This window comes from Camelina sativa, chromosome 16 (assembly GCF_030686135.1).
Source record: "Camelina sativa cultivar CO46 ecotype springtype chromosome 16, ASM3068613v1".
Classification (NCBI taxonomy): Eukaryota; Viridiplantae; Streptophyta; class Magnoliopsida; order Brassicales; family Brassicaceae; genus Camelina; species Camelina sativa.
This window is the reverse complement of record NC_141895.1, coordinates 16,916,609-16,988,011: the sequence shown is the minus strand read 5'-3', so window position 1 is coordinate 16,988,011 and position 71,403 is coordinate 16,916,609. Positions and strand designations below refer to the sequence as shown.

Sequence of the window (71,403 nt, the reverse complement as noted above, 5' to 3'; positions counted from 1 at the left end):
ATCGATCGATCCAAAGCTCCTAGAACAAAAATAAAATTTCGCATCTTCTGCGTTTGGAACCTGTTCCTGAAAATACTTAACATCAGACGTGATTTCACAGTAATAAATCCTAAAAACAAAACCAAAATCCTAAGACAAAAAAAAATAAAATAAAGGGTAAGCCAGCACAAATCCCATGGGTTGCCTCCCATAAGCGCTTGCTTAAGGTCTATAGCTTGACCGTGGTTTCAGGTTTCAAGTGATGGGAGGATGAGAACTTGTGTCAAAACAAGCTCTCCCATTCGTCATCTTAAGCTCGAGAATATTTTTCATCATATCATCCATTGCTTCTTGGCCTTTATCTTTAACCTCCGGAGTGAGGATGGCTGTAACCTTAGAGAAAGGCCGAGATACTCCTTTACACTTCACCTTGTACTCAATGGTTTCTATAACATATTTCTATTACTCTCTCTATCTTCGCTTTTCTCTCTTCTTAACCTTCTTAGAACTCCTCTTAGAAAAATGAGTGTCTCCATCCAGGACTTCGTTGACCTCATTCTTATCACCATTTTCTCCCATTATCATGACATCAACCTTCTTCTCATTTTCTACAGTTAGACAATGTCTTGTAGCTTCATTTGTAGTGATTGCGTTGTAGAAGACTTTATCATCAATGTTAGAGAAAGTGATCCTCTTATTAGGCAAGTCAACAATTATTCCCATTGTTGCTAGGAAAGGTCTTCCAAGAATCAAAGGCATAACAGAACCCTCGCTCATTTCCACAACATGAAAATCTGTAGTAACCAAGCAACTCCCAACTTGAACATCTACATTACTAATGAAGCCTTGTGGAGTCGTGGTGACAGCATTTGCAAACTTAAGATGGACCTTAGAAGCCTTCATATCGTCAATCCCCAACCTCTCTGCGACAGCTTTAAACATTACGTTCACACTAGATCCAGTGTCGCAAAGGGAATCCTCAAAGTTCACTCCTGAAATATATCTTTTTGTGTGGTTTTGAAATACTTATGAATGTATGAATGATGCAATCACACAACAGACACAAGCTAAAACCAAAGATATATAATAAGGTGGAATGCAAGAGGTTTCAATTTCTCTTATGCAGTTGCAGTATAAGAGATGTCAATCCATAATGAGTATGATGCAAGCAGTCAAGATGTAGACACTTATCTAAGTTAAGCGAAATATGAAATTGTTCTGGTGTAACTGTTTGATGACAAAAATGTAAATGCAGAATGTAAAACTACTAAGATGATGGTTTAAATGCAAGGTAATAACCGACACTAAGTTATGCAATGAAACAGGAATGAAACTAGAAGGATGCAGGTCATAAAGCAAGAACTGGGAAACGGACTCGAGTAGGCACTCGATCGTATGCTCGATCAAGTACTAGGTCGAGTGGGAAGCTACGAAGAACAGAAACAGAACTTAACAATCAAACATAGCTGGTTGAAAGTAAATCAAACAGAAAGCGGGTAACAGTAATCAACTAGAGAAATCAATAAACACATAACGTCCTAGGGATAGATTCATGGGCTGGACTTGAGCTATACTAATCTAAACTGACCAACAAATCTCAATCAACAGTGAGCTATCTCTAGACAATGATCTTCCAGTACTTGTTAATCCATTCTCATGACAATAACAATCAAGCTTAAATACTCCTAGATCTAGTTCTTACTAGCTATTGCATATAAAAGCAGGCATAAAGATCCAGATCATCACATGTCAAAAACCTTCCTACACAACCAATATCTTGGGATAGGAGCAGTAATCTCTAGCATTAGTATTATCCAAAAGCTTAAACATTGGTATGATTCTAAACAACCTTGGATCTGTTCTTACCCTCTTAGATATAAGAACAGCATAGAGCATGCCTAATCCAGAAGAGATATTTAAACAATCAATCTTGGTCAGTCTAAACTACCATAACTCTCATCCAGCCTAATCCATCCCTAAGATCCTAACACACTACTCAGATGAATAACACATGATGAACAAAATCATAAACCCAGAAATCAATGAAACTTGCATGATTAGAAAGATAAGATGAAGATCTACAACTTTGTTCAAGGAAATAAACTTAGATTCTCAATACCCAAAAAGTTACAGAAGCAACAAGGTACATAAATCTAAGGAAAAAGCTTAAAAGTGTTGATGATGTAAACTTAAAAGCTAAAATCCCAAAAAGGGTAAAAACTAGGTTTTTGTGATATTCTTCCTCTGTAAAGTGGCTTGTCAGCGGCCATAGAGTACAAAGGGTATATATAGAAAAGTAGGAAAGCCCTAAAATGGTTACAAGACAAAATAGAGAGGCGGCTCGGTTGACTCGACCAGGTGGTCGGTCGAGTGCATGGTCGAGTGACCTCTTCTTCTGCTCCTTTCAGTCGGTCGAGTCCCTCTCAGCACATGGTCGAGTGTCTGGTCGAGTGTAGTGGTCGAGTGAACTCCCAGACCTTGATTCTCTTCTGCTCTAGCTCCTTTGTCTGCTTCTCTTGATGGCTTCACTCTCCCTCAGCACTTATCCATGCTCCATTGGGTCCTAAATCACTTGTTTATGCAAGAAACAATGCAATGCAATGCAAATCTACCATAATGCATAAACAGCCCTAAAACTACTCAATGATGACCTAACAAGCTAGTAAAACATGCAAAATGTGTAAATAAACTAAGGTAAGACAAGGTATAATATGTGAACATCAACTCCTAAGATGGACCATGGAACAACAAATTTTCTTGGATCCTCTAACTTCGGTAATCTTTTCAAAGATGGAGAAGGAATGTTCTTCTTCTCTAGAGACAAAAACGCCTTAACTTCCACCAATCCTTTTCTTCAACCAAAACATCATTGTAAACCTTCTTAAACAAAGAGATATGCTTTACTGCCTCTGTAAATGGAATGTCAGCGGTGAACTCACTCATAAATTCTTTATACCGATCATACTTCTTTTCATCCAGAGGTTTCTTCACATGTCTTCTTGGAAAAGGAATTTGTGGCCTATAGGGCTTTGGTTCCACAAGAAGTGATTCCTTGGTATTCATATTAGGAGCAGATGAATCGTAATTCCCCATTCTTGCATGGAACGGTCGTTCAACAGAAGGAGTGAAATTTTCTGAGACGGGCTCTACAACAACAACGGGCTCTATAGGGGGGATCGGTCGATCCAACTTCTCTGGGGATCAAACTCGAATTATCAGGATAAATCGGGCTGGTCAATCTACGCTCAAGACTGATCGATCCTCGCTCTGCGGAAGCCAAACATGAGTTGATCACAGCACAACTCAGCTCATCTTCAATCCCATCATGGAGTGTTATAGCATTGCATGACTCTTTGTTCTTAGAGCTAGAAGAAATAGCAGAGACTCTCTTATCAATTGAATCAACACGTGAACTCAACCTCTCAAATTTCCCATTCAAATCATTGTACATGCTATCAATCTTGACATTAATCTCAGCAGAACTTTTCTTATGGCCGTCCAACAGTGCTTGCATCATCAATTCGAGTTTGTCATCTTGTAGAGCTGCAGATGGAGCGTGGTATCCTTGGAAATTTGAGCTATTAAATCCAGGATACACTTGATCTTGAGGATTCTCGACATTGGTGCTTCTGTAAGAGAGATTAGGATGATTTCTATAATTCTGGTTAAATCCATGATTCTTATAGTTCCCTTGTCCTCCTACATAGTTCAACTCCTCTGTCCGCTCAAAACCTGAATTTACTCCAACTTGCTGATAAACACTTGTCTGCCCGTCGCACATGTTGACAGCTTGTTGATCTCTCTTCAAAAGAAGGTCTACCTTAGCAGCGAGATTCTTAATAACATTTGTATCCACAGAGCTAACAACATGCAAAGAACGATCATACTCATGACTATGATTGATGTGACTCGCTGCAAGGTTTTCGATCAAGAGGTTTGCCTAAACAACAGTTTTAGTAGAAAAATCTCCTCTGCTGGCATTATCGAGTGCCATCTGGTACTTCTGGTCAATTTCTCCATAGAAGATGTTCATAAGATTCTCTTGTGAAAAGCCATGACGAGGACAGTCCCTCATATACTCCTTGAATCTCTCCCACGCTTCACAAAAACACTTTGTACCACCTTTTGAGAAGGTAGTAATCTTGCTCATTAACATAGCTGATCGTGACTTAGTGTAGAAGTGGTTTAAAAATGCTGCTCTACATTGCTCCCAAGTGGTAAGTGATCCTCGGTCCAAGAGATTTAGCAATCTCAAAGCCTTATCTCCTAGGGAGAATTGGAACAAAGTCAACATGAGATAATCATACGGAACTCCATTAGACCTCGTTGTACTAGCTAATCTCTCAAAAGCTTCAATATGGTCCAGAGGGCTCTCTGATGCTAATCCATTAAACACACGATTCAGGACCAAATTGATGAGACTATGCTTAATCTCGTAGTCTTGTCTCGCAGGAGTAGGAGGTTGAATCGCAGATCGATTCAGAAACAACCTGTTGTGAGCTTCTTCATCCCTCAAAGTAGCACGTCTTGCTGGTGGATTCGGATCAGGTTCATTTCGCTCTTGTGGGACCTATATTTGCTGAGGCTGAACAACAATCCATTGGGGGTTGGGTTGACGAGTCTCCCTGTTGTTTCCGTCGGCAATAGCGTTGGACTGGGCTTTTGCTTTTTGGTTCTCTCGTTCAAGCTGTGCTAACTCCTCGTTTCGCAGATTTTGCAAATCAGTAGGCTTGTGGCTTCTTGTTTGCATAAACCTGAAACACAAGAGAAAGAGCTCAAGAACTAATTAGTAGATAAAAATAAAATATATCTTAGACTAAATTCAATTCTAGAATTCCGAAGGCAACGTTTGGTCCTTGACAACGGCGCCAAATTGATCAACAAGTCAATTAAAACCTAATGTGTACTCAACCACGATCTAGTGGTGTCGTCGTAACACTTCAGGATCGAATCCACAGTGAAATTATGAAGATTAAATATAGCTAAGAAAAAAAGAGGAAGTTTTGTGAAAGAAGTAATAATTAAAAAACGGAAAGTAAATAAGTTGTTTTGAATCAAAAAGGAAATATTTGGCATAGGGGATCTATAGGGAATATAATCTTGGACTAAGGTGGTTAGATGGGGATGCGTTAAACACCGTTCTAGAACTCAAATCACGGTTGTAAAGCTAACCTACTTCCACAGCGATAACTATCTAAGCAATGAATTCACTAAACCCTAAACCGTCGTTTGGATCCAGCAAACCAAGCAAGCATTAACAAGTTCAGGTTTGATTAGTTCACAAGGTGCCTCAACTTCAACTTCCGTTGGCTAAGGTCCACCTTGCTCACCTAAGTTCTTTTCTAACAACTCAACAACACTTTCGGTGCCACGATGAATTAAACCTATGATCATAAACTAGGTAGTTAATCTAGTTTAGGCTTTAAGAACAACAATAGATGAAGAACAAAATAAATCAATCCCCAATCTAAAACACCATCGTTAGAGAATCATAAACCCCTTTGAAACTACTCAGCCATAGAGAAAGAGAAACAACAAATCAAATATGAAGAAGACAAAATTGAATTGCAAAAGAAAAGAAATATAAAGGGTTCAGAATTCTTCTCCAAAGTGTTAAAGAGGATTAGAGATTTTCTCCCAAAGCTCACAAGTGCTCAAAGGCTGCGTAAAATAAAAGTTGTCTTTTTAGAGGTCGAGCCTCGTGCTTAGATAGTAAAATAAAACCTTAAAAGTTGCTTTAAAACAAAAAAGGAAAAGTTGCTTCGGGTACGGGATTGGTCGATCCAAAATGTGGATCAGCCGATCCAGGATGCTTTTTTCTGTGTTTGCTTCATCTGCTTGCTAGTCCGATCAGTCTTCACCTAATTGGCTCCAGATGCTTGTTTTCATCCCCAAAACACTCAATTTCCTTCAAAAGCAACCTAGAACCTGTACAAACTCATAAAAGACTAAAAAACTCTAAAAGCACACTTTGACTCAATAAAATACTCAAAGCAAACCTAAAAACTATGGTTAAAACCTATAAAATACAGTCACATCCGGACTTGAAACTTTGCTTGTCCTCAAGCAAGAACAGACAAAAACTCAGGATCAGAGAAAATGTTTGAAAGTGGAAACTCACATATTCTTGGGAACCTCTTCTTTGCACTCTTCATCAAATCAAATTAAGAACTACTTTTTGTACTCTGTCCATGATTAGGATCAATACTCCCTACTCCGAACTCCACAACCTTAAAGAACCTTCAGCATCCCCATTGTTATCTCTATAAATCAGATTAGTGAAAATGTGTGGTCTCACCGAGGGAATATTGATCACTGATCATTATCGTTAATTGTCTTCGTTATGCTATACATGAAAAGAAATCTGTTGATGGCAGTGGTTTGGATGGGATTAGCAAGACTCTGATGGATGATTTTGATAATCCTCTTGATTTCCTTCAGAAGTCTCCAGCTGCTAAGAAACCAGCTGATACGAAAACACGGCCTTCCACGAGGAGAAATGCCAAAGAGTTTGAGGCGGCAGAGAAGGCCAAAGAGTTAGAGGTGGCAGAGAAGGCCAAAGAGTTAGAGGCGGCAAAGAAGGCCAAAGAAGTAGCTGCGGCAAAGAAGGCCAAAGAAGTAGCTGTGGCAAAGAAGGCCAAAGAAGTAGCTGCGGCAAAGAAGGCAAAAGAAGTAGCTGCGGCTGAGAAGGCCAAAGAATTAGCGGCTAGAGACATTCAGCAAAGAAAAGAGGTAGAAAGCCTAAAAGTCCTACTGCTGTTAGGTCGTTGTCTATTGTAAAACCTGGAGGTTTGAATAAGGGAGAAGCTGGTGCAGAAGCTGATGAAAGCAGTGTATGTGATATTACAGACCATTTTATTGCTGAAGCCAACATACTTGAACCTGAATCTGAGGAAGATGCAGAGGAACAGATTAGGCTTGATAGAAGTAAAGTTTTAAGGCTGGATAGTGTTAAGCTGTCAGCGGATGGGAGTGCATTGAATACACAACAAGTTCATCCAAGCAGGATTTTCCCCTATATTGGAGAAAACGGACTGATGTGCATGAGGAAGAACTGTTCACCTGAACTGCTCCACAAACTGGAGGCGATCGCTGGGTGGCGCTGCACGTGGATCTGGTTAGGGGCATATTGATTGCTATGATAGCATCGTTGGACAAGTAACCAAAGAAAGTGAGGGTAAAATGTTGAATGCTTGTAGGGCGTTTACGCGGATGATTCCAGCAATGATGAACGAGAACGTTCCTCACGAATATTGTACACCTACTTTCAAACAGTTTACCTTCAGGAGGAGGAGTAAAGCCAAGGTCCCGCAAAACGTACAGGTTGGTGACTGTGGCGTGTACGATTTAAAGTTTATTGAATGTCTAGCGCTTGGTGTGTCTTTAGATGGAATCTGTGATCAAAATACCCAGGCTATACGTTTCAAAATGGCAGCAGAAAACTACGATGAGGCACCTGAATTTATAAATCAGTTTAACTAAAAAACATTTGTATTTCTTTTTGGTAGGACTTGTACTTGGATATGTAAAAACATTTGGATTTCTTTGTTTAGTATCTTTTCAATGTTACGGCTGAGTTATGTACTTCACAAGGCTGAGTTATAAGTAAATATTAAATAAACATATATGTTATGGCTGAGTTATGTACTTCGTACAGCTGAGTTATGGCTGAGTTATGTACTTCGTATGGCTGAATTATGGCTGAGTTATGTACTTGGTACGGCTTCGTTTGGTCTTTCGTGTTGTGCCTCGATATTACAAAAAGTGTTGTTGGGGAAACCGAAACAACAATTATGTGTCTACTCAGATCCACTGGCGTAATAAATTCATAAAGTTAGCTTTTCACAATATATTATACAAAATAATTAAAAAATTAAACTCAAAATTCGAATATAAAATAAAAAAATTCCGACAAAGTGACTAAGTGATGGCTGAGTTATTGACTTATACGGCTGACTTATGAAATATTTGTAAATTTACATTATTATAACTCAAAATTTAAATGTACAATTAAAATATGAATATTACAATTATTATAACCAATAAAAACTAATAATTATAGAGAAAGATTGATTTTTACACATTCTCATCAGAATGTGTAAAACATACAACAAATGACGTTTAGGGGTTAGGGTTAGGGTTGGGGTTTAGGGTTTGAGATGTAGGGTTCAGATGAGTAACATTATTTTTTTTTTGGTTTTGGTTCTAATATGTTTTAATTTGTTAGGTTTAAGGTGGTAATATGGATATACTAATATAATTACCATTTGAATATTTTTTAATATTTTTTGGTTATTTCCGGTTATGGGTCGGTTAGATTAATATATAACCATAAATAACCCAAAATATATTGTAATTAAGTAGATTAGCCTAATATAACCGAAAGTAAGCCGAATATAACTGAAATTAACCAAACATACCAATACAAAAATACCAAATTGGAAAAAATTATTTTATCGGTTCGGTTCGGTTTGGTCGGTTATTTAGTCATTCAAATTTGAGGGTTGGTTGAGATATCGTTTATAACGGCTGGGTTATTATTAATCATGACTGAATTATTAAAATAGATTGATAAAACACCACAACATAGAAAGTTCATATCAATTCCAAATAAAAAATAAAACAACGGAGCTTGACTAATCTCACAGATACTTGTTCAAGCTCTCAAACTTCTTCTCCAGCGCGTCATATTTCTTGTCCATATTCAAGATCATTTCTTCTTTTGGTATTATCCATTAAATGGGAATATTTGTATTGAGCATTTCCAATCCTTTCGTTATAGTAAAGTTATGGCTGAGTTATCACAAGAAACAATCTGAAAATAAATGACTGATTTATATGACTTCACGGCTGAGTTATAATATTTATATGAAAACGAAAGGTCTCGTCGATTCATGTGACGGCTGAGTTATTGTAAGTTATGGCTGAGTTATCACAAGAAATAATCTGAAAATAAATGGTGAATTTATATGACTTCACGACTGAGTTATAAAATTAATATGAAAACGAAAGGTCTCGTCGATTCATGTGACGGCTGAGTTATTGTAAGTTATGGCTGCGTTATCACAAGAAACAATCTGAAAGCAAACAATTGATTTATACGACTTGTTATAGTTTTACGGAAAACGAAAGGATAACGTAATAGCGGCTAAATTATATTAATATTAAACATTACAAAAAGAAATATTAAAAAAGGGTTCAGAGTTCATAAAGAAGACGAGACGACAGTACAATGGAATTCACTTTTTAAAACCGATTAAGAGGAGGAGGAACCACAAACTTTTAGTTTATCCCAATCAAGAGGATGAGGGACCACACACTGTTCGACATCGGCTTCCGCAATCTGTGTCATAACCTCTAACCTTTTGTGCTCTGTCTCTAAGTCGACAAGTTGTCCACCCAAGATTTGATTCAGTTGGGATATTTGAGCGTCGATTAGTTCCACTTGATGCTCGAGGGCCGTCTTCTCTTCCTTCTTCTTCATATGATCATCCATCATACGCAGAATTGCTGTGTAGCGATCAGTTGTCTCCGCCTCGGCCTCGACTCTCGTCTGAGTAAAAGCTTTGGATGCGGCCAATAGTGCTTCCTCTTCCCACTCGAAATCTGCATTTTTTTTACGTTTACTGGAACTTGCTCCGGCCATGCGGATGGACTGCTGATTGTCTTCGTCTCCCCACTGTGCCTAGCGTTTTTGACCTCTACTGGAACCCTCTCCGTCCATAGCTCGGCTATCAAAATAAAAACAACCGTCACCAACTGATAGGTGAAATGATCGGAAAATATGCCATAGATTGAGAGGGCATGGAGAGGAGACTTACATGTGCAATGATCGAAGGAAATGAAATATAATGATACATGAGATTTGAAGGTGAACTGATCGACGAAGATGCAATATTTATAGTTGGATGAGCGGAGAAGAATAAACCAAAATGATACAATGAATTATATGAATATAAAGGAAATGTCGCGTCTATTATTAGGTTAACTTATGGTTTCCCGCCAAAATATTGCTTGACGGCTGAGTTATAGTTTTACGGGAAAATGAAAGGTCTCGTCAATTCATGTGACGGCTGAGTTATAGTGAATAACGGCTGAGTTATCAAAAATGAACAATCTATAATGGCTGAGTTATCAAAAGAAAGGTCGCGTCTATTATTAGGTTAACTTATGGTTTCCCGCCAAAATATTGCTTAATGGTTGAGTTATAGTTTTACGGGAAAACGAAAGGTCTCGTTGATGGCTGAGTTATAGTAAGTGATGGCTGAGTTATCACAATAAACAATCTGAAAGTAGATAGCTGATATATATGACTTGACGGCTGAGTTATCGAAAGAAACAATCTGAAAGCAAACGACCGATTTATACGACTTGACGGCTGAGTTATTACACACAATAAAACAAATCTCCATAACTACATCCGACAAGTTTTCACATTGTGCCCAACTTGCCAGGCCGTTTATTTCCAATGGCCACTTCCAAAGATGATTTAATCCTACGCTTCTTGGGCCTTCCTGGCGGGTTCACAATAATCGGAGGCAAGCACGGTTGATTATCCACAGGAACAAGAACCAGGACTGATTCATCTGGAGGCATGATTGAATAACCCCATCCATTAACCAAATCGACACTCCTAAATTTCGGATCGCACAGGGATGTACAAGACACATCCTTATGCTTTGCAGCTGTGATTGCATGGATGCATGGTATTTTCTCATGGTCGAAGCGACGGCATGTGCATTTTTTTAGTTCCAAATTTACAACATGCAAAGATGTTCCATATGTCACTTGCACACGTACAACATCAATCGTTTGTACCTGCATAAGTCTTGTTGCAGTGACACGGTCCTAGTAGGGAGTAGAACAAAAAAAAAACGTTTTAGGCTGAGTTATGAAAACCATTACGACTGAGCTATGAAATCAATAATGGATGAGATATGGAAATTATTATGGTAAGGGCTGAGATATGAAAACTGTTATGTCTGATATATGAAACAGTTACGGCTGAGATACGGAAACTATTATGGCTGAGTTATCAACATTGACGACTGACTTATGTAAACTTACCTGTAACAGTTTCTCAACACCTCGAGTGAGCGTTGTTAGCTGCGATTGCGCATCCTCTCTCCGTTCAGAAAACAATCTGGTCATCATATTCCGTATTGATTCTAGCAGTCGAACTATGGGAAGACTTCTAGCATTTGACAATGCTTTGTTCATTGATTCGGCGATATTCGCTGTCATTAAATTGTACCTTTAACCCGGGAAATGAACATGCGCCCACATTTGGACACCAACTCTTTGGAGGTATCCATGTAGTTCGGGATGAACTGCTTCAATCTCATTGAAAGCCTCAATAAAATCAGACAGCCTAAAACACCTTGCCGCTTTTTTAACCAGAGGGAACAAATGTTTTCCTCTGAACTTCACCAAAATGTTCTTATACAAATGGTAAGTGCAAATTCCACGGGAAGCCAACAGATACACTTCGCAAATCGCTTTCCCAATTGACTTATGTCTGTCGGAGATTATCGCAAGATTCTTTTCGTCAGGATTGACAATCTTGAGTTGTGATAAAAACCAACGTCAAGACTCATCATTTTCAGTGTCAACAATAGCGAAAGCTATTGGGAAAATTTGAAAGTTACCATCCTGAGCTAAGGCTGTTAGAAGCGTCCCTTTGTAACTACCATAGAGAAACGTACCGTCGACAACAATAACTTTGCACATGAAAGCAAACCCACAACACTCACACCAAAAGCAATAAAAACATATTTGAATCTTTCTTCATCATCTATTTGGAGACGCGTGATTGTACCTGAATTTTCCCTTCTTACCATGTATAGGTAAGAAGGCAATTCATTAAAACTATCCTCAGGAGTTCCCTGATCGATCTCCCTTGTAAACCGCAGAAACCGATATGCCTTCCGATAACCCATCTATTGACACCAACAAATTAATAAATCAGCCGTAAAATATAAATAATGCAATCAAGACATTCATATAAGTCATCCATAGAGAATAAAAAAAACAGCCATAATACGTAAATAACTCAGTCAAGCCATTCATATCAATCAGCCTTATAAAATCATTAAGTCAACCGGTATTTATTAATAATCCAGCCATAAAGTAATGATATGTCAGCCATTATGTCAATAAGTCAGCCGAGACAGATTAATTACCTTCATACTAAATTGCTTGTTGAGAATGACTCCAACACTTTTAGGTTGCATTTTGCATCAAGTTTGTTATCTCAGATGATGAAGTAGAGATGTAGAAGGAAAGTGTGCTTTGGAGCCAAATAAGTTAATAATTAGCAATATAATGTAAGACACACATTTGGATGCACACAAGATGATTGATGATTCGGAACCAGTTTGCAGTCCCTCAAAGATCGACTCGTATGAAGACCTTTCCTTGGGATTTAGCTCCAGAGTTATTCATCTAAGTTATTTGAGATTGAGTAAGCTTTGCAATGGAGGTGATTTCAGGCCAATCAGATGTGTGTGTAAAGAGTTATACCTATTTGAGTGAACGTATATACAGCCAGAGTGAAGACAGGAGCCACACGCGGCCAAGAGCAGCGGCCAAACGGTGGCCGAGTGAAGACCAGCGGCCATCCCAATCGGTCAAGAGGTCGCCGATGGAGTTCAGTAAGAGGAAGATTGTTTGGAGCAGCGGCCAAGAGCAGCGGCCAAACGGTGGCCGAGTGAAGAGTAGACGTGCACTGATCGTTTGGACCAGCGGCATAGACCAGCGGCCAAAGCATGACTGTGTGAGACCAGCGGTCAGGACCAGCAGCCAAAGCATGGCCGTGTGAGACCATCACCACACTTGTTTTAGTTTTGATCCGGGTTTGACCCGGTTTTAACTGGGTTGACCCGACTCCCTTTTATTTTGCTATAAATACTCTAACCCTATTAAGGGGAGACTGGTCTCTTATCTCTTATCTCTTATCTTTTGTTTATCTCTTGTTTAGCAGCCATTGAGAGTTTTTAAGATTGTTTACTCTTGGTTTGTTGAATGATTGAGTACTTCTAAGTTTTTAATAGCAATTTCTCTTTCAAATTTCTTAATCTATAATCTCTGATTATGATTTCACAAAGCCACACTCTTTCCTTTGTGTGATCATGATGATGAGTGAGTAGATCATTAGAACTTTGGGTTAGGTAGATTAGAGAGATTGATGATTGATCTTTGATGTCTAGAGCCTTATTTATGTATTTCCTATCTTGTTTAGTGTTAATAATGCTAAAAAGCCTTGATCAAGCTTGAATCTAGACATTAGGATTTCCATTGCCCAGAAGGTGTTTGATGAAATTTCTGAACCAAACTATTCAAGGGCTTTGCACTTCTAACCAAAGGAAATTGATGATTAGGGTGCTTAGTGGTATTAAGATCTGTTCTTAATGCATGCTAGCTTTGTGATTGCCTTTGGAAAAAGTTGATTATCACTTGATTAGCATAGGAATCTCTACCATGGAAATGGATTGATTTGCATTAGTGTTCTTAGCCATAGGATTGTTCTTTATTGTTGTCTGGACATCTAGGATTGGTTAGCTATCTCCCAAGTCAATTACCTTGCCCAAGGTTCACTTGTTTAATCTTGATTTAAAGTTTGTTGTTAGTTGTGTTCTGTTTCTTTTCTTTAATTTGTTTTGCTAGTTAAGACTGTTACAACAAACCAATTCCTGTTAAGAATAGATTAAGCAACTTTGTGTACTCTTAGTGAGTTGATTAATGCAGATTGTGGATTGATAATTTAATTGACTGAAATATACTACATCACCAAGACAGAAAAGTTATCATAGTCAGATGACGCACCATCGGAGTTGTCGAAAACCTCAAATCAGGTTGAAAATTCATCGTCTTCTTCTTCGTCAGCTGCTTCTTCGACATGTTCTTCTTCTTCTTCTTCGTTTTCTTTGTCATCACTATAATCATAACAAGTGCCTTCAAATCGTCCACCGTCCACTTCATATGTAGATTCTACTTTTTAGTCAGAACTGCTTGGCCGTATCATACTTCCTCTAGCTCCACTAGTTTCTGTAGACTCTTTAGCCGAAAACTCCACATAGAGACGTAGCTGATCGATTTTCCATAACCCCAAAAAACATTGCAATTGTCGATCATTTGAGACATAAACTGGTGGAGTATCATGCGCCATTAGTTTCAGTGCCTTGTTCGAGAACATGTAGCTCAGCTTTAGCTCATGGCTAAACGCGTCCAATCCGTAGTCTTCAAGAACAAGCTACACAAGCTTGTCTTGTGTTGTGCCTCTATCTATCTGCACAACTATACACCCTTTATCGTCGGTGTTAAATACAACTATCTGGAAACCACTAGTACCGGAACTGGATCCATGAAAGGTGAAGAAGAAGGTGAAGAAGAAAGTGAAGAAGAAGTATAAGAACAAGGTGAAGAAGGTAAAAACTATGTAAATAGTTCATTTAATAACCAGTTGAAGAATCGAAGGAACGACGTTTCGTATTTCCAGATAAGAAAGATGATGACATGGAATGCTGACATAGATGATGCGTCCGACGTGGCAAGTCAGCCATCAAACAAATAATAACTCAGCCTTAATATAACTCAGTTATCAAACAATTTATAACTCAGTCACAACATGAATAACATTACAGTAATAAAAACAGAAAAATGGCTGCCAAATTCAGCCGCTTCATCAACTGAAAATATGCAACTCAGTCGTATCGTTTAATAAGTCAGCCGTAACTGAATAACATTCTAGTAATTAATCTTTTGCTACTAAGCCAGCTGTCAAATGGCCGAGTTGTGCGATAAGTCAGCCTATAACAGCTGAGTTATAGTTTTTAACCATAACTCAGCCGTAACTACATCTCATACGTCAGCCATTTTTCATAACTCAGCCAGCCAGAAATACGATAACGCAGCCTTGTTGTATTGATAACTGAGCCAAAATTTTGACAACTCAACCATCGGGTGAAAACTCAGCCAAATTTTGATAACTCAGCCATAACGTGTGGCTGAGTTATGCTCTAAGTCAGCCGTCCGCTCTTACTCAAATGTTTTTTCCATAAATCAACCGCAACATACCTATAACTCAGCCGTCATTACCTCTATAACGCGTTACGGCTGAGTTATTTAATACACGTCAACGATTTCTCACATGGCATCTGACGTGTCAATGATATTTTTGTAAAAACGTTTTTCCGGTAACATAAAATAAGGGTGTGTATTCTGAAAATAACCGAAATATTCTAGTAATAAAATCTATTTTTGTAGATTCTGGTAATATTACCTAAAATGTATAACATCTGGGTAAAGTTCCCAAAATAATATCTAATTTCCAAAAGTTGAAAAATTGTCAAATATTCTTAACTTGTGGGATACGGGATTCTTATTTTTGTTAGAATATGATATGTTTTTCTACAACATTTCATCGTCAGGTTGTTTTTAAATTTGGAATTGATAATACATAGAGAATTCTCATTATAGTTGTGACTGTTAAAATTTAACTAAGTCACACAGGAATATATTTACGAGGGATGAAGAATTATGAACAGAGAGGAGATGACATCAAATAAGTAGAAGAAAAAGGGAAAAAGACAAAGAGGACAAGAGATGTAGTGAGTCGGATTTGTCCGCTAGGAGCTTGTGCATTGGTTGATGGGGCTCCTGGAGCTAAGGTTGAGGCTCCTGGAAGTAAGGTTGGGGCTTTTTCTGTAACTGGAGGCAGTGGTGGCTCAATTACATCAGCATCTGTGATAATTAGGTTTGGAGCTTCGGCTGGAGGTAAGGACTGAGGACTCATAAAGGCTAAGAGGGCTCCGGGTTTAACAGGTTCCATGTAAGGTGGCGTTTCTTTTCTTCCCATACATTGATTCCCTGCAGAAGAGACAAAACAAAATGTTTAGACATTGATGTTAATGGTAATCATTTGTGAGGCATTTTGGTGACAAATATTGTAGGAAACTTACTTTTGTATCTTGCAGTTGTGAAAGGGAACTCGGTGATGATTCCATTGATACCGGCTAAAGAGATGTATGTGTTTATCTCAATAGTTGCATCTGAATAGAAGTCCCATGGTTGAGAGACAAACTCATTAGGAAACAATTCCACATAAACCGGGAGCTGAGATTTCTGCAGTCTCCTCACAACATTGGTTTGCCCATCATTTAGGAACGAATCAGAGGAATGAAAGACAGAATCTTTATAGATGACAACAGCATTAGCGAATTCTTTTATTTCTTCGATAAGCTTATATCACGGATGACTTCTTGAATTTTGTAAACAGTCTTGTACTTGCTCTGCTTCTTGAAGTCAAGTAGAACCGAGCTGTCCGTAGACGGAATAATAACCTTTGATGTTGTTGTTCCCTTGTTGTAACCAGCTTCTATGAGTGTATCGAGAACCGCTTTAACCACGTCGAGCCCTTGCGTGACTCTCAAGTATGCTGTATTCTGAGGGATGCAAAAAGACATTAGAAGATGTCCGGCCATGATTAGTAGTAACAGACTAGCATTTGTTGAAGGCTTGAAGCAATTGGAAAATTAGAAGGGAAACTTACAAGTCAAATTCTTGATCTCAGGCCATGTGAGACTAAAAGTGTATATTCCATAAACTGAGCTAAACTCAGGAATAGTTGTGGCACGGTTCATAAAGGGAGATAGGGTGACCATTGTGCTGTCCTCGAGATTTATTGAACTTAAGCAAAAGGGTGTACCGTCGCTGGACATTTGGACCGAGCAATCAATAACATCAGCACCATCTTTGATTGCCTTCTCATATGCCAAGTTTGTACATCCAGGATAGTCCCCACTCGCACCATTTTTTGATATAATTAGAAAATCCACTGCAGCATGAACCAATGAACCATTAAAAAGATGATGATAAAAGTCAATTATAAGGTTTGTTAAGTACTTACTTTCAATACCTTCTTTTGTAGCGTTTTTGCCAATGTGGGAGAAGCAGTCTGAGGACAATTTGAAAAGGAATTTTTTGAACTTCTAAGTATTTCCAACAACGTTTTAAGGACAAAATGATCTGTAGAAGAGATTTTGCTTACCAATTGATGCAGATGTAGTCATGGGAAAATCAGAGATCACACCATCCACAGAGAAATCACCATTGTCCACAAAATATAGATACTCCGACACTGGATCGTAACTATAGTTATAAGCGAGATCAACATCATTTGCGAAACCTGACACATATACTTCTAATCCTGCTTTGTGAGCATCTTGAACTAATGATGTAGGAGGAAGCAAGTACTGCTTGTCATCGAGTGGAAATATGAAAGACTTAGGAATAAGAATCTTTGAAGCAAACGTCTTGACAAAAGCTAAGTTACTCAAGATGGAACCGTAGGTTCGGTTTGTTGTCGGCTCGAAATCTTCTTTCCCAAGAAACTGAAACACAAAACTTGGCCCATTACGTTTGAAACGGCCAGTAATTTTCTTAAAGAAATTCACTTCAGGAGAAGAGATGAAGTCAATGGAAACAGTTCTTGAAACTGATACTAGAAAACTGCTCATGCTTAAATTGTGTTGCTCGTAGAATGCATCGTGCTGAACATGCAACCAAAAACCTCCTTGTGGCTTAATCTGCTCGGCTACATTTTGAATCGTGGGAATCGTATATCCATTTCCATCCAATATCTCTGATCGCGTGAATATTCCTCGAATCACTATGGTGAAAAGTAACGTGTCAAATATTACAAGAAATACCAAACTTTTTTTCGTGATCCTGAGTCATAAACACTTACAGGTTACGTTCTGGAGATCTCTCAAGGTGGAATCAATGGTGAACCAACCCTGAGTAATGACTCCATTAACCGGGTAAGATTTTTGACCGTTTGGGTAATCAAATTGAACAGTTAAAGCATTGGCCAGATTTAAATCGGGGAAGCAAATCCCAACTCCATCTTTGGGTAGCTGAACATCACACCATAGAACAACATCGGCTACACTTGTCTGGATTGCAAGATTGTAAGCATCAAGACTCGAATCTTGTAACAATCCAGAAAACCCACCACGAGCAATCACACGTGGAGCATCACCTGGTAAATAAATAAATAAAACGTGATCCTAAGTTACTTTTAATACGTGTGACAGTATTATGTTCCCATAATCAAAGTAATTATTTGACTTTTAATATTTGGGAACTATCTATAATCAATCCCAACTCTAATACACATATATTGATAAAGAAAGAAAGTTACTTGAGTACTAAATCAAAAGTTTCTTGAAAACAATGCACAAAAGAAGGAGAGTAAATGAGAACAACTCTTACCACTAAGTTTAAATAAAGAAAAAAGTAATCATAATTTACCTTAAGACAAAAAGTTAAAACTGGACTTCGATCGATACTTATAGCAAGCGCCCCTTTAATGACCAAAAAAATACAAATTTTGCATTACTATTTCTTTCCTGAAAATTTCAATGAAGAAATTAAAGTGAAGTTCCCATCTATGATTATCCCACATTCGTTACCATACATCATAAAAGAGATCACCGATTCTGAGTACTAATTTCTTCGAAGCCAAGCAAGCGCATAAGAAAAAAATACTAATAATAAATAAATAAATAAAAAGAGAGAAAGAAGTGAGAGCGCTCTCACCACTGAGTGTTTGCCAAAGACTTGTAGATCTCTGAGCATCGATTTGAGCAGCGAACAGCAGAATCAGAACAATACCACAACATAAACGCCATGAAGCTTGTAACCCTATAATTTTTTTATTGCCTTGAGAGGCTGAACTCATTTTGTAACTTCACAGCTACTTTCTTCTCAGAGCAAGATTCGAGAAAGAAAAAAAATCTAAAACTGGTTAATACGACAGTAGAAGGGATATCAATTTTAGTTCACCTGTCACGGTAAACTTTAAAACAGGTTGACTTATAAATTCTCTATGGTCGTCGATACCTATATTGATAGGTTAAAGAAGTTTCCGACAATTCTCGTGGTCGATGTATTCAGAGGATGAAGACGAATAGATATTTTTTTCCAACTAGTCCCTCTCATCTCTAATCAAGATAAAAATTTTCATGTTTTGCCTCATTATTGTCTCACGACCAGACGTTATACTCTTGGTCTCTCTTTCTTGATACCTCTGAACACAAATTCTCAAATCTCAACCAAAATCATGTACCACGTCCCCAATTCTTGTTTGGTCTTTTTCTTTCTCTCCTCCTTATTCTACAATATTCCTTGTGCTTCAAGAAAAGAAGGGCTTGCGTGGTGTGAGACTATCCAGTTTCAGTGTGGGAACATTACCGCGGGTTTCCCCTTCTGGGGTGGGAACCGTCCTGAACCTTGCGGTCATGCGTCGCTGGAGCTTCGCTGCAACAGCAAAAACATCACCTCTTTAAACATATTAAACCATGAGTACAATGTTTTCCATATAAATCAAACATCTAATAATACTCTTAGACTTGTCATAGCTGATTTTTTAGGTTCTTTTTGCTCTGCTTCATTCAAAACCACGATCTTCTCTCCCGAAATCTCTGAGCTTCCAAACTACAAGAACCTCACCATTTTATATAACTGCAACCCTCATCTTCATTACATTTCGAATTATACATGTCCTGGGAGAGGTGTTGTCTCAGCGTATCAAAACCCTATTTATCAAAGATTCTGCCAAGATAGTTTCACTTTGAGTTTTCCTCAGACATATTTTCCAGAAGATAAAGAACTGAATCTAACTCATCTGGAAACTGTTCTAAGAGAAGGAGTTGACGTGATGGTGAATAGTGAATACTGATGAGATAACGTGTGAAGAATGTTCATCCTCAAGTAAGTTTCACTAAGTATTTTTTTTTTTCACCAAGTAAAGCATTGATTGTTACATTTTCTTTTTACTTTTTTTTTTTTGTTTGTAAAAAACTCTGTTTAATATACAATATATGCATACTAGAAAATACCACACGCGATGTGTGGTTTACGTATGCAATATTAACTTGAAATATTAAATAATTTTTTTATTCAATTATATATGAATACATTTTCTTGCCAATTTTTTTTATATGAATACATATATGATTACATTTTCTTGCCAATTTTTTTTATTCAATTATAATATTCATAATACTACGGTTCAACTAAAATTTATAATTTATATATGTTATATAGTGTTTCATAAAAGATTCATGAAAAAGAGGAAAGTTAAAGTAAATATGACTAAATATTTTTGATTCCAATGTATTGTTGAAATTATTTAAACAGTATGTTACTATAATAAAAAATCATTACTTATAGCAAACTCAACTTATTTTTGGTATTTTTGTTAAATAGTTAAGATTAATTCTATTTTTTATATTTTTTTTCTTTTTTTTTGAAAATAAAAAACTGATAAGTAGTCTAGAAAGAAAAGTGTAAGATCTTACTTAATTCTTTTGATAAATAATTTTATGTTGTCCTATATATTAATTTTCTTATCATCATCTAAAAGTAATAGTTAACAAAAAATAGTTTTATATATGATAAGTCGATTTTAAAATAATTTATTAAAACAATATCAAAAAACAAATATCTTATACTATAAGTTTAACCAGTTTTTATAAAAATTCATGAAAATAAATGTGTGTGAAATTTAATATAATTTTTATTTTCTATATATTGTCTGTATTTCTAATCATTTGAATATAAATAGCATGATTACAATAAATTGAATTTTGAAATTATTGTTTTCTGTTATATCATAGGGTGATAAAGTAATTTTGTTATGAAATTATTGTTTTCTGTTATATTTTTTGTTTTTTTTTCCTAAAAATAACGTGATAAATGATTTGTATAATTTTACAAAAACAAAATATAGCAACAAAAAGTTATAAGATAAAAAATACAAGAAAATTCTATACCAAACAAAACATTAAAAATTATATAACAAACAAAATTTGTGGTATAGCTAGTTAAATAATTTTGTTATTACAGATAATATACCTAAAATAATATAATAAACTTACACACCAAATTTTATGTGTTGTAGATTTTGTCATAAAACTATAGCAAAATCTACCTTTTGTTTTTAAAAATCATTTTTTATTTTGTATTTTCAAAGGCGGGGGTTTTAAATATTTTTTTTCTTTTTACTTTTTTGTAATTTTTTACTTATTATGTCATTTGATATATATCCAAGACATAATCTTATAAATAAGTAAATGTTTAAACTCCCACATTTGAAGATACAAAAAAAATAATAATAAAGGAAAATGTATATTTTGTTATAGGTTTATAAGATTATGTCATTTGAAATATATACAAGACATTGCCAACTATTTCTTTTTTTAATAAGAAAATGAAAGAAAGAAAATAATGAAAATTCAATTTATTTACATGAAAGGGCATATATCTAGAAGATAATTAAAAACCAAAAGTTGGTTTTGTAAAAATGAATTTGATAAAACTATTAATCAAATAATAACCATATAGAATTACTGTGAAATTTTAGGAGCTATGAAGATTCAGAGATGTAATAAACAAAAGGAAGGCTGATATTTTCTTATGTCCGTGTCCTTCTATTAATTTGGGCAATACCAATGTAATAAACAAAGGCTTCAAACAGAGCCAATATAAATGTTAGGGTAAATTTTAGGAAAAGCCAAGGTGCGCCTAAATTTTTCACTAGTTCATTTGTTAATGATTAATTTTGTGTTGGGAAGAAAAAGATTAGAGAATCGATCAACAACAAGATCACAATTCATAACCAAATTTTACACATTCTATACTTGATTAAAAAAAGGTTAACATAGTTCTCTAAGAATATCTAAAAACTAGAATTAAAGGAAATAAGCACGAAGTTATCAAAGTCCGAAAGAGCAGAAGATGCAGTCGTTTCAGGCCTCAGATCGTTGTCAAAGGTAGAATTTTCGGTATGAGATAGATATTATGTGAATCAAAAGGACATTAGATTGATATTGTACGGTTAGGAGGGTGAATCATATTATGATAAAAAAAAATTGTTTAAAATTGTTTTACACCAATTAAATAGCATCAAAAATATATATGATACTAGTTTAAATTACTTATTAGCAAATGATACAAAATGAATAATTTTTGGGGCAATTGCATTTCATATACCTTTATTTGGTGGTGAATGCAAAAGTAGACCCTATATTCGATATTTGAGAAACATAACCACTAATGGTACTGAAATTACAGTTGACTCTCTTACGACCAAACAAAAAACAAAAGCCAAAATGACATATATAACCCGAGGAAGTCTGCACCATATTTTTTAAGGTGGATTACAAATTGACGTCAACAAGAAGACATAAAAAGACGTCTACTCCTTAATTATAATTTAAATTTTTATTTAAAAATATAAAAATGAATTTGATAAAACTATTAATCAAATAATAACCATATAGAATTCTTGCATTGAAATAAAATAAATTTAGATATAAACGAGTCAAATTAAACAAGAAAAGGTTGATTAGGCTAAAATTATTTGATTTAATTTTGTTTAAGTAGACTTCTCTGTATACTATTGGCGGTTGACTTTGTTATGCCATCAACCATTAATAATTTAATATTATATTATTTTAATTTCACCGATAATTTAACCAAACCGATAGCTGAACCTAACTGAATGCGTATCAATTACCATATATATACTTCTCTCCAAGTCAAACCTAGTTTTTTATGTGATCTGTCAGCTGCCGCAGCCTGAGCGGACATTAACATCACAAACATGACTAAAATCTGGGATCTGATTCGACCTAATTTTCTTTTCATTTTCTCTCTAATCTTCAACATTCTTATTCCCCTTTTGTTTTCTCTTAGGATCTGACAGCTCCCTTCTCTCACCAACACCAATCTTTGTTAAAACTCTCGCATATGCTGTCTCGTGAATCTCACAGTCATGGGAAAAAACCTCGCCGCCGAGAAATGAATTTCCCAAATTCGAAACCATAATGGATCTGGAGAAAGCAGGTACGATGTGTTTCATCTCAAGCAGATATGTCGATCCTTGTTAGATGTTCGTCCTTAAAAGGATACTCAAAAAGGGTAATAAATAGATCCATTATCTTGAACAACTCTGGTTTCTTCAGTTGCCTCTTTGTTGTCTCCCACAGGAAGCTTGTCCTAATTACGGGTTCTTTTCTGTTTTTTTTTTTTCATCTTGAAGCTTGCTGAGGTTTTCTCAAAGGATGTCATATCTTTCTTGGCTAGCTGTCAAAACTTGGTTCCACGACCGTGGGTCATTGATGACTTGGACAACTTCCAAGCCAAATGGATCAAGAAGCCTTGGAAGAAGGTAACTCATTTGTTTCCTTCTTTATCTAATACTTTGTTTAGACTTCAGAGGTCCACCACTTCACCAAAATTCATTGTTTATATTCTCGTACTCATTACAGGCAGTGATTTTTGTTGATAATTCTGGTGCCGACATAATTTTGGGTATTTTGTCGTTTGCAAGAGAGTTGCTCCTTCGTGGAACTCAGGTATGTACTTTTGACAATGACCGAGTCTTTCTCTTTTTATTTCACCTTGAAGGTGCTTCTAGCTGCTAACGAGCTGCCAGCGAGCTGCCAGCTATCAACGATGTAACATATACAAAGCTTACTGATATCGTGTCTCAGGTGATGAATGAAGTAATTCTTGATTTTAACTAGTTTAAAGAAAAGTGAATCTGGTTTATTAGACTTAATCTACCAGTTGAAGGATGAGAATGGCCAATTGTTAGGTGTTGATACTTCAAAGCTTATTAGTGAAGCGCAATCAAACAAAGTATTTAACTAATCTTGGCTTAGTTAACTTAGCAGCCGTTTTATTCAGGGTTGTGGAATCGAGACAAACCTTTATGCTCAGTTTCAAGTGTGATTCTCTCAATATTGGAATGGTAATACTTTCTCTAAGTCACGTTACTCTCTTTCTTTCTTTATTGGATTAATGAAAAACATTTGTTTGTCACTGAACAAAAGAAAACAATCTTAATGGATACCCATTTAGCTTATATAAAAATCAATTTACTAAGTGGGTTTAGTTGGATAAACCCATTTTATTCCATTAAACTAACCTTGATTCATTGCTTGATTATACTTGAGAATGAATCCATTAAACTAACCTTTCACGTGATCTTTGATCAGAGCCTTAGCAGAAAATTATGAGGCCACAAGCCCAAAAACATTTTTAGGCTTGTTAAAAAAAATTAATGAAAACAAAAATAAGTATGAGTTTTGGTAGTCGAACTAGTGACATCTTACTCTCCCTTCCACTGCTTATACCACTAGGCTAAACAAAATTTCTGTGAAAGAAGACCTAATTGAAACTATATAATTTGCGGCCGCAAGCTGATGAAGTGTGTCTTGGGCCGGCTCTGTCTTTGATGAAGATCACTAATCTCTTTTTTTTTCTGGTGTGTATTTGGTTTGATAGTGTTTCTGTATGAGAACACAAATGTTACCATAGAGATTCAACAACTACACATATATATACATATATATACAATCACCTTTGAAGGGTCGTAATGTTCGTAATAGCACCACTTTATAATACATAGACAACATATATATATGTATATATATATATATATTACTTATATAATATAAATAAAGAAGGGAAGAGGGTTTATCAATACACCCGAATTCTAATTTACTTATTGAAAACGATTCATCGCGGTATCATCTTTAATATTAGAATCCACATCGTTAAATATAAATTTAAACTTTATTATTAAACAGAAAGACACATAGACCACATAGAATATAAAATATTTTTACATTATCTCACTTGGCACTTGTGTCAAATAAATGGTTTGATAACTTTAATGCACACTTTAATATGAAGATCAAAATCTATTATTTTGATAACTCTGCTCTCATTGATGGGTATTCAAAGACAGTGATTGGGTGATGCTTTAATCCTCAAATGCAGGATATGAAGTCTATGTTGATCATGTTGCCACGTATTTGGCAAGTGGAGGGGAGGGTTGCTGGTGTTGATTTGGGATCTAGAAAATTTCAATTTGATTTTGATGTGGAGGCTTATATTATTGAAGTTTTGAAGATAGAACCATTATATTTCGACTGTTGGATAGTTTCTTTGGTTCGGTGGACACCAGTGGTGGATCCAGCTTATTCGTTGTCTCTTGAGTTTTGGATCCGTGTTACTGATGTTCCTATTCAGTTCTTAGCAGATCCTACTTTTAGAGATATTGGATCTTATTTGGGTACCGTCTAAGATGTGGATATAGATAGAGGGTGTGTGCAGGTCACCATTGATGGTCTAAGGCCTCTATGTTTTGAAACAAATTGAGTTTTTAAAGGTGAGGAAACGATTGTTAAGCTCTTTTTTGAGCGGTTATATGGTTGCTGTAAAGTTTGTTTCAACTTGTGTCATGATGAGACGATGTGCCCACAGTCTCTAGGGTTTGCTTAAGGAGGTAACTTGGTTTGCTCGGAGGAGGATCAGGGGAAGGGTCAACATATGAGCTAGAAGGGTGCTGTTTTGGGAGATACGAGGAGGGGTGCTAGTAATGTTGGGGCGATTAAGGGCAGTCATAAAGGGTCTCCCAAGTCTAGGGACATACTAGTTTGGACGAGAATCCTCGTCTGGTCCTAAGGGATCTTCCAATCTAGGATTCCATCAGGAGCATCAGGAGAAACATGGTGTATATCAGGGTCAGACAAGGCAGCGATCCGATCTAGTCCGGCTGTCGGTTTCTGCGGGGTTAAAGGAGACAGAGGTGGATCAACAAAATATTAACTACAGATTTTTTTGGCACGCCAAGTGCGTACATCTCCACATAATGTCTTGTCTGTGAATCTTTTCTCACCTAATTAGCTTATATGAGCTGATTTACTTCCATAGGACCCATCCTTACAATAGCAGACAAATTTCCTGAAGTCTGATTGCATCCACAAGCACCCTTAGATTCAATGCACCTTGAACAGTTTCCATTATGCTCAACCTGGAAACCCTTTTGAAGAGTCTTCTGTAGATTATCTAGACGCGATGTGTTCAAGGCCGATGCATACACTGGTATACTGACACCTTTTTTGCAATTTTCCCTCAAGTTGTCAGATTGAAGGTCGTTACTGTCGTATAGTGAAGGAGAGGAGACGTTTCTCGTCACAGTAGTTTGTTGAAGCTCTTTTATCACTTCCACAATGAAGCTCTCCTAAGTAAGAAGCATCAAGAGATGAAAGTTTTTAGCAGCCGTAATAAATTGTTAGCATCTCGATCTGAGGAGCGAATGGAAGTACACTGTCAAGGAATGTTGCATTCACTGCGTCTAGGGGACACATATTGTTTATGTAATCCAATCTTGCGAGTCTTATGATACCAGAGTCATAATTGGCTTCTAAGATTCTGTACGTCGCTAAGGAGATGGTTAGCTCTGCGAATTCTTTGCTACAATCAAGCTTGAAATAGGGATGGCCACAGTCTTCTCTCCCACGTACCAAGAATGGGTACAAGAGACTGGCCTGATCCCCGCATCGAAATGGTTGACTGGAGCGTTCGTAATGCTCATAAGCTGATTAAAAAGAACAATTTGAGATCACACAAAGGCTTTGTGACAAAGCCATCCCTAAGAAAACTCTATGCTTTAAAATTCGAAGAACACATCTTATATAATAAGAGAAGGTTTTTTCTAATATTGTCTCACAATGTGACATTTGACACTGTACTTTTGTGACACATGCCATTCTTATTAATTTCAAATTTAACATTCTATTTTTTTTTACTTTATTTTATTTTTTTCTTATATAGTGTATAGTTTGTTAAAAAAAAATTGTTGTATAGTTTGCTTTTTGAATTTCAACATTGTTACAAAAATATATTCCTTCCATTTTTTTGTTTTAGCATCAAATATATTTCATTAAAAAAAATTGTTGTATAGTTTGCTTTTTGAATTTCAACATTGTTAGAAAAATATAAGAAAAATGATTGCAAGCTACGTGAAGTATACGCCAACACATGGTCACACATGCAAACAATATAAATTTCTTATTAACTACATGAACTATTGAGATCACATAAGGACATGCATAAACAAATATAGGTTATGTGTACACCATAAACATTTAACTTCAGTGTTTTGTTGGTTAGAATCCGACGTTGACCAATGTTGACCGGCATTGACTGGCTTTTTTTTAATTTTTTTTTTAATTTTTTTTTAATTTTTTACTAAAATAATATTTGTTTTTGTTTTTCTGTATTTCTGATAAATAAATAAAAGTGATAAATGATTTTTATAATTTTACAAAAAGAAAATATAGCAACAAAAATTTATAAGATAAAAAATACAAGAAAATTATATACCACCAAGTTAAATAATTTTGTTATTACAGAAAATATATCAAAATAATATAATAAAAATATACCACCAAATTTTATGTGTAGTATATTTTTTTCATAAAACTATAACAAAATATACCTTTTTCCTTTTAAGAATCTTTTTTTTTTTAATTTTATATTTTCAAAGATGGGGGATTTAAATATTTTTTTTGTTCATTTTACTTATTAGAAGATTATGGGGAGACTTGCAAAATTAGACTCCTAACTTGAGTCAATTGCAATGCTAGACCTCTTTTTATCTCTCTCCAACATTTGCCACTTTCTCCTATTAAATCCTTAACCATTCATTACATTTACAAAAATGTCATTATTTCTGATTTATTTGAATTTCTTGCGAAAATGTTTATTACATCCATATCCTCATCTTCTTTTTTTTATTTACGGTTGTGCCACCGCCATCAATTTTCCAACAACCATGAACAACCAAATTTGAAGCTCTTAAAGCTTCAACAACCTGAATTTGTAAGCTTAAATAACACCAATGCTATGAGAACTTCATTTTCTTCCATCTCCTCTCCATTTTAATCCAAGAAAATTTGCAATTGCATTCATCTTGTTATATGTCATGATTCTTGGATATTGATTAAATCGGTGCTGGGTTTCCTTCCATGGTGACTAAAGGCGATGTCCTCGGTGCTTGACATTGCGAAACAACCACTGATAAGGTTATTTTCCGGTAGATTTCATGATTTTCTTTGATTTTATGCGAAATTAGACTTCATTTGTTAGTATAACCGTCATAATATCATGTAAAGTCTACTATGTGGTCAATTTTGCAATTAAAAATTTATTGAGTTTCGAGCCTGTAGACTGAAATTTCAGTCTCCTTAATTTCATTTGAAAACAAAAAAAATATGGTTCAGACTGCATTATAATCTTTCTGTCGGATATTTTGTTTTCAGACTACTAAGGTGTATTTTTGTAATTGACCAAATTCTTGACTTTGTACTTATGACTGTCGGACGAAGTCTTCTTAGGATAATAAAATAGTAGACTTCTATAGTGGCTATTTTTGGGGTTGACCAAAATAAAAGCATTGACCGTAATATTATTGATATAAAATTAATTAGTTGACTACAAAAGAAGTCTACTAGTTAAAAAATTAAAATGTTGGTCAACCCCAAAAATGACCATGGCAGACTGCAAACGAAGTCAACATTCATGGAGACTTCGTATGTAGTCTAATTGGCGAAAGTCAAACTTGGTCAATTACAAAACTAACCACAACGAAGTTTACTTTTTTTAGTTGACGGATAGATGAAGTCTACTTGTTTGATAGAAGTGTACTACAAAGTCAATGGTTTGGTCAATTGCAAAAATAACCAGATTAGACTATAATCGAAGTTATATTGTTGAAACTTTCTAAGAAGTCTACTCTGTTATATCCTTTTAATTGCAAAACTGACCAAAAAGTTAACAAAGAAAGACAACAAAGAAGTCAACTATCCTAGTAGACTTCATATGGTGTCTGCTTTATTAAATTGTAATTGCAAAAATCGACCACACAAAATAGACTTCAAGGGAAGTCTCTTCATAGAGGCTAGTTGATGTCTACTCGTTTGACATCAACATGAAGTCGGCAAAATTTGTAAACCAATTTATTGCAAATTGGTAAATAATTTTTAAGATTTTTTTGTTGTATTCTTTGATATATGTTATGTATTTGCTTCTATATGTTTTTGACATGATTATATATTATACATATGGAGAAATCAAGTTTTTGGTTTTCTTAGGCAGTTAGGTCATTAACTTAGAGTTATTTTGGAAGTCAACGTGTTGGACTTCTGTGTGAAGTCTGTATAAGCGAAGTAAGCTAAAAAGATAATCTGATAAATGGAGATTTAAGTTTAACACGAAAACAAAAGAGGAAATAGGTCGGTCACTTTAGATAGCAGTTTTTGTATATGTTATTAAAATTCAAATATTAATAGCGGCAATAAAAGTGAAGTGGCTTGCATCTATATTGCCAGGGAAGATGCACGAAGATTCATATAGGTTCTAGACTTGGTCAATGTTGTCACTGTGTTTATACTCCCAGTTTGATCCCACTTCCTTTATTTTGAGGTTCGATTGAGTGAACTGCAAGTCTTTTTCTTCGGGGGCTTTCCCCTATCATTTTTTTTGTTTTGTTTTCTTGTTTTGTATTTATCAGGAATCTATATTGATTTGGAAGGTTTAAGTCTCTCCTTTTTATAAAGCATGATGATACAGTATATAGTATGGATGATTCAGTACAAAATCGTAGTTGCGGAGAAGTCAAGAGTGAAGTTTATTGGAATATAATCAACTCTGAACTTCATTGTATTTAAATACACAGTCGTAAAGTCGTCCTCGGAGAAACTGTGCTACTTCAACATACTTCACCTGCATAACAAAAAGGATGTTCATGAGAAGTCAGAAGAAAGAAGCATTAAACACAGAACTAGGGATGTTAATTTGGGTATAAAACCCCCATTTAATATATGGGTAAGTGTAAAATTTTTTACCCATATAAACCCATATATCAAAAATAGTTTAATGGAATAAAATGGATTTATCCAACTAAACCCACTTAGTAAATTGATTTTTATATAAGCTAAATGGGTATCCATTAAAATTGTTTTCTTTTGTTCAGTGACAAACAAATGTTTTTCATTAATCCAATAAAGAAAGAAAGAGAGTAACGTGACTTAGAGATGTAACTATGAAATCTCCGTGAGGAGTTAGTCTCATTGATATATCAATATATATAGTGTGTACAAGAGAGTCTAAACTACCGAATATACTCAAGCATACAATCTATACAATAAAGATCTTGGATAAGGTGAGATCTTATTCTAACACGCCCCCGCAGTCAGAGCGGGAGGTTGACAAACGCTCAGGCTGGAACGAAAGTCGAGAAACAAGGGAGACGGCAATCCTTTGGTGAAGATGTCAGCATACTGGTAGGCAGACGGAACATGAAGCACACGAACCTGACCAAGAGCAACACGTTCCCGCACAAAGTGGATGTGAATCTCTATGTGTTTGGTGCGCTGATGTTGAACCGGGTTGGAGGAGAGGTAAACAGCACTGACATTATCACAATACACGATTGTGGCCTTGGACATCAGTATGTGGAGCTCCAGGAATAGATTGCGTAGCCATGAAGTTTCTGCCACGGCATTAGCGACACCGCGGTACTCTGCTTCAGCACTAGACCGAGAAGTTGTTTGTTGACGGTTAGGCGACCAGGAAATCAGATTATCACCAAGAAAAACACGGTAGCCTGAGGTGGAGCGTCTTGTGTCGAAGCAACCAGCCCAATCCGCATCCGAATAAGCGACAAGACTGTCCACCTTAGAGAGATACATACGTACACCATGTGTGAGGGTGCCCTTGATATAACGTAGAATACGTTTTAACGCGGTGAAATGGTGCTCGCGAGGATCGTGCATGTAGAGACAAATTTGTTGAACGGCATATGCAATATCCGGTCGGAGAGCGGCCGCGAGACTGCGGTACAATGTCGCATCAGCAACCGGTGGTCCAGCATCAGCCGGTAACTTCAGCTTAGAGTCCACCGGAGTAAGACAAGGACTACAGTTAGACATGGATGCTCTAGCAAGAATTTCAGTGGCGTACTGTCGTTGCTGCAGAAACAGTCCCGAGTCATCTCGTGAGACCGCAATGCCAAGGAAGTAGTGTAGTTTGCCAAGGTCCGTCATTTTGAATTCGGTATGGAGGGAAGAGATGATTGATTGAAGGAGGCGAGAGGAAGACGCCGTGAGTACAATATCGTCAACGTAGAGCAGAAGATACGCAAGCTCCTTGTTGCGATTGTAGACAAACGGAGACTGATCACACTTGCTTTGCGTGAATCCAATCCGTTTAGCATATGTGGCAAACTGATTGTACCAGGCACGCGGAGCCTGTTTAAGGTCGTACAATGACTTGCGCAGTAAGCAAACGTGATTGGGTTTCAGAGGATCAACAAACCCGGGAGGTTGATGCATGTAGACCGTCTCGTCAAGATCGCCATTAAGGAAAGCATTTTTGACATCGAGTTGATGTAGAGGGCAGTCACGAGACAATGCAATGCCAAGAACTGCGCGTATCGTCGCCGGTTCAACCACAGGGCTGAATGTTTCATCACAGTCCACGCCAATTTGTTGAGAACGACCGTTGGCGACCAGGCGAGCTTTGTACCGTGCGAGATTTCCATGTGCATCGTACTTGTACCTGAAAAGCCACAGACATCGAATAATATTAGTAGCCACTGGCCGCGGAACAAGGTCCCACGTCCTGTTTTTAATCTGAGCTCCATGCTCTGAGGTCATGGCTCTGTTCCAGTTAGAATCTTTGGCAGCCTGAATATGAGAGAAGGGAAGTGGAGATATCGTCGATACATTGAGATTAAGTCGATGTATCGGTTTCGTTATTCCACTCCGGCTTCTAGTGGTCATGGGGTGTGATGGGGTTGGAGTGGGCTGTGTATTTGATGGAGGAGGTGGAGGAGCAGTGACGGGAACGGGAGGATGCATATTTGGCTGAGGAGGTGGGAGAGGAATGATCTGAGGTATTGGTGATGGTAGCACAGAAGGCACGGTCTGTGGCTGTTCATTAGGCTGCGTAGGTGAGGAAAACGGAAACACTGTTTCATCAAAAATGACATGTCGAGAAAAAATAATTTTGCGAGTGGAGAGGTCGAGGCAACGATAACCACGATGATCATGTGGATATCCAAGAAAGACACATGCTGTTGATCTAGGTGCGAGTTTGTGAGGTGTTACCGGAAGTAGATTTGGATAACAGAGGCAACCAAAGATACGCAAGTGAGAGTACGAAACGGGAATGTTAAAAAGACAAGACAGAGGAACCTCATTGTTTATCGCCGCAGAAGGGACAATGTTCAGCAGATACACGGCTGTGTGAAGCGCTTCAACCCAAAAGTGCAGCGGCATGGAGGCTTCAACCATCAGGGTGCGGACAATGTTGTTTATTGTGCGGATCATCCGCTCTGCTTTGCCATTTTGCTGCGACGTGTGAGGACAAGAGAACCGAATGGCTGTTCCTTCAGCAGCAAGAAAGTCCAGCATGGGATGGTTGTTGTACTAGCCACCATTATCGCATTGAAGAGCTTTGATGGATCGATTGACTTGTGTTTTAACATAACCCGCGAAGTGCAAGTATTGGTTGAACACATCGCTTTTGCGTTTAAGAGGATAAACCCATACAAATTGAGAAAAGTGATCAAGAAAAAGCAAATAATATTTTATTCCACTAGAACTTGTCACAGGAGAGGTCCACAAATCTGAATGAATAATATCAAAAGGAGAGGAAACAACAGTAGAAGAGGAAAAGAATGGCAGTCTTGTGTGTTTGCCTAGTTGACAGGCGTGACACAGAGGACTATTGACGCCTTTATTGCTGGAAATCGAAGAAGAAGAAGCTGCTAAACGACGAAGAGATTGATTACTGAGATCTTCCAGACGCCTGTGCCAAACATCACCGGTTGCGAGAGCCATAAACGGAGTTTGGTTGACAGACGGTGACACCGAGTAAAGAGGTCCAGGACTGTTACACCGGAGCAGGGGAGTTCGAGTTGGTAGATCCTTAACACAAAAGCCAAAAGGGTCAAACTCAACAGAACATTGATTATCCGTTACAAACCGGCGAACAGAGATAAGATTTTTAATCATAGATGGGCATACAAGAACGTCATTTAAGTGAAAGGAACGAGAAGATGAGGGAATGCCCCCATGACCAACTTTAACAACAGGTGCGACAGAGCCATTACCGACCTTGATCAGAGGAAGAGAGTTCGAACTAAAAACAGAATGATGGTTACCTTGTTGAGCGGTGACGTGGCTTGTTGCACCGGTGTCCATCACCCAATTCGGATCATAGGGGTCTTGCAGGCTCATTGTGTTGAATGCATTGGCGAGAGCCGTTGGGATATGCTCCGCTGCAGCCGTAGATGACGTCGTGTGCGCAAGGTGAGTCTCACTCTTATGTCGTGGAGGGGGACCAAGGAGACCACCAGATGGAGGGTTGTGCTGGTGATGATGCAGAGGTGGTGGCACGTACGACTGTCCATGATAGTAGCTAGGCTGAGGGGGATGTGGTGGAGCATACGCGTATGGGTAAGGGTACGGTGCCCCATATGACCACGATGGTTGTGGCTGAGGAGGTGAGGACCACGTGTTGGAACCGCCACTGTTGTTGTATCGTCCGCCGCGGTTGAGATTGTTGTTGTTGTGGCGACCGCCACGTCCTCGTCCTCGGCCACCACGGTTGTAGTTGTTGTTGTTGTTGGTGTAGCGCAGGGCTGGATCAGAAGACGTGTACAACACGTCAGGAGCAGAGTGGTGATGAGGATTGGCGGGTGCAGGTCGGATCATCTTCTTGAGACGTTCTTCTTTCATGATCAACATGGATCGAGCAACAGAGAATGATGGAAAGGGACTCTTGTGTTTGATTACATTGATAATGGAATCAAACTTGTCATTGAGTCCGTTGAGCATGTGCATGACCAGAATTCTCTCATGTACCAGAGATTCCACATTAGCAAGGAGATCCGAGAGAGACTTTAGTTTCTTGCAATACTCGTGAATGGTGAGATCACCAACAGAGAGATTGCGCAGCTTATTGTCAAGCTGCAAGGCACGAGCCTCCTTATTGTCACGAAAGAGGTTCTCGATTGCCAGCCACAGATCTCGTGCAGAACACTTGGTTTTGAGAACTGTGTCAAGTATGGATTCAGAGATGGTTCCGAAAATCCACATCTTGACCAGTCCGTCATGTTCCTGCCATTGAGCTTTGTCTGACGTCGGCGGAGAGGAGGAGCCATCAATATGACGGACTGGGATATGCCAAATGTCTTGTCGTTCTTTGGAGGAGACGTGGTGGCCATTGTTAGCAAGAGAAGAAGAAAGAAACAGAGGAGAGCAAAACAGAGGAAGGAGAAAAACGAAGAAGAGAGAAAGGGCGGAGCAGGATCGAAACAGAGCGGCGTAAAACCAAAGAAGAATGAAGGGTTTTAGGTCGCTGCTTCTGATACCATGTAAGATTCTATGAAATCTCCGTGAGGAGTTAGTCTCATTGATATGTCAATATATATAGTGTGTACAAGAGAATCTAAACTACCGAATATACTCAAGCATACAATCTATACAATAAAGATCTTGGATAAGGTGAGATCTTATTCTAATATTGAGAGAATCACACTTGAAACTGAGCATAAAGGTTTGTCTCGATTCCTCAACCCTGAATAAAACGGCTGCTAAGTTAACTAAGCCAAGATTAGTTAAATACTTCGTTTGATTGCGCTTCACTAATAAGCTTTGAAGTATCAACACCTAACAATTGGCCATTCTCATCCTTCAACTGGTAGATTAAGTCTAATGAATCAGATTCACTTTTTTTTAAACTAGTTAAAATCAAGAATTACTTCATTCATCACCTGAGACACGATATCAGTAAGCTCTGTATATGTTACATCGTTGATAGCTGGCAGCTCGTTAGCAGCTAGAAGCACCTTCAAGATGAAATAAAAAGAGAAAGAACAACTTAGAGTATACTCTGCATCACTCAGTAGATTGTGGAGAAAGACTCGGTCATTGTCAAAAGTACCTACCTGAGTTCCACGAAGGAGCAACTCTCTTGCAAACGACAAAATACCCAAAATTATGTCGGTACCATAATTATCAACAAAAATCACTGCCTGTAATGAGTACGAGAATATAAACAATGAATTTTGGTGAAGTGGTGGACCTCTGAAGTCTAAACAATGTATTAGATAAAGAAGGAAACAAATGAGTTACCTTCTTCCAAGGCTTCTTGATCCATTTGGCTTGGAAGTTGTCCAAGTCATCAATGACCCACGGTCGTGGAACCAATTTTTGACAGCTAGCCAAGAAAGATATGACATCCTTTGAGAAAACCTCAGCAAGCTTCAAGATGAAAAAAAAAAAACAGAAAAGAACCCGTAATTAGGACAAGCTTCATGTGGCAAACAACAAAGAGGCAACTGAAGAAACCAGAGTTGTTCAAGATAATGGATCTATTTATTACCCTTTTTGAGTAACCTTCTAAGGACGAACATCTAACAAGGATCGACATATCTGTTTGAGATGAAATACATCATACCTACTTTCTCCAGATCCATTATGGTTTCGCATTTGGGGAATTCCTTTCTCGGCGGCGAGGTTTTTTCCATGACTGTGAGATTCATGAGACAACATATGCGAGAGTTTAAGGTTCTAACAAAGATTGGTGTTGATGAGAGAAGGAAGAACACAAATCCAAAGAGAAAACAAAAGGGGAATAAGAATGTTGAAGATTAGAGAGAAAATGAAAAGAAAATTTGTGATGTTAGTCTTTTTGTGATGTTAATGTCCACTCAGGCCGCGACAGCTGAGAGATCACATAAAAAACTAGGTTTGACTTGGAGAGAAGTATATATATGGTTAAATTATCCGGTTAGCTTAAAATCAAGGAATTGGTACGCATTTGGTTAGGTTCAGCTATCGGTTTGGTTAAATTATCGGTGAAATTAAGATAATATGATATTAAATTATTACTGGTTGATGGCATAACAAAGTCAACCGCCAATAGTATACAGAGAAGTCTACTTAAACAAACTTAAATCAAATAATTTTAGCCTAATCAACTTTTCCTTGTTTAATTTGACTCGTTTCTATCTAAATTTATTTTATTTCAATGAAAGAATTCTATATGGTTATTATTTGATTAATAGTTTTAACAAATTCATTTTTATATTTTTAAATAAGAATTTAAATTATAATTAAGGAGTAGACGTCTTTTTATGTCTTCTTGTTGACGTCAATTTGTAATCCACCTTAAGAAATCTGTTGCAGACTTCCTCGGATTATATATGTCATTTTGGCTTCTGTTTTTTATTTGGTCGTAAGGGAGTCAACTGTAATTTCAGTACCCTTAGTGGTTATGTTTCTCAAATATTGAACATAGGGCCTACTTTTGCATTCACCACCAAATAAAGGTATATAAAATGCAATTGCCCCAAAAATTATTCATTTTGTATCATTTGCTAATAAGTAATTTAAACTAGTATCATATATATTTTTGATGCTATTTAATTGGTGTAAAACAATTTTAAACAATTTTTTTTTATCATAATATGATTCACCCTCCTAACCGTACAATATCAATCTAATGTCCTTTTGATTCACATAATCTCTATCTCATACCGAAAATTCTACCTTTGACAACGATCTGAGGCCTGAAACGACTGCATCTTCTGCTCTTTCGGACTTTAATAACTTCGTGCTTATTTCCTTTAATTCTAGTTTTTAGATATTCTTAGAGAACTATGTTAACCTTTTTTTAATCTAAGTATAGAATGTGTAAAATGTTATAAACCACTTTACGGATGGACTCCATAACCAGGCCCATACACGGCCCGTACATGGCCCGTGTCCGTCCAAGGCCTTAAGGCCCATCGGTCTTATCCTTTTATCTAGGTCGGTTTAGTATTCCTAATGTAATTGGGCTTTGCCTTTGACTATATATATGTAACCTCGAGTTTGATCAATGAATAAGAACAAGAGAATTCCTTCATTCGATTCTCTAGTTTACAACACGTTATCAGCACGATCGTTTCTAAAGATCCAGCTGAGTAAAACCCTAAAACCCTAACCGCCGCCATTCATCCTTCTTCTTCCACCAAAACCCTAAACTGCCATCCTTCTTGTCTTTGTTCGAAACTAACTCCTATTCACGAGCAAACATGTGCTCGTGATCAAGTTCTATCCGAAACCAGTTCGAAGTTGGTTCGCGGTTCCGGGGTGAGTGCAGTACGTGAGCGGTGCAAGGAGCGGTTCGAGATCTGTTTGCGGTTCTGTTCAAGGTTCATGGTCCATCCAAGTTCGAGGTTCGTGAGAGATATCTGAGGTCTTTAGCTCCCAGATCAAAACCGGTCAGCCCCCTTTAGGTGTTAAGGTAATATCGAAACTTATGGGACCATATAATCAAACTTGAATCTAAAACTATTGAACCCTAAAATCCTGCAACTGCACAAACTAATAAAAAGGTTAAAAGCTATGATTTCTATGACTCTAAAATCGGATTTGCTTGTCATGGATTGTTTGTTTATTGCATGCATCATAAGTATAAAATCGGTTATTGCATAAATTGTTTATTGATGCATGAACCCTAAAATCGAATTTGGTAGACTTGTTTTAGGGTTGCTAAAATTCGAACCTAGTTCCTATTAGGAGTAGGAAATTTTGCTAAGTTAAAAGAAAATTTAACCTAATGATTCTAAGAATTAAAATCGATTTAGGTGTTTGAGAAATTCAAACCCTAAACCAAAAGGTTTAAGAAAATCGAAAATTATTATGTGTTTACATAAAATAAATTTGGATAATTTCTAAATTAATTATAATTATTAACTTAAAGGTTTAAAGAATTATTTCCTAAAATTTATTATTATCCAATGATTAAGAAAAAGGAAAATTTTCTAAAACTCAAAACTATTTAAGAAAAGGAAATTTCTAAAAACATCTAAGAAAAGGAAATTGTTGCATGCTAGTTTCTATCTAGTTTTGTTTGTTTTTCATGCATACCAAAAGCCGAAAATAATAAGTGAAAGGCAAGGCACGGTTCGGTCTCAAACACCGCATGCTAATGATCGGTTGTCTATTTCTGTTTTATGAAGATGGCAAGGCTTAACAACCTAGACTATGCTGCTTTGAATGCTTTTGGAGACAACTACCTGCAATGGGCATTGGACACTAAAATCATGCTAAAGTCAAAGGACTTATTTGAGTGTATTGAGGAAGGTTTTGAACCATCTGACAAACAAAAGTACAAGGCCATTATGCATATGCGCCATCACCTTGCTGAGAGTCTTAAGAACCAGTACCTCATCATAAAAGATCATTTTGACCTTTGGACAGAGCTTAACCGCAGATACGGACACCAACGAATGGTGCTCCTACCAAAGGCTCAATTCGATTGGAAAAACCTAAGGATCCAGGATTACAAATCCGTGGATGAGTATAACTCAGAGCTTTTTAGGATTGTCTCACTCCTTAGGTTGTGTGGTACTAAGGTCACCGAGAAAGAGCTACTAGAGAAGACATTGTCCACTTTTAGCCCTAACAACATATTGTTTCAACAACAATACCAAGAAAAGGGTTTTGAAACCTATGTGGACCTAATCTTGTGTCTACTGCTAGCTGAGCAGAACAATGAATTGTTGTTGATGAACAGTGCTATGAGACCTCCTGGTACAGCCCCATTACCAGAAGCACACAAGGTGGATGTGGTAAAGCAAAATCCGAATGAGCCTAAGGAGCCCAAAGAGACCAACTATGTCCACAGAGAAAGACATTATGGCCGTGGCCGTGGTGGTAGAGGACGTGGTGGTAGAGGACGTGGTGGTCGTGGACAGTTCTAGGCTAGCCGCTTTGACGGTAATGGCCGTGGAGGCCGTGGACGTGGTGGTAGGGGCCGAGGGTCCTTTAACCCATAAAACAAGGCTAAATCTGTTTGTCACCGATGTTGTATGTCCAACCATTGGGCCAAGAATTGCAGAACACCTAAGCATCTTATTGATGCATATCAAGAAGTCTTGAAGAAGAACCCAGAAGCCAACTATGTGCATCTCGATGGTGAAGATGACTTCGACCATGAGAATGATGATTCACTAGCATATGAGACTTCCGATTGCCTTAAAGATGATGACTAAATTTCGGTTTTACTTTGGTTTAATTTTATGATTTTATGGTAATGTATTGGATAATTATTTTGGTTTAAATTCAATGATTTTATTTCAATATTTATTTGCTTGTTTTATTAAAGTTTAAAACAAAATTATTGTCATTATAGAAATGGCTGAGGATATGAGTGTACTAGTGGTGGACAGTGGATCCAGCCACACAATATTGAAAGACAAAAGATATTTCATAAACCTCATAATGAAAAGTGACAATGTTAGTACAATTACGGGTATAGCAAGCTTAATAGAAGGCTACGACCAAACTCATATATTATTACCTAATGGCACACATATTGAACTAAGTGATGCCTTGTACTCACCCAGCTCTAAGAGAAGCTTATTGAGCTTTAAAGACATTCAGTTGAATGGTTATCATATTGAAACAAAGGGTGAAGGTAGCAAAGAATTTCTATACATTACCGAAATTGTAAATGGAAATAAGAAGGTCCTAGAGACTATATCTGCACTAGCCACTGGTTTATACCATGCTAAGATCAACATGATAGAAGCTAACTTGGCAAAGCACAAAATGTTCAATGAACAGTTCACTCTATGGCACGACCGGCTTGGCCATCCGGGTACGAACATAATGCGTAAACTGATTAATAGTTCAAATGGGCACAACCTTAAAGAAAGAAAAGTTATCCCTAAAAATCTCACGTGTGTAGCATGTGCACAAGGGAAACTTATTATACGGCCATCACCAGCCAAAGTTCATCAAGAGACTTTAAACTTTCTGGAAAGGATACAAGGTGATATATGTGGACCAATACACCCACCTTGTGGGACGTTTAGATATTTTATGGTTATGATCGATGCATCAACCAGATGGTCACATGTTTGCTTGTTATCCACCAGGAACCTAGCATTTGCTAGGATGTTAGCTCAAATTATAAGACTAAGAGCACATTTTCCAGATTTTCCACTTAAGACTATACGTCTAGACAATGCTGGTGAATTTACATCCCAAGCGTTTAATGATTACTGTATGTCCATGGGGGTGAGTGTGGAACATCTTGTGGCACATGTCCATACACAATACGGATTAGCTGAATCCTTCATTAAACGAATACAATTGATAGCTCGACCATTGTTAATGAGATCGAAAATCCCTGTGTCGGCTTGGGGACACGCAGTTTTACATGCAGCAGAACTTATACGCATCAGGCCATCTAGTCAACGCAAATATTCACCATCCCAATTATTAACGGGCCATGAGCCAGACATATCCCATCTCAAAACATTTGGTTGTGCCGTTTATGTATCTATTGCTCCACCACAGAGAACTAAGATGTGACCTCAAAGGGGAATGGGAATATATGTTGGATATGAGTGTCCCACCATTATAAAGTATCTTGAGCCAACCACAGGAGATTTATTTAAGGCCAGATACGCGGACTGTCAATTTACAGAATCCGAATTCCCTATGTTGGGTGGAGAGACTAGCAAGCTGGTTAAAGAAATAACATGGAATCAAACATCCTTGAATTGGCAAGATCCTCGGACTCTAGCCTGTGATGCAGAGGTCCAGAAAATTATACATTTGCAAAAGCTAGCTATACAATTGCCAGATTCCTTTGCTGACCCAAAGAGAGTAACAAAATCGTACATACCAGCTTGTAATGCACCAGTACGTATTGATGTTCAGAAGGAACAAAATAATCAAGTTGCTACAGAGTCTAAGCCACGTTTAAAACGAGGTAGACCATTAGGTTCCAAAGATAAGAACCCTTTGAAGTCTAAAGGTGCAAAACAGACCGATGTTAAGGGAGTTACAGAAAATACAAACATAGCCGCGGCAAATCCTAAGGTACCAAATGAGGTTTGGAACGCTGAACCTCAAGGTCCTGAAGGTATTGATAATAATGAGATCTCAATAAGTTATATCATGTCTGGAATTCAATGGAATCGTAAAGATGTCGACATCGATGAAATATTTGCATACAAGGTAGCACTTGAGATAAATGAGGATCATGAACCCACGTTTATATTAGAGTGCACTCAAAGTAAAGATTGGCTAAAGTGGAATGAAGCCATTGACGTGGAGTTAAACTCTTTAAAGAAGAGAAGTGTGTTTGGTTCGATCTTAAGGACAACACCTGAAATAAAGCCAGTTGGACATAAGTGGGTCTTTGTAAGAAAGTGATGTCACTATATTTTACCATATTTTAGGCCTTGTTTAGTTCATGTTTTGCATCATATAGAAGTGATTCCTTAGTTTTTATCACCATTTCTGTCCAAATATGCACTTAGGATGTTTAGAAGCATGCATTGCATACATTTGTGCATTTGGAGTCTTATTAGGTATTATGGAGCTCTAAAAGGGTAAGGAATGACTTGCTGTTATTTTTGGAGCTAAACAAGAGGATAGGGAATATCAGAAAGGTTCGGAAGTCCACTCTACCACAGCACTCGAGCATGCACACGGTCGAGTACTCGGTCGGATGCATATCGAGCTCCTCAAAGATCGATCCGAATGAATATCTTTCGTTGCGATTCAGCTTCCGGATCCTTCATGATAGTTGTAGGAAATTGAGTTATGTTTCTAATGCCTGTAGTTTCAAGTCAATCGGAGGTGTTGTGTCGGAGTTATACGGATTTTACTGAACAGATATCATGCCAGATCGAAGACTGAAGCTACTTGACGGGCCAACCACTCGACCATGCACTCGACCGAGCACATGGTCGAGCTGACCGCCACCTCTCTGTTTTGTCCTCTAGCTAACTAGGGCTTCTCTCTCTTTACTATATATATGTGTACTGACACTTGTGGCCGAAAAAAGAGAGACCCTGGAGACCATGTAGACACCTCATAACCTAGTTTTTGCCATTTTTAGCTTCTTTTACTTTATTGCATCATCTCTTATCTTTTCTCTAGATTTTCATAGATTTGTAACCTTCATAACTTTGAATCTGTTGAATATTTGCTTTCACTTCTTTGTTCAATATTGTTCATCTTTATCTCATCTTTCTAATCATGATAGTTTCATTAATTTCTGGGTTTGTGTTCTTCATGATGATTTTTAGATCTTATTAGTGGCTTAGGATCTTAGGGATGGATTAGGCTGGGTAAAGGTTATGGTTGTTTAGATTGGTCAAGCTTGATTGTTATATATCTCTTCTAGATTAGATATGCTCTATGCTATTCTTATAATGAGAGGGTAAGGATAGATCTTAAGCTTCTTAGCATCACACCAATGTCTAAGTTGTTAGATAAGGCTAATGCTAGAGATTATCATGAAGCATGCTAAGAGATTAGATGTTTAAAGTGATTTTTGACATTGATGATCTGGGTTTTAATGCCTGCTTTGATATGTAATAGCTAGTGAGAACTAGGTCTAAGAAGTATCTTGGTTTGATTGTTATTGTCATGAGAATGGATTAACATGTATTAGAAGATCATTGTCTAGAGATAGCTCATTGTTGATTGAGGTTTGTTGACCAATTTAGATAGACATAGCTTGAGTCCATCCCATGAATCCATCCTTAGGACTTTCTTTGTTTATTGATTTCCCTGTTTAAGTATTGTTAATTGCTTGCTGTTTGCTATGTTTTCATTATTTACTCTGTTTCTGTTCATTCGCTTGTCAACTCGACCTCCCACTCGACCATGCACTCGACCGAGTGCTAAGTCGAGCTCCATTTTACTTTCTTGCTTATGCATTGTTCTGTTCATGTTTTCTTCTGCTTATTAGTTAATTCTGCTTAGTCTTGTTTATTGCACTTGTTCTACTGTTTAATTCAGCATTAGTATTGTCTTAAGTTGCCTTAGTTCATTGCATTTCATTATTGTCATTAGGTTATTAGAAACAAATCAACTTGATGTTTAGCTTAACTTGAATGCATTGATCACATCTTGACTGCTTACATATCACACTCTTTATGGATTGACATCCTTTATGCTACAACATCATAAGGGAATTGAAACACCTTGCATTACATTCTGATCATTCATACTTATGTTTGTTTGTTTGATTGCATCATTCATTCATTCATAAGTAAATACTTGAAAAAGTTCTTGTTTCAGAAAGATAAATGAGAAGAATGAAATCGTGAGATACAAAGCACGGCTTGTAGCACAAGGATTCTCTCAAAGACCAGGAATAGACTATGAGGAGACAGACTCCCCTGTGATGGATGCAACAATATTTAGGTACTTAATAAGTCTGGCTATAAGAGAAGAACTGGATTTGCGGTTAATGGATGTTGTAACCGCATACTTATATGGTCCACTGGATAATGAAATATATATGAGATTACCAGAGGGTTTTGAGCTCAAAGATAAGAGTGGTTCTCGAGAACAGTAGTGCATTAGGCTGAACAAATCCCTTTATGGACTGAAACAAAGTGGTCGAATGTGGTATAACCGATTAAGTGAATATTTAGCTAAAGAAGGCTATAAGAATGACCCAATCAGTCCATGTATATTTATAAAGAAGTTTGCAAACAAAGGGTTTGTAATTATAGCAGTTTATGTGGATGATTTAAACATCCTGGGGACCTCTGGGGAAATCGCCCAAACAGTCGAATATCTAAAGAAAGAATTTGAGATGAAAGACCTAGGCAAGACAAAATTCTGTTTGGGATTACAGCTTGAGTACATTGGTAATGGAATCCTTGTGCATCAAAAGGCATACACAGAAAAGGTACTCAAGAGGTTTAAAATGGACCAAGCTCACCCATTGACCAGCCCAATGGTTGTTAGAAGCTTAGACTTGGATAAAGATCCATTTGGTCCAAAGAAGGGCGATGAAGAAGTTCTCGAACCTGAAGTGCCATACCTTAGTGCTATAAGAGCGTTAATGTTCTTGGCTAGCCACACTAGACCGGACATATGTTTTGCCGTGAACCTCCTAGCAAGATTTAGTTCTTGTCCGACTAAAAGGCACTAGAACGGTATTAAACATGTGTTGCGTTACCTACAAGGGACGATAGATTTTGGTTTATATTATACTAACTATAACAAAGGAGGTTTAGTTGGTTTTGCTGATGCAGGTTATCCATCCGATCCACATAATGGTAAGTCTCAAACAGGTTACGTATTTACACACGGTGGTATGGCGATCTCGTGGCGTTCTATGAAGCAAAGTATTGTGGCCACTTCGTCTAACCATGCGGAAATCCTAGCAATTCATGAAGCCGGACAAGAAAGTGTATGGTTGAGGTCGATGACTCAACACATCAGGGCGAATTGCGGTATGGTCGAGGACAAGGAGCTGACTGTAATCTATGAAGACAATACGGCCTGTATCGCACAGCTCAAGGAAGGTTACATCAAGGGAGATCGGACAAAGCACATCCTACCGAAGTTCTTTTTCACACACGAACTACAAAAGTCGGAGAAGTTCGAGTGGTGCAAGTGCAATCATGCGACAACTCAGCCGATCTCTTCACTAAGGCATTACCGACAACAACGTTCAAGAAGCTCATGCACCAGATTGGAATTCGGAGGCTTAAGGACTTAGAGTGATGCTTGGAACAGGGGGAGCAATGCGTGTTGTACTCTTTTTCTTTCACCGTGGTTTTGTCCCATTGGGTTTTCCTGGTAAAGTTTTAATGAGGCAGCACCCCCTAGCGTATTGCAACGATCCTTTAGCATCGGCATGGTTATGTCATCCAAGGGGGAGTGTTATAAACCACTTTACGGATGGACTCCATAACCAGGCCCATCATGGCCCGTATCCATCCAAGGCCATAAGGCCCATCGGTCTTGTCCTTTTATCTAGGTCGGTTTAGTATTCCTAATGTAATTGGGCTTTGCCTTTGACTATATATATGTAACCTCGAGTTTGATCAATGAATAAGAACAAGAGAATTCCTTCATTCGATTCTCTAGTTTACAACATAAAACTTGGTTATGAATTGTGATCTTGTTGTTGATCGATTCTCTAATCTTTTTCTTCCCAACACCAAATTAATCATTAACAAATGAACTAGTGAAAAATTTAGGCGCACCTTGGCTTTTCCTAAAATTTACCCCAACATTTATATTGGCTCTGATTGAAGCCTTTGTTTATTACATTGGTATTGCCCAAATTAATAGAAGGACACGGACACAAGAAAATATCAGCCTTCCTTTTGTTTATTACATCTCTGAATCTTCATAGCTCCTAAAATTTCATAGTAATATCGATGAAAGCATCTAACGGGTCTCTACAAGGTAGGATGATTCTTTCGTGCAATGTGGTCATAAAGGCGAGAGCTCGACGACTTTCCTTATGATGACGAGCGCTGATGAAACCAATCCAGCTGACTGAATCTCAGTTGCAAAATCTTTAAGCTCAGCAAAAACCTGCAGAACATTCCAAAGCCTTGAAAACTCACTCTCAAGTAACAAACAGACCTGCTGGAAATCACAAAGAAAGAGTATAGTTTGGTTGCTTACCGTACGTTGTAGAGGAGTGGTTCCACGTTCAACCGCAACAGCTGGTGTATCACAAGGGAGACCATGGTCCATCAGTTATTGCGCTAGAGAAGGTAACGTTCCCAAGCCCACATAAACGACAAGTGTTGTATTCGGGTCAGCTGCATTCTCTGCAACAAACAAAGGGTCGGTCCCTCCTTTCCTAGAATGTCCCGTGAGGAACCTCACACTAGTTGCAACACCGCGATGTGTTAGTGGAATCCCCAACTCTGCTGCTATCCCTGATGCTGCAGTAATCCCTGTAACCATATATAATTGCAAACTTCCGGTAAGATTAACCACTTCAGTCACCACAATCATATTGAGTTCCCAAAGAATGCAACATCCACATTAATTAGAGAATCAAAAGCAGTTGCTTAGATTGGAACAGAGTGACAAGAATAAGAACATTACCTGATTTCTGCTATGATAACCAGCGGTTTTGCCGACATAAAGAAGCCTAGCAACAGGAGCAACCAACTCCAAGACATCATTGGAGAGAAGCCTGTCGTAAAGAAAAAGATCGGCACTTTGAATAACTCTGACAGCTTTAAGAGTCAGAAGTTCAGGATCTCCTGGTCCTGTCCCAACAAGATACACATCTCTTGGTCCACAATCACCACCTTTGTAGCCTTTAACTCTATTCTCTCTCAGCACAGACAAGAGCTTCTTCAGCTCAGGAAGCTGCGACGCAATGTCGTTTTCCCTAACAAAGACTTCATCTTCAAACGGCGATAAAAACACAGCCTACTTTCACGGGAGTGTTAAGTACAAGAGATTGAAGAATCGTCTGACATCACTGATAGATAAAAATGGAGTAGAATGCTTTGAGGAGGGTTCAAAAGGTAACATTGCTGCGGAGTACTTATCTAATCTGTTTCAGTCATCTAACTCGGATGGTACTGATGAGCTTTTAGAAGGGATGAAGCCGCGAGTAACAGAGGATATGAATGCGCAATTAACTGCTCCAGTTTTGCCTCAGGAAATCAAACAAGCCGCTTTTAACATCAAAGGAGATAGTGGGCCTGGTGCAGATGGGTGGACTGGAGCCTTCTTCAAACGATACTGGTCAGTGGTTGGTTCAGGTATCATTGCAGAGGTACATGGGTTGGTCGCTTCAGGAGTAATGCCACAAGAATGGAACCATACACAAATTTGCCTGATACCTAAGAAGCCAAATGCCTGATATGAGGCCTATAAGTCTGTGCTCGTTTTGTAAAGATTGTCTCGAAGGACGGTTGATATCAGAAAATATCCTGATAGCTCATGAGATTGTGCATGCCTTAAAGACCAATGTGAAGTTTGATGAAAGTTTCATAGCGGTGAAGACAGACATGTCAAAAGCGTACGATCGAGTGGAATGGGATTTTCTGGAGCATCTCTTCATCAACATGGGGTTTCATACACAGTGGATACAGTGGATAATGGTATGTGTGCGATCAGTCACCTTTTTGGTTCTCATAAATGGTTGTGATTTCGGTATATTCAAGCCGGGACGAGGGATCCGCCAGGGAGATACGCTGTCTCCATTTCTTTTCATTCTCTGTGCGGAGGCTTTGGTGTATGCTTTGCGGAGAAGTCAACAACAAGATCGTATCACAGGTTTTAGTTTTAGTGAAGCATGTCCAATGATTCAGCATTTACTGTTTGCTGATGATAGCATGTTCATTTGTCGAGCAACAAAGGAGGAATATGAGGAGCTTATACTCTGTCTACATAAGTATGGGAAAGCTTCTGGCCAAGTGATCAACTTCGCAAAGCCAGCTGTGACATTTGGGAAGAAAACAAATGATGCGACCAAAGAGATGGTAAAGTAGACACTCAACATTTATGAAGAGGGTGGCTCAGGAACTTATCTGGGATTGTCAGAGTGCTTCAGTGGTTCGAAACAGGCGCTTTTGGGGTTCATTGGTGATAAGCTACAAAGCCGACTTCAAGGATGGTTTTGCTAAGTCACTCTCTCTAGGTGGTAAGGAAGTACTTCTGAAGGCTGTAGCTATGGCACTACCAGTGTATGGCACTACCCGCATGCCATAATGTATAAGAAGAAATCCAATATTCGTCTCTCGGGTCGTCACCCTACAGCGCGCCTTCGGATCGTCATCCAAAGTCTTGGAATATGGCGGTACTAGGAGAACCGAAGTCCCTCAAGAGTCGCGAGCAAACAATTCTGAACACGTCTTAGTCTTATCCCTAAGCAAGTTTCCTTCCCGTGGCTCGCGTAAGACAACACAATGTCCTACCAACCACATATCCCATCACTGGAATACCCCATGCCCACACAAGGATCATCTCACTGCCCTACGGGCCGCCACGAAGGCCAAAAAAATGTCCTAAACAGGACCGCCACAAAAGCCAAACAAATGTCCTAAACATGGCCGCCACCAAGGCCAAACAAATGTCCTAAACAGGACTGCCAACAAGGCCAAACAAATGTCCTAAACAAGACTGCCAGAAAGTCCAAACAAATGTCCTCAACAGGACCGCCACCAAAGCCACTCGTCCCAAAGGATCGTCACGAAGAACATCTGTCCCGAAGGACCGCCTCAACAGGCACTCTGGTTAAACAGCCCGCCACGAAGGCTACACAATGACTAAATAGCCTGCCACAAAGGCCACACAATGGCTAAACAGCCCGCCACAAAGGCCACACAAGCCCTCCCCCAGTCTCCCGCCACCAAAAATGGACAAATTCTAACTCACATTAAACTTTCCATTTTTAGCACTTACCACATCTGGAAACTTTCCAATTATAGGAACTTCTAATTCAGGAAACTTTCCTCCAAACCACTCCCTTGCGGAAATTTTGTACCCTAAACACCACCTCATCTTGTTACTGAGTCGCACAACCAACCACCCCAAGCGACTGAGTAACAAGAGAGATGGGCTGGAATACTTCATTCCCGCTCCAGCCACAGACTACATATGGGACCAGGCTAGGCAAGCTCAAGTCGTGGCTTGCTTCTCATACCACTTCTTAAACCTTGCCTTCATCCTCGCCTCAGGCTCTCAAGTCTGCTCCTCCACACCATCACAGTCCCAAAGGACTCTCATCAAAGGAATCTTCTTCTTCCGAAGTTCCTTGATCCTCCTCTCGAGAACCCTCACTGGTCTCGCCTCCAAAGTCATGTTGGACTGAAGATCCTCAGGGATCTTAGCCAACAACTGGTCATCCTCACGGAGACACTTCCGCAACAGAGACACATGGAAAACCTTATGAAATGCACACATAACCTCAGGTAACTCCAGCCTATATGCCACTGGTCCAACTCGCTCAATCACTCTGAACGGACCCATATACCTTAGACTCAGCTTAGTCTCAGTCAATGACCTGTTCGGTCCCTGCAACATGGCCATCTTGAGGTACCCTCTATCTCCAACCTGAAACTCAAGATCTCTCCTCCTCCTATCGGCATAACTCCTCTGCCGATCCTGAGCTTCCTTCATGTTCAGCTTGAGAACCCCAATCTTCTCCGAGGTCTCCTGAACAAAATCTGCCCCGTACATGCTCCTCTCCCCTACCTGAGTCCAGCATAACGTTGTACGACACGACCTCCCATACAAAGCCTCATAAGGAGCCATGCCAATACTCGCCTGGTAACTGTTGTTGTAAGCAAACTCTACCAAGCTCAAGTGATCTGCCCAATGGCCACCCCAATCCAACACGCACATCCTCAACAAATCCTCCAAAGTTTGGATCGTCCTCTCTGACTGTCCATCTGTCTGGGGATGATAAGTTGTACTCATATGCACCTTGGTGCCCATTTCTTTTACTTTGTTTATTTTAGGAATCGTTAGAACCAAAACCCTAATTGCTTGGCTTGACTTGCATTGTTCTGATCATATCCTTCCTGCTAGCAATACACAACCATTTGGATTGATAACCCTTTGTACTACAACTGCATCGGGGATTGATACCCTGGGTGAAAACCTGTCTGTCATCAAGCAAAGCCAACACCGGAGCAGTAGTTAACATATCCTTCAGGCTTTCAAAACCCTCCTCGCACTCCTGTGACCAAACAAAAGGAACATCCTTCCCTGCCAACTTAGTCATAGGTCGTGCTCTGCTCGCAAACCCCTGCACAAACCTCCTATAGTAACCTGCCAACCCAAGAAAACTCCTGATCTATGTGGCATTCTGCAGTTTCGGCCAATCCCTGATAGCCTGAATCTTCTCCAGATCCACAGAAATCTGCAGACACAATGTGCCCTAGAAAACCCATCTCCCGCTGCCAGAAACTACACTTCTGATCACGCAGCTTCTCCAGAACTGATCTCAAATGCACTGCATGCTCTTCAGGACTCTTAGAATAAACCAGGATGTCGTCGATGAAAATGATGACAGACACGTCCAGAAACTCCTGAAACTCGCTGTTCATCAATCTCATAAACGCAGCTGGTGCGTTAGTCAACCCAAACGGCATCGCCACAAACTCATACCCATACCACGTCCTTTTACTTGACGAACAACACCGATGCTCCCCACGGTGAAGTGGTAAGGCGTAAGAATCTTCAATTTTCTTCCTCAGCTCTACTAGACTAATAATCAAATATGCTGACATCAACTCACCACCACCTGGATATCCACACTTCTTGTCCATCAAAGAACCTCTAGTAACTTGCCTCTTAGGGAAACTTCCACAAGATAGCTTATTAGAAAGTTAGTGTTTCGCTTAGCAATTCTCCACAGCAAATCATCAGTACAAGCGTAATAAAACAAACAAATACCATACGTTCGCACATTCTGATTCACCGCATCAATTGCTTTGCAGGCCGCCAACTCAAACCACTTGCCTTATTTCCCTCAGCAAGCTTACCAAAACCTTGAATCTAGCAACCTTGTCCATCTCCAATGAACGTAATCCAAAATCCTCGCAACGATTAGATTATCCTGCCATGAAGGCTTCTTGTGAACTTATGTATCTGGAAAACATGCCTTTCCCGGCTCAAACCTGCTGCAATTACCCTTCCTGGGACTCCAGCACCACCGGCCTCATAATCCTGGCGCAACAGCCACACATTCATAACCGCTCCGGTCAATAAAACCCTGACCCATTGGTCAACACATCTAAAACTCGAGATTAAACCACCGTCAATCTCTCGAGGTCTACATCTAAAATCCAACTTTGTTGCTCAGCATCTTGGACCCACCGTCTTCGAGTTATACCGTCTCACTCTTGGATCATAATCCTCAAGATCTCGGTATTAGAGGAACTAATCATCCCCTCAGGTGAACATCATCCCCTCAGGAGAACATCATCCCCTCTGTCACTCTCGGAGCCCACAACCCCTCGAGCTATCGGTATTCTGGGAAAACCACCATCCCTTCAGGAGCAACAATCATTAACGACTATAAACATCTTCTGACCAAAAGTACCTCCTGTGGTCCGAGTATAACATTGCAATGTTATAACTGCCCACTCAACTTCTAACATCCAACTGGATTAATCACCAAACAGAAAAATATCTGCTCCAAAAACATATGTCCACCTATCCGCCTCTTTAGGCTCAATAACTCTCGCGAAGAATCTCGCACCAGTCATCTACAACTGCTCCATCCTCCTAAGATAAGATGGAAAAATCCTCAACCTCCTCAGCCTTCAGCTGCACCCCGCCACATGCGGTACAACTTGAGCCTGCACTGGTACCCCCTCACGGTCACCGCTCCAACAGCACGTCAACAGATCCGCCAAGCGATCATCTCGACCCTGGCTTCACCCGCTGCAACCCCACACCTGGGTTCCCAGCACGTCCGGCACACTCACCGGCTGAAACCCTCTCTGGTCCCTCCTGATACGCTTGCGACCCTCTGACATACCTCCTCGTGGAACTCTGGACCACACACTCGCTAGCCTCGGGAACGCACCCGACCAATGCCACGACAACGCCCACGTCCACGACCAGCAACTCAAACACCTTTAACCATTGATCTTCCAAGAACAGATGCTAACAAGCATAGAACAAATCAAAACCACACAAAGAAACATAACAATAACTCACCGTGGAATCTCATTGAAGGCTCGAAAAAGATGTTCTAGGACTCCATGCCACACACAATTGACTAACTCACATAATCAATCAAGACATGCAATCCCAGACAACACAACAGAAACCTAGTGAACCCAAACCTAGAACCGTAAGAGCTCTGATACCAAACTGAAATGACCTGACCCGGTTTTTTTTTTTAATTTTTTAAATAAATAATAAATACATAAATACATAAATATAATAGAATAATAAACTACAACTAGTGGTCCCATACCCACTAGCCACCTAATCACAATCACAATCAACAGCGGAATAGCAATACCAATATCCAATAAATATCCAACAAAAATAAATAACCAGTATTCAACATAACCAATATCCAAATAACAGGAATCATAGAACCAGCAATCTGGTAATGTTTCTAATGACCCAACTCTAGCAACCTAGCAATGCCAGACAGCAATCAATCGAGTCCCTAGAACATCCTCTTCTTCATTGCCTTGATTCCATGATCATATTTTGCCTTTACCTACATCACAAATACAAATTGCAATGTATGAGTATTTTATAAACACTCAGTAAGGCAATCCTCCCATCTATTGGGCTATACACACAAGCAATAGAGACATCCCTAACCATCAATAAACAATCAACAATCAACAATAACAAACCAGGACTCAACATCGACCGATACGCAGGATCTGCATCGACCGACACCAGTTGGAGGTTGCGTCGACCGACGCAGGATCTGCATCGACCGACGCTCCCATTGCATCGACCGACGCATGGTCATGCACTTACCTTTGCCACAGAAGACTCTGAACCTCAAACAAGCAATAGAACACTCCTAGCAAGCTCCTACAACGATCCCAGCTACAGATCTATCCAGAAAAGCCACCAATTCACAGAAAATCTCCAAGAACACCAAGAACACTCTTTCTCTCTTTTCTCTCTCTCAAAAGCGGCCAAAACAACTAATGAGACAAAAGAAACGACTTAAGGGTTTTTCCCCTTTTCCTTTGCCCAAAACGCAGCGTTTTAACTTAAGTCAAAACGCCGGAAATTAAGTCATCATCGACCGATGCTCCACCTGCATCGATCGATGCACATCCCAAACCGGAAATTCCGGTTCGCAGATGTTACATGAAGTTAGGTTATTTAATTCGTTGGTTCTGTCTTATTCTAATTCGAGCTCACTGTTGACCTTTAAATCTCAGTGTTTCGTTTTAAGATCAGTTCTTTATTGTTTGATTGCATTGTATTTGCTATAACCTGAGATGGGTTTTGACTTTTTGATCACTTTAGTTGATTTTTCATCTCTGCTTTTGAATCTGATCAAGTGATTAACTAATGTACTTGGATCTGCAATTGATTGCTCAAAGTGTCTGTTAAAGTTTTGATTTTTCTATCTCTTGTGTGTTACTCTTCGACATTACATTTCAGTTCGATTGTATTAGGCTAGATGTCCTTGCTTGAGTATACATCAATCTCATTAAAGGTTAAAATTTTTCTGTTTTCCTATTATGTTTGATCTATTCATGAGTTTTCTGTGTAGCTGCTGGTCGAATTCACAATCTTACACAGTCTCCAACATTTCACAAAATGGGAAGAGAAAAAGTAGTTAATCTACTACTAACAATTAAAGGTCAATATCAAGCTTAAGGAGCTTCCGGATAACCCTGCATTGGTATCAGAGAGTATTCTTTTCTAGATAACCCTGCATTTTCGAAACAAGTAACCTAAGCTTTGAAGATATTGTTGTTTTTCGAATTATTCATTTCAGAAGAACATCCTCATATACACAATTATTTTCCATGTAAAAGAGTCATGGCGTGATGTTCAGCTTTGTCAGGACGGAAAAGATGAATGTGAGGCATCAAATAAGACAAGCCCCTCTCGGGTTCTTAAGTTCCAAAGCGAAGCAATGAAGATACGGTAACTAAAATTTCTTTAGCTATCTATTACTCTTAATCAAGTAATCACTTTGTTTCGTGCCTCCTACAGTTCAAGGCAATATTCTCATTCTTCGGCGATGTCAAAGTGATCAAGTTTTCTTCAGTTGAAGATGCTTTCACTGGATTCTCCGACAAAGCAAGTAGATCTTTGGAACCGTGAAACAAATTTATACATGTTGAGGCAATATGTAAAATCTGATTTGACCTAATCTGGTTTTGTGCGCATGAGCCAGAAGTATTTGATCAAAGTATTTTTGGAACATGATGGAGAGATTGACCCTATGATGATCATAGAGGCTGTAATAGATAGAGAAGAGTATAAGTCGCTTGTTGTGGTTGATTGATAAAAAGATTTTTACTTTTTTTAATTGTTTACTCAAACCCAAACGATTCGAAACATTAAACAAAAACGAACAAAGAAATAATGTCAATTACTTCATTATGCTAAATTCTTAATTGTTGAGCACAGCCCCGAGTAATCAGCGAAACAAACGAGCAAGTCTACTACATTCATTGATCTGTAATTAATCTTATAAGTTCTTTTGCTGAATTATATGTCATCAATCATTTGGGGAGAAAAATTATTCAAACTCTAAAAATATATAACTCACCAAATTTGTATTCTTCAACCCCGCCTCTTCATCTTCGCCGCTGTTACATCTTCTGTAACATCCGCGAACCGAAATTTTCAGTTTGGGATATTGCATCGATCTATGCAGGGGGGAGCATCGGTCGATGCTGACCTAATTTCCTGCGTTTAAACTTAAGTTAAACGCTGCGTTTTGGGCAAAAAGGAAAGGAAAGCCCTTAAGTCGTTCATTTTGTCTCATTATGCGACTTTAGCCGTTTTTGAGAGAAAAGAGAAGGGAGAAAAGAGTTCTAAGCATTTTTGGTGAGTTTTGGAGATTTGAAGCTGTTCCTGTAGAGATTTGTAGCTGAAATCGTTGTAGGAGCTTGCTAGGAGTGTTCTATAGCTTGTTTGAGGTTCATATTCTTTTGTGGCAAAGGTAAGTGCATGATCATGGCTTATCTAAGCTGGAGATTATTCTGATCTGTTTGTTTCTGTGTTGTTAGGCTTGCTAGTATGTTATTTGAGGCATTAGAAAGCTTTCTTGTGGCTTGGGATCGATTCTTGTGGTGGCAGGAATGGAGATCCGGCGAAAAGCTTCGGGGAGACGATGCTCGACATGAGCGTCGATTGATGCTCTATGGGCGTCGGTCGATGCTAGTGCGAGGACGGCACGGTTGACCTAGGAGCATCGGTCGATGTCTTGTGGAGGCCTCGGTCGATGCGATTAGGGCTTCCACGTGATGTCGAGCATGTGTCGATCGATGCAAGTGGAAGCATCGGTCGATGCAAGCTAACCTGGTATCGATCGATGCATAACTTGTGTCGGTCGATGCTGGTCCCTGATGGTGTCGGTCGATGCAATCCTTGTGTCGGTCGATGCCAAGCCTGGTTTGTTTGTTGATTGTTGTTTGATGGTTAGAGTATCTCTATTGCTTGTGTGTATAGCCCAGTAGATGGTAGGATTGCCTTACTGAGTGTTTATAAAATACTCATGCATTGCAATGTGTGTGTGTGATGCAGGTAAAGGCATAGTGTGATCGTGGAATCAAGGCAATGAAGAGGAGGATGTTCTAGGGACTCGATTGATTGTTGTCTGGCATTGCTAGGTTGCTAGAGTTGGGTCATTAAAAACATTCCTAGGTTGTTGGTTCTATGATTCCTGTTATTTGGATATTGGTTATGTTGAATATTGGTTATTTATATTTATTGGATATTGGTATTGCTGTTCCGCTGTTGATTGTGGTTGTGATTAGGTGGCTAGTGGATATGGGACCACTAGTTGTAGTTTATTATTATATTATATACATGTACTGGGCAGATTTTGTTCAGGAGACCTCGGAGAAGATTCGGGTTCTCAAGCTGAACATGAAGGAAGCTCAGGATCGGCAGAGGAGTTATGCCGATAGGAGGAGGAGAGATCTTGAGTTTCAGGTTGGAGATAGAGTGTACCTCAAGATGGCCATGTTGCGGGGTTCGAACAGGTCATTGACTAAGACTAAGCTGAGTCTGAGGTATATCGGTCTGATCAGAGTGATTGAGCGAGTTGGACCAGTGGCATATAGGCTGGAGTTACCTGAGGTTATGCGTGCATTCCATAAGGTTTTCCATGTGTCTATGTTGCGTAAGTGTCTCCGTGAGGATGACCAGTTGTTGGCAAAGATCCCTGAGGATCTTCAGCCTAACATGACGTTGGAGGCGAGACCAGTGAGGGTTCTCGATAGGAGGATCAATGAACTTCGGAAGAAGAAGATTCCTTTGATGAGAGACCTTTGGGACTGTGATGGTGTTGAGGAGCAGACTTGGGAGCCTGAGGCAAGGATGAAGGCAAGGTTTAAGAAGTGGTATGAGTAGCAAACCACGACTTGAGCTTGCCTAGCATGGTCCCATCTGTAGTCCGTGGCTGGAGCGGGAATGGAGTATTCCAGCCCATCTCTCTTGTTACTCGGTCGCTTGGGGTGGTTGGTTGGGCGACTCAGTAACAAGATGAGGTGGTATTTGGGGTACCAAATTTCCGCAAGGCAGTGTTTGGAGGGAAGTTCCCTGAATTAGAAGTTGCTAAAAAATGGAAAGTTTCCAAAAGTGGTAAGTGCTAAAAATGGAAAGTTTTATGTGAGTTAGAATTTGTCCATTTTTGGTGGCAGAGAGCCTGGGGGAGGGCTTGTGTGGTCTTTGTGGCGGGCTGTTTAGCCGTTGTGTGGCCTTTGTGGCGAGCTGTTTAGCCATTGTGTGGCCTTCGCGGCGGGCTGTTTAGCCATTGTGTGGCCTTCGTGGCGGGCTGTTTAGCCATTGTGTGGCCTTCGTAGCGGGCTGTTTAACCATTGTGTGGCCTTCGTGATGGGCTGTTTAGCCATTGTGCGGCCTTCGTGGTGGGCTGTTTAGCCAGAGTGCCTGTTGAGGCGGTCCTTCGGGACAGATGGTCTTCGTGACGGTCCTTCGGGACGAGTGCCCTTGGTGGCATTCCTGTTGAGGACATTTGTTTGGCCTTTGTGGCGGTCATGTTGAGGACATTTGTTTGGCCTTTGTGGTGGTCCTGTTTAGGACATTTGTTTGGCCTTTATGGTAGTCCTGTTTAGGACATTTGTTTGGCTTTGTGGCGGTCCTGTTTAGTATATTTGTTTGGCCTTCGTGGCGGCCTGTGGGGCAGTGAGATGATCCTTTTGTGGTCATGGGGTATTCCAGTGAGGGGATATGTAGTTGGTAGGACATTGTGTTGTCTTACGCGAGCCACGGGAAGGAAACCTGGATAGGGATAGGACTCAGACATGTTCAGAATTGTTTGCTTGCGACTCTTGGGGGGACTTCGGTTATCCTAGTACCGCCATATCCTAGGACTTTTTGGCTTGGGACTGTGGTTGGTATATCGACTTCAGATGACGATCCGGGGGCGCGCTGTAGGGTTGCAACCCGAGAGACGAGTATTGTACTTCCTTATATATATATATATTGGCATGCGGGTTTAGGCCCGATGAGGAGCCAACATTATGGCATGCAGACTTAGGTCTGATGAAGAGCCAATAAAAACTCAAGGTTTAGGCCTCTGAGTAAAGGAAAGTCCAAAACTCGAGAGCAAATAATGCCTGGAGCGTGAGTGTATCGCCTAGAGGTGACCTTCTGTAGATCGGTCGGAGGAGTGCGGGCTGTGGAGACGGTAGCACGGGAGTCCTTGGCTGAGTGTTGGTCGAGATTCGAGGACGAATCTAAATTGGTGGGGGAGAATTGTAACATCCGCGAACCGTAATTTCCGGTTTGGGATGTGCATCAATCGATGCAGGGGGGAGCATCGGTCGATGCTGACCTAATTTCCTGCGTTTTGACTTAAGTTAAGCTCTGCGTTTTGGGTAAAAGGGAAATGAAAACCCTTAAGTCGTTCATTTCGTCTCATTATGCGACTTTAGCCGTTTTTGAGAGAAAAGACAAGGGAGAAAAGAGTTCTAAGCGTTCTTGGTGAGTTTTGAAGATTTGAAGCTGTTCCTGTAGAGATCTGTAGCAGGGATCGTTGTAGGAGCTTGCTAGGAGTGTTCTATTGATTGTTTGAGGTTCAGATTCTTCTGTAGCAAAGGTAAGTGCATGACCATGGCTTATATAAGCTAGAGATTATTCTGATCTGTTTGTTTCTGTGTTGTTAGGCTTGCTTGTATGTTATTTGAGGCATTAGGAAGCTTTCTTGTGGCTTGGGATCGATTCTTGTGGTTGCAGGAGTGGAGATCCAGCGAGAAGCTTCGGGGGAGACGATGCTCGACATGAGCGTCGATCGATGCTCTATGGGCGTCGGTCGATGCTAGTGCGAGGACGGCGCGGTTGACCCTAAGAGCATCGGTCGATGTCATGTGGAGGCGTCGGTCAATGCGATTAGGGCTTCCGCGTGATGTCGAGCATGTGTCGATCGATGAAAGTGGAAGCATCGGTCGATGCAAGCTAACCTGGTATCGATCGATGCATAACTTGTGTCGGTCGATGCCAAGCCTGGTTTGTTTGTTGTGTTAGTCGACACTACTCTTAACCGATTGTGAGTTTGTTCGTTTGATGTGTTGACTGTGTTTATTGGCTCAACTTAGAAATAGAATCTCAGTTGCTTGTGTGTATAGCCCAGTAGATGGGAGGATTGCCTCACTGAGTGTTTATCAAATACTCATGCATCTTAATTTGTGTTTGTGGTGCAGGTAAAGGCAAAGTGTGATCGTGGAATCAAGGCAATGAAGAGGAGGATGTTCTAGGGACTCGATTGATTGTTGTCTGGCATTGCTAGGTTGCTAGAGTTGGGTCATTAGAAACATTGCTAGGTTGTTGGTTCTATGATTCCTGTTATTTGGATATTGGTTATGTTGAATATTGGTTATTTATATTTATTGGATATTGGTATTGTTGTTCCGCTGTTGATTGTGGTTATGATTAGGTGGCTAGTGGGTATGAGACCACTAGTTGTAGTTTATTATTATATTATATTTATGTATTTATTAATTATTATTTATCTTAAAGAAAAAAAAACGGGTCAGGTCGTTTCATCTTCGAACTAAAAAAACAAAAAATTCTTTATATAAATTTTTTGATTAAAGACTTTTTCAATTATACAGACTTCACACAGAACTCCAACACGTTGACTTCCAAAATAAGTCTATGTTAATGATATAACTGCCTAAGCAAGTACATAACATATATCAAAGAATACAACAAGAAAATCTTAAAAAATATTCACCAATTTGCAATAAATTGGTTTTCAAATTATGACAACTTCATGTTGATGTCAACATTGTAGACATAAACTAGCCTCTATGAAGATACTTCCCTTGAAGTCTATTTTGTGTGGTCTATTTTTGCAATTACAATTTAACAAAGCAGACACCGTATGAAGTCTACTACGATAGTTGCAATTAAGGTTAACTTCGATTATAGTCTATTATGGTTATTTTTGCAATTGACCAGACCATTGTGGTTAGTTTTGCAATTGACCAAGTTTGACTTTCGCCAATTAGACTACATACGAAGTCTCCAGGAATGTTGACTCCGTTTGCAGTCTGCCGTAGTCATTTTTAGGGTTGACCAACATTTTAATTTTTTAATTAGTAGACTTTTTCACTCAACTAATTAATTTTATATCAATAATATTACGGTCAATGCTTTTATATTTTGGTCAACTCCAAAAATAGCCACTATAGAAGTCTACTATTTTATTATCCTAAGAAAACTTCGTCCGACAGTCATAACTAAAAAGTCAAGAATTTGGTCAATTTCAAAAATACACCTTAGTAGACCGCAACAAAGTATCCGATAGAAAGATTATAATGCAATCTGAACCATATTTTTTTGTTTTAAAATAAAATTAAGGAGACCGAAATTGAAACAACCCGTTCTTTTGTTTTAATAATACAATATATATATATAGTTAATCATCCCATACTACTTAATTAAATCAACCCAAACCACAAAACATCATTTAATCCAGCCATAACCATCTTACACAGCGGAAACGTACAAACAATACCAAACCAACATATCAATAATACAATAACATTCCTAACCATTCTATCCAACAACCTAACATAACTCTAACCAAGATTCCAACACATCACCCTAAATAACCCACAACACACAAATGAGACCCTAGATCATCCTCCTCCTCATCGCCTTGATTCCACGTTCACACTTGCCTTTACCTGCACCGCAAACACAAATTGAGATGCATGAGTATTTAATAAACACTCAGTGAGGCCATCCTCCCATCTACTGGGCTATACACACAAGCAACTGAGATTCAATTTCTAAGTTGAGCCAATAAACACAGTCAATACATCAAACGAACAAACTCACAATCGGTTAAGAGTGGTGTCGACTGACACCAGAATGGTGTCGATCGACGCTACCACAACCTGGTGTCGACCGACACCACATTGGTGTTGATCGACGCTAGCACAAAAGGGTGTCGACCGACACCACACATGTGTCGATCGAAACTGACTTTGCAGACACGAACTGCACGAATCTGAACGTCGATTCTCCGTTTCGAATCACCACGAAACTGTCTCAAACTCTCCCAAACACCTCAGGAACCTATGGGAAACACTAAAACAACAAAACCAAGCAAGCAAACAACACAATAGACAAGGAACAACCAAACAAAAGAGATCTTAGGCTTAGATCAGCCATGGTCACGCACTCACCTCTTTTGCAGGAAGATTCTGACCAAAAGATGACGAATCCAACACCTTAGAAAGCTTCCCCTTCGTCCTTAGTTCTAGCTCTCCACTCCACAGGAACAGATCTCACCCCACAAGCCTAGAAATCCCACAATCACTCCCAAAACCCTCAAGAACACTTTCTCTCCTTTTCTCTTTGTCTCAAACGGCGTAACACCACTAATAACACGACCTAGGTCTTTCTCCCACTTAAATATGATGGTTCAATGGTTTTCCCTAAACCAAACCGACCCAAAACGACGAATTAAACAATCTGGTCGAACCAGAAAAGCTGGTGTCGATCGACACTAGCCTGGTGTCGATCGACACCCATCCCCAAAATCTCCAATTTTGGTTCACGGATGTTACAATTCCCCCCTCTAATATAAGATTCATCCTCGAATCTGAACACACCGCCACTCATCCGCAAAACTCATCAAACCCCCGTCGCTACGGTTCGCACCATCCAACCATATGGTCTACTGCATCCAGGACACCACTGGTCCAAACTACCCTGACCCCACCGGTCAAACCAAACCAGACTCTACCGGTCAACTCAAACGAGACTCCCCAACCATCATAACTTTGGTCCCCCCGACCAGCATGCACCTGACCCTCCCGGTCAAAACACAGCAACCCCAAGATTGAACCCCCATCATTCCGAGATCCCGCACCCGATCTCAACCTGAAACCTGAGATTAAACCCCATCAATCTCCTAAATCCACATCCGGCCACAATATAAAATCTGAAATTGAACCCCCATCAATCTCCTTAATCCACTTCCGGTTACAATGGAAAATCTGAGATTGAACCCAAGTCAATCTCCTTAATCCACTTCAGGTTACAATGCTTATCCCCACGTCCTTGACACTTTTGCCACCAACTCATCTGCTCTTAGGTCGTAACCTTCAAGCCATACTGATCACGTTCTCAGACCCCCCGTCTTTGAGCCATACCGTCTCACCCTCGGATCGTCACCCTCGAGATCTCGGGTACCAGGAGAACCCCCATCTCCTCAGGAGAACCCCCATCTCCTCTGCCACCCTCAGGACCGCAGTCCTTCGAGCTATCTGTATCTAGGGAACCCCCCGTCCCCTCAGGAGAACCCCATCTCCTCATGAGTTGTTCAGGACCCCCCGTCCCTCTAGCAAACGGTCATAACGTCTATAAGCATTTCACCAACCGGGACCACCCCGTCATCAGCGTAGAACATCTCAATGTCCTACCAACACCATACTCTTTCAGAGAATAACACCACCGCCATGGCCACCCCAAGCCTCACTACAAACATCCAAAACATTTTGGTGTTCACACACACCCTTTCTAAAAATAGCTTTTCCGCTTGGCAATTATCCACAACAAATCATCAATACGAGCGTAATAAAACAAACAAGTACCATACATTCGCATATTCTGATTCACCACATCAAATGCTTTGCAAGACGCACTTTCAATAAATAGGTAAGCTTTAACTATTCATAAAACTTCCTATTTTTAGAACCCTCATATTCTCTTAACACCGTGACACCACCAATCAAAACAAAAATCCTTGAGAACTGATCATTTCAACAGTGACCACTCCTCAGTTCAACCTCTACACAATCCCGCCACTCTAGGCATTTCACATGCCTTTCCAAAAATAGACAAGTCCTAACTATGCATAGAACTTTCCATTTTTAGAAACTTTCCATTTTTAGAAAATTTCTGTTTATGGCAACTTTCCATTTTATAGAACCCCGAGTGATTCCCTTTTCCACAAAATCCACAAATTCCAAATAACTCCATTTTATTAAATCCTCAAGTGAAATAAACATTACGAAATCCAAACAAAAATACATAGCTGAAATAAAAAGAAACAGAAGCCAACTAAACTCCGGGTTGAGCACCCGGTCCTCCCTTCGGTTGTGACGCACCCTCCATCATCTGCCTCCATTTAGGACAGAAAGGCTTGATGTGCTCATCCTCCCCACAATGGTAATACGATAGACGATTCTCCTCTAGATCACCTTTCTTGGGACAGTCTACAAACCTATGGTTCCTGCTTCCACATTCGAAGCACCCTCGCCCACCTTGCTGCATACCTGACGTGTCTTCCCGCTTCCTCTTTTGCCTTTGCTCCGACTTGTTACCCTTGCTCGGATTGTTCCGCTCCAAAGTCTCCTCTGTCTGAACCGCTGGACTGACCACCACTACGTGTGACCTCAATTCATCCTCTATATCTGCAGCAGTCTCCACTAGCTCCGCCCTCGTACCATCACTCCTCCCTCTGCAGTGGACCCTCAAGTCCTCACAAAGCGCCCTCAAGAACGTCCTGACCTGAGCCACCTCGGACTCCATCGCCCGACCCCCATAAGAAAGAAGTCGACTGAACTCCAAGTCCAGCTCCCGCACCGACCGAGTTCCCTGAGATAGCTGAAGAAACTGCACCTCCAATCGGTCTAATGCCTCTCTCAGGAAATACTTGCGGTTGAACTCCTCCACAAAGTCTGCCCAAGTCATCTCCCTCTGCACTCTCCTAGCAGCAACTGATCGCCACCACACCTGGGCATCACCAATCAAGTGGTGGACACCTATGTCCACCCAAAACTCCTCAGGACATCTCAGAGTCTGGAAATTACGTTCCACACTCGTCCTCCACGCATCTGCAGCAGTAGAATCTATACCACCCGAAAACCGCACAATATCCAGGTTATGCATCTCTCTCTGCATAGACAGATAGCAAGCATGAGCTCTCACATCTGCCGCCCTTGGCTGCTGCTCCTCTTCCACCACTGGTGGCACTACCTGAGCATGAGCCGGACCCACTCCCAGTATCCGCTCCAACAGCTGTGTCAACAAGCCCGCCAAGTCCACTCCTCCCACAGGGGCTCCACCTGCTGGGATTCCCACACCCGGAACCATAGCACCACCGGCCACTCGAGCACCGACACCGCCCGCACCGACCCCCTCAGCGCCTACGGTCCTATCAGTACCACCACCGGCCACACTCATGGACCCCTCCTGGAAGTCCTGCGACTCGTCGACCCCCTCAGCTGTCACACTCTGCTCAACAGACTCACTCACTGCTAGGACTCTATCCCTACCACGACCACGACCGCGTCCCTGACCACGTCCGCGTCCACGACCACGACCAGCAACAACATCTTCTCTAACCATCTGCACTACCCAGAACAGAAAGCTAAGCACAAAATTCAAAACCACATACAAGCACACACACATCTTACCGTGGAATCTCATTGAAGGCTCGAAGAGGATGATGCTAGGACTCCACATTGGTGTCGATCGACGCTAGCACAAAATGGTGTCGACCGACACCACACATGTGTCGATCGAAACTGACTCTGCAAACGCGAACTGCACAAATCTGAACGTCGATCCTCCGTTTCGAGTCACCACGAAACTGTCTCAAACTCTCCCAAATGCCTCAGGAACCTATGGGAAACACTAAAACAACAAAACCAAGCAAACAAACAACACAATAGACAAGGAACAACCAAACAAAAGAGATCTCAGACTTAGATCAGCCATGGTCAAGCACTCACCTCTTCTGCAGGAAGATTCTGACCAAAAGATGACGAATCCAACACCTTAGAAAGCTTCCCCTTCGTCCTTAGCTCTAGCTCTCCACTCCACAGGAACAGATCTCACCCCACAAGCCTAGAAATCCGACACATCCCCTCTTCCAAAACCCTCAAGCACACTTTCTCTCCTTTTCTCTTTGTCTCAAACGGCGTAACACCACTAATAACACGACCTAGGGTCGTTCTCCCCACTTAAATATGATGGTTCAATGGTTTTCCCTAAACCAAACTGACCCAAAATGACAAATTAAACAATCTGGTCGAACCAGAAAAGCTGGTGTTGATCGACACCCATCCCCAAAATCCCCAATTTTGGTTCACGGATGTTACAAAAATTTCAGTCTACGGGCTCGAAACTCGATAAATTTTTAATTGCAAAATTGACAACATAGTAGACTTTACATGATATTATGACAGTTAGACTGACAAATGAAGTCTAATTTCGCTAAAAAATTAAGGAAAGTCATGAAATCTACCGGAAAATAACCTTATTGGTGGTTGTTTCGCAATGTCAAGCACCGAGGACGTCTTCCAACCACTACACGTTTAAGATCAAGAGGGATGACAATAGAAGCCATTTGCCCCAGATGTAGACAAGAGGATGAAACTATACTCCATGCTCTCTTCACATGCCCTTTTGCAAAAATGGTCTGGCGTACCTCTAACACACCCTTACTAGATGTCAATCATCTAGCACAAGATCCAGAGAGTAATCTATCAATTATCATCAACCAATCGATCCAACAGAATTCCAATACTTTTGATTCCTTACTTCCTTTTTGGCTACTTTGGCGTATTTGGAAGGCTAGGAATAACTCTATCTTTAATGATTATCGAGAAGGGGCTTCTAAAACGGTTTTACTATCAATCGCTGAAACAAAGGAGTGGATAAACATCTCAATAGTCTCAGTCCATCGTGATAGCAGACATTCTCCTGTTATAAATTCATCTCCATGGATACCTCCCATTTTCCTAATAAAGAAATGTAATTTTGATGCAGGTTTCGACATTGTAAATCATACAGTCACAGGTGGTTGGATAGTTAGAGATCATCAAGGTAAGGAACTCATTTGGGGTGCAACGAAACTAACTGATGCAGAAAAACCATTGGAGGCTGAAGCAAAGGCTTTAATATTGGCTCTAGAACAAACATGGCAACAAGGATATGGTGCAGTAATCTTTGAAGGCGACAATGAATCTTTGTGCAAGCTGATTAATGGATCTTACAATAATGCATCTCTATCAAACCTTCTGCAGGATATAATGTTTTGGGCATCAAAATTCAGTTTCATCAGATTTAAATTTATAAAAAGGGAATATAACAATGTGTCTCATACTTTAGCAAAATTTGGTTGTAGAGATCATAAGCACTATGTTGAGCCTGTAATGGTTCCAGAATGGCTAGTCCTTCCTCTTTGTAATGACATTTCCTAAATCAATATAATCAGATTTTGAGTATAAAAAAAACAAATAAATAAATTTGAACAAAATATAAGAGAAATCAAAAAAAGTATATATCACACACTCTTACCATGAGTTTTGAATCTATGCAAGAACATAAACAAAACAAGTAATATTTAGAATATGAGATATGGTGGATGATGATGTGAGAATGATTATTTATAAGATTTCAAGGGATGGAAGTTACATTTCTAAATTAATTTATTATACATATGTAATTGAAAATTAAAAATAATAAGAATACAAAGAAGGAAGGAAGAAATACATAAAACAAAGAATAAAATTGTACAAATTATATAATCACATTCTTACTATGAGGTTTGAACCCATGCAAGAACATAAACAAAACAAAGAAAATATTTAGGATTCTACATATGATGGATGATGATGTGAGAATGATTATTAATGGGATTCCAAGGGGTTGAAAGTTACATTTCTAATATAATTTAATTAGAGGAGTTACAATTATAATTAATAATGTGTTGGAATGAAATGAATGGTCAAATAAAATAGTCAATTCATAATTTATGTAATTTTAGTTACAATTTAGTAGTAAAATGTGGATTTAAAGTATAGATTAATGTACATTATTACATTTTTATTTAATTTAAAATAATTATTATTTTTAAAAAACTTAATAATTATTATTTTTAGTATATATATATATATATATATATATATTATTTTTAAATTTAATTAAATTTATTGTACAACACCACTAAGAGTAGAACAGCTGTTCACCTTTTCTCTCATTTGTGTCCCTGTTCAAAAACACGGCCGCGGAGGCCGATTAGGCGCCGATTAATCGCTTGGCAGCAGAGGTCCGCCAGGATTTCAGCCAAATCGGAGTAAAAATCGGAAACAAAAAAAAAGTTGGTAAATTTTGTCTTCTTTGACTTAAAATAGTATGATATAAGTTAGATCTATTATTTAGTTCTTGAAATCAGTTGAATCGGAAGTGAATTCACTGAAAAACAAGTTGAAAAATGAGGGGCGGCCATAGTTTAGGGTTGCAGATGTCGAGTGGAGAAGATGATGTCGAAATGACCATTTTGCCCCTAATTAAATAAAATTGACAAAAAAACACAACTTCTAGAAGTAGAATTCGGGACACATTTACTGTATGTAGTCACATAAACCACTAGACTATGATTAAATCTTAATAATATTATACAATTGTAACTTATTATAGACATAAATAGATAAAAACCCTAAAACTAGTCTCCGATTAATTCCTGATTTAAATCCGATTAATTGCTAGACGCTCCCTCACATCCCACTAACGCCTAGCTATTTTTAAAACAGGGTCTGTGTCTTTAGATGTCAAGACACAGACGCTTCATCTCAAAATTAAATCTTCTCTCTCCTTCTTTTAATTTATTATTATTATTATTATTATTTATTTGACTTTCATAAAAAGACATCCCATAAGTTGTGTGATGGGAATGCTATTAGCATAGTTGATATGGCAAATAAATGACAAATACTATTCAAATGTTCTTTTTCTTCACCACTTTTTAAATCACGTCCAAGCAAAATGAATAGTAGACCATTATTTTGGAGTAGGTTTACAAATATTCTCAACAATTTTAAAAAGAAAAGTAAAAAAATGGAAGAGAGAAATGAGAACTGTTGAAAAACTATTGAGAGATTCATTAAATATATGTTAATATAGATTTGGTTTAAAATTTATTTATTTTTTGTTCAAAATTGAAATAATTAATTTAATTAAATTATTACTACTAAAATATTATATTTGAGAGATTATAATAAGAGTCGCTATCTAGTAATAAGGCCATTTGATTTTTAAAAGAGCTCTGATTGGTCAATTATAAATAAACTAATAAAGCCAATTTATCAATGCTCTTGTGTCTTGAGTCTCCCTATATTTGTTCAGTCAACGACTAAGGCCAATTCATTAAAGACGAGTTCTTGAGTCTTAGTCTCTCTGTATTTCTCCATTATGACTTCAATGTTTATACATCAAGAAGAAAAAAAAAGCTTTAAACGCTATTATTATGTGGTGTAGTTCTGATACCCGGCTAGGTTATCCAAAAATGCTACTGTTACGATCTTCAACGCTTTTGTTATGTGGTGTAGTTCTGATTCAGCTGTTCGCTCCTCAAATCGATGCTCAAAGATCAAGAAGTCGATGGCAGACACTCAATGGTGAGAGTTGGATCCCACTTTCTCTCTTTCTTTCTTTCTTTTCCGCATGGTTTTCAATAAATTATGTTGAAACAAGAGTCCTTTAATAACCAAGTCCAATAATTACTTTGATTGTGGTAGCATATATACTTTTGTCGGACTAAATATAACTTTTCGGAATATTACTTCTTATGACTTTATTAATTACTAGGTGAAGCTCCACGTGTGATTGCTCGTGGTGGGTTTTCTGGATTGTTACCGGATTCGAGTATTGATGCTTACAATCTTGCAATCCAGACAAGTGTAGACGATGTTGTTCTATGGTGTGATGTTCAGCTAACCAAAGACGGGGCTGGGATTTGCTTCCCTGATTTAAATATGGCTAATGCTTCGAATATTGAACTTGTGTACCCAAATCGCAAAAACTTTTACCCGGTTAATGGAGTCACTACTCAGGGTTGGTTCGCGATTGATTCCACCTTGAGAGATCTACAGAATGTAGCCTGTAAGCGTTTATGACTAAGTTAGTGCTTTTGTAGAATGTTACATTAAGTTTTGTTTTTTCTCCTGTAACTTCTCACAAATATTTTTTCTTATTACCTTAGTATTTCGAGGAATACCATCGCGATCAAATAAGTTCGATGGAAATGGATATACAATTCTGACGATTCAAAATGTAGCCGAGCAGATTAAGCCACAAGGAGGTTTTTGGTTAAATGCTCAGCACGATGCATTCTACGAGCAACACAATTTAAGCATGAGTAGTTTTATAGTATCAGCCTCAAGAACTGTTTCCATTAATTTCATATCTTCCCCTGAAGTGAATTTCTTTATGAAAATTGCTGGCCATTTCAAGCATAACGGACCGAGCTTTGTGTTCCAGTTTCTTGCAAAAGAAGATTTCGAGCCGACCACAAACCAAACATACGGTTCTATCTTGAGTAACCTAACGTTTGTCAAGACGTTTTCTTCAGGGATTCTTGTTCCCAAGTCATATATATTGCAACTTGATAACAAGCAGTACTTGATTCCACATACATCCTTAGTTCAAGATGCTCACAAAGCGGGATTAGAAGTATATGTGTCAGGTTTCGCAAATGATGCTGATATTGCTCATAACTACAGTTTCGATCCAGTGTCTGAGTATCTATCTTTTGTGGACAATGGCGATTTTTCTGTCGATGGTGTGGTCTCTGATTTTCCCTTAACTGCATCTGCATCCATTGGTAAGCAATCTCTCTTTTGCAGACACCATTTTGTCCTTAAAAAAAGGATATATATTCGAAATTAATTTTTATTTTTTTCTTCATATTTTCCTTAGATTGCTTCTCCCACATTGGCAGGAACGCTACGAAACAAGGTAACGACAGTAATTACTTTGCATTTTAATCGCAATTAGAAAGATTAAAATTAAGTTAATTCGTACCTCAGTGGATTTTCTTGTAATATCAAAAAATGGTGCGAGTGGGGACTATCCTGGATGTACGAACTTGGCATATGAGAAGGCAATCAAAGATGGTGCTGATGTTATTGATTGCTCGGTCCAAATGTGCAGCGACGGTACACCCTTTTGCTCAAATTCTATCGATCTCGGGGATAGCACAATGGTCGCACAAACTCCTTTCAGAAACCGTCTAACAACTGTTTCTGAAATTAGCTCAAATGGTGGGGTATACACTTTTAGTCTAACATGGCCTGAGATCCAAAATTTGACTCGTAAGTTTCCCTTCAAAGTTTCCACTTGCTTCAGAAAAATGTAAGTCTGTGTTGTTACTACACTATTGTTCCTACTATTTCTAGTTTCTACTCACTTAGACTAAAGAGGTTATATATAGATGCAAATACTTGTTTTCTTAAAAAAACTAACATTCTCCTAGCTTGATATGTTGTGGACAAAATTATTACTAGTTAATTTAGCGATTACATAACTTGGAAAGTTACAGTAACTATATTCCCATATTTTTGTGCAGCTGCTATTTCAAACCCTTACAGGTCAAATAGTATGTTAAGGAATCCGAATGAGTCAAATTCTGGAAATCTTATTTCGCTTTCTCAATTCCTAGACTTGGCAAAGAACTCCACATCTCTCTCCGGTGTTTTGATCATTGTTGAGGTGAGTTATCATCTATAATTACCTTCTTTTAATCATAAAACATGAATCAATCATGTGCCTTTTTTGTTTCCTCCAGAATGTAGTGTACCTGAGAGAGAAGCAAGGGCTCGACGTTATTAGAGCGGTTCTGGACACACTCACAGAAACTGGTTACAACAACATAACCACAACAAAGGTCATGATTCAGTCTACGAACAGCTCGGTTCTACGGGAATTCAAAAAGCAGAGCAAGTACGAGACTGTCTACAGAATTGAAGAAACCATTAGTGATATTCTTGACTCGGCTATACAAGACATAAAGAAATTTGCTAACGCTGTTGTCATCGGAAAATCATCAGTCTTTCCCGCCACTAAAAGGTTTGTCACTGGGCAAACCGCGGTTGTTGAGAGGCTGCAGAAGTCTCAGCTTCAGGTTTATGTGGAACTGTTTCAGAATGAGTTTGTCTCTCAAAAACTCGACAGCTTCTACGATGCAACTATTGAGATAAACACATATACCTATGGACTCGGTATCAACGGAACCATCACCGAATACCCTTTCACAGCAGCAAGATACAAACGTAAGTGGTTTAAATTTACACCAAAAGGGTCTCACAACCAAAAAAAAAGAATATTAACATCAATACGTAACTTTGTTTATCTTCTTCAGGGAATCGATGTTTGGGCAGAAAAGTAATACCACCTTACATGTCAGCCATTGAACCCGGTGGCCTCTTAAATTATCTTGTGAGTCCTCTGTCCTTACCTCCGGCCGAAGCTCCAAACCTTGTTTTCACAAATGCTGATGTCAGTGAGCCACCACTACCTCCGGTAGCAAAAGCATTAACCTCATCAACCAATGCAGGAGCACCTAGCGGACAAACCCGACTCCCTATTTTTCTCTCTGGTTTTTTTGCCTCTCTTCTACTTATGTGAGCAACGCTAGATCTCATCTCCTCTCTGTTTTATAATATCTTTAGGCCTCGCGTGTTTTTCCTTGGGTAAACTCAGTCAAATCTTAATTTGTAGCAACCATATTTTTCATAAAAATTCTTATTCACTCTTTTTAATTTGCCAATCAAAATACAATAATATGCCTAAATATTTAAAAAAAAAATCAATAATTAAAATCAGAAAAATCAGCATATGCCTTTCTTCATGAGCATATGTTAAAATTCTCTAATGTGAATTTTGATTCTTACAATCTTATATAATATAAGAAGGTTTTTTTCAATTTTTGTTACGAAGATGATACTTGGCGTTATCTATATGACACATGTATTATGTTATTGTTTGGGCCTAATTAACTAAATTCATTTGTGCTTTGTACTTAATTAACTAGAGGTCCATAGAAAAAAAAAATCTCAACATTTCCTTCTTCCCTTCTTCAACCCTTTCCTATCTAAATCATCATTTATCAGTTTATGGTTTCGTCATAGGAAAAAAAAAATGATTATAGTTTACTTTACAATTATAATTATGGGTTTCAATCTTATCTATGTGATTCATGGACAAGAAAAGATTCTAAATTATATAAAAATGTATTTTTGGGTTTCAATCTTATAAATGATTCATGGGTAAGAAAGGATTCTAAATTATGTTAGATTGTGGGATGTTTCTCTGTTCTCAAAAATCTCTTACAAATTCATAAAATTTTGGTTCAAATTTAAATTCTGGTTTCGTGCATAGCACTCGATGACTTATAGTTACTAAATATTGATGACTTTTCGAGACGGCTAAATTTGTTAGTCTCGTAAATTGTCCTTTGGACTTGTCTCTTTGATAGTTTTAGAGGATGAAGACAAACATTCACATATAGAGGAGATAAGAGATCGTGTATACGGACAAGTCTGTTCATTCCATAGAAAGTTTGGCCATCTCTTTTTCTCTCTACATCACTTTTCTCTGCTACCCTCAGACCAATGACCAATCTTTCTCTGTCATCAACTCGCGTATTGACTAAGTTAAAAAATTAGCGAAGTCTTTCAGAGTCATAGTCAACTAATAAAACCATTTTGATAATAAAAAAAGATATCTTGAGTTTTTT

At 38.9% G+C, this 71,403-nt stretch overlaps 5 protein-coding genes, 1 non-coding gene and 2 pseudogenes across 19 annotated transcripts; 6 read left to right on the top strand and 2 right to left on the bottom strand.

Moving 5' to 3' along the window:
• Positions 1-4,028: 4,028 nt before the first annotated feature.
• Positions 4,029-4,135, top strand: LOC147925646 (small nucleolar RNA R71). The gene has a single exon (XR_015585565.1). It is a non-coding gene; the product is annotated as a small nucleolar RNA R71 (small nucleolar RNA).
• Positions 4,136-15,426: 11,291 nt separating this feature from the next.
• On the bottom strand, positions 15,427-18,818 carry LOC104753638 (glycerophosphodiester phosphodiesterase GDPDL1-like; annotated as a pseudogene). The gene is made up of 6 exons (XR_015583669.1): positions 18,580-18,818; positions 17,726-18,019; positions 17,027-17,647; positions 16,895-16,933; positions 15,939-16,813; positions 15,427-15,846 (listed from the first exon to the last, which is right to left on the bottom strand). The product of XR_015583669.1 is annotated as a glycerophosphodiester phosphodiesterase GDPDL1-like (transcript).
• Positions 18,819-19,102: 284 nt separating this feature from the next.
• Positions 19,103-19,720, top strand: LOC147925645 (LEAF RUST 10 DISEASE-RESISTANCE LOCUS RECEPTOR-LIKE PROTEIN KINASE-like 2.7 pseudogene; annotated as a pseudogene).
• A 2,871-nt stretch (positions 19,721-22,591) lies between these two features.
• Positions 22,592-29,807, top strand: LOC147925644 (damage-control phosphatase At2g17340-like). 10 transcript variants are annotated; one of them, XR_015583665.1, is made up of 6 exons: positions 22,592-22,965; positions 23,087-23,215; positions 23,316-23,402; positions 23,455-23,540; positions 23,737-23,800; positions 29,579-29,807. XR_015583665.1 is itself a non-coding variant. In XM_087490250.1 (5 exons), the coding sequence occupies exons 1-4, from the start codon at positions 22,918-22,920 to the stop codon at positions 23,779-23,781; spliced, it is 309 nt and encodes a 102-aa protein (XP_087346376.1). In that variant the 5' UTR covers positions 22,592-22,917; the 3' UTR covers positions 23,782-23,800; positions 29,579-29,807. The 10 variants fall into 10 exon arrangements, 4 of the variants coding, with proteins under 4 accessions (XP_087346376.1, XP_087346375.1, XP_087346374.1 ...); XR_015583664.1 differs by lacking the exon at positions 29,579-29,807 and adding an exon at positions 24,835-26,739; XR_015583668.1 differs by lacking the exon at positions 29,579-29,807 and adding an exon at positions 24,835-26,739 and having other exon boundaries at positions 22,593-22,890.
• Positions 29,423-35,625, bottom strand: LOC147925643 (damage-control phosphatase At2g17340-like). Its single transcript, XM_087490246.1, has 5 exons — positions 35,296-35,625; positions 35,046-35,174; positions 34,859-34,945; positions 34,685-34,759; positions 29,423-29,625 (listed from the first exon to the last, which is right to left on the bottom strand). Exons 1-5 carry the CDS (start codon positions 35,341-35,343, stop codon positions 29,545-29,547), a joined length of 420 nt encoding a protein of 139 aa, XP_087346372.1. The 5' UTR covers positions 35,344-35,625; the 3' UTR covers positions 29,423-29,544.
• A 217-nt stretch (positions 35,626-35,842) lies between these two features.
• Positions 35,843-39,046, top strand: LOC147925642 (uncharacterized). The gene is made up of 2 exons (XM_087490245.1): positions 35,843-37,203; positions 37,922-39,046. The coding sequence occupies exon 2, from the start codon at positions 37,922-37,924 to the stop codon at positions 38,663-38,665; it is 744 nt and encodes a 247-aa protein (XP_087346371.1). The 5' UTR covers positions 35,843-37,203; the 3' UTR covers positions 38,666-39,046.
• Positions 39,047-64,300: 25,254 nt separating this feature from the next.
• LOC147925641 (uncharacterized) lies at positions 64,301-65,089 on the top strand. Its single transcript, XM_087492703.1, has one exon. The coding sequence runs from the start codon at positions 64,301-64,303 to the stop codon at positions 65,087-65,089; it is 789 nt and encodes a 262-aa protein (XP_087348829.1).
• A 1,864-nt stretch (positions 65,090-66,953) lies between these two features.
• Positions 66,954-70,419, top strand: LOC147925640 (glycerophosphodiester phosphodiesterase GDPDL1-like). Of its 4 annotated transcripts, none has more exons than XR_015583662.1 (8): positions 66,954-67,285; positions 67,476-67,769; positions 67,870-68,490; positions 68,586-68,624; positions 68,820-69,020; positions 69,235-69,377; positions 69,454-69,937; positions 70,027-70,419. XR_015583662.1 is itself a non-coding variant. In XM_087490242.1 (8 exons), exons 1-8 carry the CDS (start codon positions 67,135-67,137, stop codon positions 70,290-70,292), a joined length of 2,283 nt encoding a protein of 760 aa, XP_087346368.1. In that variant the 5' UTR covers positions 66,954-67,134; the 3' UTR covers positions 70,293-70,419. The 4 variants fall into 4 exon arrangements, 2 of the variants coding, with proteins under 2 accessions (XP_087346368.1, XP_087346369.1); XR_015583661.1 differs by having other exon boundaries at positions 68,696-69,020; XM_087490242.1 differs by having other exon boundaries at positions 68,696-68,980.
• Positions 70,420-71,403: the final 984 nt, after the last annotated feature.

Excerpts from the sequence above, each read along its gene's own strand:
- LOC147925640 (XM_087490242.1), top strand. The coding sequence starts at position 67,135 with ATGTGGTGTAGTTCTGATACCCGGCTAGGTTATCCAAAAATGCTACTG. Across the intron at positions 68,491-68,585 it reads AACTGCATCTGCATCCATTG|ATTGCTTCTCCCACATTGGC; the intron begins GTAAGCAATCTC and ends TATTTTCCTTAG. Across the intron at positions 68,981-69,234 it reads TGAGATCCAAAATTTGACTC|CTGCTATTTCAAACCCTTAC; the intron begins GTAAGTTTCCCT and ends ATTTTTGTGCAG.
- LOC147925644 (XM_087490248.1), top strand. The coding sequence starts at position 22,918 with ATGTCGATCCTTGTTAGATGTTCGTCCTTAAAAGGATACTCAAAAAGG. Across the intron at positions 22,966-23,086 it reads TAAAAGGATACTCAAAAAGG|CTTGCTGAGGTTTTCTCAAA; the intron begins GTAATAAATAGA and ends TTCATCTTGAAG. Across the intron at positions 23,403-23,454 it reads TGCTCCTTCGTGGAACTCAG|GTGCTTCTAGCTGCTAACGA; the intron begins GTATGTACTTTT and ends TTCACCTTGAAG.
- LOC147925642 (XM_087490245.1), top strand. The coding sequence starts at position 37,922 with ATGGCAAGGCTTAACAACCTAGACTATGCTGCTTTGAATGCTTTTGGA.
- LOC147925641 (XM_087492703.1), top strand. The coding sequence starts at position 64,301 with ATGGTCTGGCGTACCTCTAACACACCCTTACTAGATGTCAATCATCTA.
- LOC147925643 (XM_087490246.1), bottom strand. The coding sequence starts at position 35,343 with ATGTCGATCCTTGTTAGATGTTCGTCCTTAGAAGGTTACTCAAAAAGG. Across the intron at positions 34,946-35,045 it reads TCAAGAAGCCTTGGAAGAAG|GCAGTGATTTTTGTTGATAA; the intron begins GTAACTCATTTG and ends TACTCATTACAG. Across the intron at positions 34,760-34,858 it reads TGCTCCTTCGTGGAACTCAG|GTGCTTCTAGCTGCTAACGA; the intron begins GTAGGTACTTTT and ends TTCATCTTGAAG.